We start from the raw sequence: 69,997 nt of genomic DNA, 5'->3' as shown, positions 1-69,997 counted from the left end.
CTATTTCAAAATGAAAAGGGCTGTGGGTATAGCTGGTAGGTAGAATACACCTAGGTTCCATCCATAGTACCAAAAAAAAAAGGAATAAGAAGAAGCCCATTGAGAAGATAGTAAAGGCTCCACTAAGATCCTGCAGATTACAAAGGCTCCCTGAATTATCTTGCAACTACCGGATGGACAGCATCCTCACACATGTCTTCCTATCCACTCCTCATGAAAGTCCCCCATAAAAATGAGCCATGCACCCCTAAAGGTATCTCTCACTCTGCAGATGGCCTACATTCTCCCTTAAATTTGTACTTCTTGCTTTCCTAAATAAATATCTATGCTCTAACTGGCACGTGCTGAAATTCTTTTCCACCATGTAAGCCCAGGACTCTGGGTTCTGAGTTGAGTTCCCCTCTCTCCCCCGGGGAAACTGGTCTGGACCCTGCATGGCATTGTCTTGCCTTCTGTGACAGAGGGACTTTACAAGATGGCTCGCAGGGAGCCACTGGACGTTCTGACGGAAGGGATTGAATTGTTCTGTGGGATCCATTAATCTTCCTGGGGGCAAGTTGTTATAAAAAGAGCAAGCCAGCTCTGCCCCTCACTCTGGCTTCTTTTTATCTTACATACAGTCTGGCCTCTTGCAAACATTCCTGTCATTGTGATGCCATCTGCCATAAGGCCCTCACCAGGGCTGAGCAGAGGCTGAGCCTCCAGAACTGTGAACTAAATAAACCCCTTTTTCTTCATAAAATACCCAACCTTGGGCATTTGGTTACAATAACAAGAACTCAAGAACTGGACTAATATGCATTTTTTTCCTAGTAATGGGGATGAAACCCAGGGGCATTCTCCTTCTGAGCTACACACCTAGCCTTATTTTTTATTCTTTATTTGAAACAGGGTCTCACTGAGTTTCAAAGGGCCTCACTAAGTAGCTGAGGCTGTTCACAAATCGCGATCCTCCTGCCTTGGCCTCCCAAATACTGGGATTACACGCCTGCGCCACCATACCTGGTTTCTAATATACATTCTAAAGGGGAGATATAGGCAATAAGAAAGGGGTCGTGCCGGGCGTGGTGGCGCACGCTTGTAATCCCCGCGCTTGGGAGGCGGAGACAGGAGGATCGCGCAGGTTCGAAGCCAGCCATGCTGGCTTAAGAGACCCTGTTTCCAAATAAAAATATAAAAAAGTAGGTCTGGGAGTGTAGCCCGGAGGTAGAAGGGTTTCCAGGAACCCCAGTACCACCCAAAAAAGGGGGGTCATAGGCCCCAGTGAAATTGGCAGCATTTATTTTGTGTCTAGTTCAAGATGATCTTTGAAGTGATGCCAGGAGGTGACCCGCGTGGGAGCTAATCAGCCTGTTCGGTAGATAGGTACAAATGAGCAAGAGTTAAGGGTAAGGCTCGCTCCGCCTCGGGTGGTACAGAACCCTGCCCAGAAACCGCCTCCTCACGGCCCTCTACTGCTGTGTTAAATCTAAAAGGAACCAGGTGTAACTGGCCTGAGGGGCTTTCCAACTTCAGAGCAGAAAGCCCACGGGGTTCACTTAAGTACTGGCGGGATGTTTTCCAACATGGCAGGAACAGCACAGATGCATTGAGCTCTGTGGGGAAATAGCAATAACCACCCAACTACATAATACATGAGGGGGAGTTTTTCTGATGAGACATAAGTTACTGTGTGGACTGACCATTACCATTTCCACTCCTGGAACAGACTTCTCCATGCTCTCTCTCTCTCTCTCTCTCTCCCTCTCTCCCTCTCTCTCTCACACACACACACATTTCCTCCCTCCTGACCTGATTTCCTCTCTTAAAACTGTCCTCTCACTTTGCTAAACAAATCTTTGATGCTTCTCCTATCTGTGTCTCTCAATGAAATCTTTCTATGGGAAGACCAGAATCTAGAAAACTGCCACCTAGTAACAAGCCCATACCTGGAATATATTTTGAGGGCAGCTAGAAACGCCAGGAGTGACGGTCAGAGAAGCCACACACTGACGATGAAAGAGAAGATGTAGAGCACAGACAGCAGCTTCCCACAGCTGAACCTTGGTGTGGGAGAGCGAGAACCAGCTCACCTGTGACCCAGAGGGCAGAAGGAGCCAGAACAGACTTCATCCCCAAATAAAGAAAGTCTTCCTTGGCCAGCCAAAGCCGGACCCTTCTGCTCTGTGTTGCAAGAAGTTGTTCTTAGCAAACCTGGACTTGCAGAAATCAGGGGAGTAGGCCCCTCTCTCCCCCCTGCTTGGGATTCCTCCCAGTCACCTTCAGCAGGAAGCAGTAGACATGCCTTTGCTGTAACCTTGAGGCACTGCTTGAGCTCTCAGAACTGCACCAAAACTTGGGTGCAATTTTGGTAACCGTATTGTAGGGTTGTTCCAAGCATTCCAAGACCACACCTGTGGTGTTTAAAGAACACCTGTGCAGGGGATATAGTTCAGTGGTGGAATGCTTGCTTACCACTGGGTTCAATCCCCACTATTTTAATAATAAACTAAAAAGCCAGGCATGGCGATGTGTTCCTGTAATCCCAGTACTTAGGAGGCTGAGACAGGAGAATTACAGATGTGAGGCCAACCTCAGGAACTTAGTGAGACCCTAATAAAAAATAAAATAGGACTGGAAGTATAGTTCAGAGGTAGAGTGTCCCTGGGTTCAAAAAATAAAATAAAATAGGGCTGGGCATGGAGATGTACACCTATAATTCCAGTATTTGAGAGGCTGAGACAGGAAGATCATAGATTCATGGCCAGCCTCAGCAACTTTGTGAGGCCTGCTACAACTTAGTGAGACTTTGTTTCCAAATAAAAAGTGAAATAGGGCTAGGGGTGAACTCAAGAGATAGAATGCTTCTGGGATCAATTCCCAGTAGGAAGAGAGAGAGAGAGAGAGAGAGAGAGAGAGAGAGAGAGAGAGAAGAAGAAGAAGAAGAAGAAGAAGAAGAAGAAGAAGAAGAAGAAGAAGAAGAAGAAGAAGAAGAGGAGGAGGAGGACGAGGAGGAGGAGGAGGAGGAGGAGGACGAGGAGGACGAGGAGGACGAGGAGGAGGAGGAGAGGAGAGGAGAGGAGAGGAGAGGAGAGGAGAGGAGAGGAGAGGAGAGGAGAGGGGAAATAAGCAAACAATGGAAAGAAGAAATTTTATGCAGCTTGGTCAAGGTCTCAGATCAATGATCTAAGCTTCTATCTTGGGAATTTTATGCAGTTGCATCAATTATACTTCCCTGCTGGTCCCACAGAAGCGGTTACAATTTATAGAAACAAAAGCCAGGTGATAGACATAGGTAGACTTAACTAGGCTATGCTTAGCTAGAGAGTATGTCAGTCTTAATTTCCTTAGCATCTGCCCTCCACATAATGGAGCTTTCCTTCTCGCTGTGAGGACGTTGAGGAGGGCTCTGTTTCAACCACGCATGACTGGCATCTGAAATGGAGGCATCTTTGTGGGAATGGGCCCTTAACTTGCAGGAGCTGACAGCCTCTCTAGGCAGCCAGCATCAGGGTTGAGTTGAGTTGTATGATACCCAGCTATACTCAGAGAATTGTCGATGGGAAAAAGACTTCAAGATATCTGGTATCTAAAGTAAAATACTGAGTGTTTAGTATGCGTACAGAAGAGGGAAGAGGCTGCTCTTTATGTATACAGACATAAAACTATAGCCAGCCAACATGTCTGTAATCCCAGTAGTAGGAAGGCTGAGACAGGAAGATCACAGATTCAGTAACTTAATAAGACTCCGTTTCAAAATAAAAAGTAAAATGGAATTGGGGGTGTATCTCTGAGGTAGAATGCCCCTGGGTTCGATCTCCAGTACCACAAAACCCCCCCAAACAAACAAACAAACAAAAACTACAGCCACATACAGACAAAAATCAAACTGCTAATAACTAAATGCAAACGATCTTGAAAAAAGCCAAAGGAAAACAAAGCACGTAAATAAGTGAAGTAAGGGTGGCATCCTCACCGGATACTGTAATGGTTTTGGGGTCACCATGGGTCCTTTTCCTCGGATAATATAAAAATAAAGAGCCAGGAAAACTCCAACTGCAATGCCCAGGCGGGTGTTTTTTGTTTTGTTTTGTCTTTAAAACAGGATGGGAAAAGGTAGAAAAAAAAATGCTCTCTCTCCTGACTGGTACATTCATACTTACACACACATCAGAGGCTTAACCCCCTTTTGCCTGGAGGTTTCTTGTGCTCCAACCCGACCACCAAGGAAATACTTTACCACCTCCTGTGGTGTTTGTTACCCTGGTCTGTGCACAAAGTAACCTGGTCGATGCAGTTTTTACTAGGACCCTTCCCCAACGCTGCCAAGAGACTTTCTGCTGAGTCTCAGCCAGTTAGGTATCTGATAAGTTGCTCCCAGCGCCCAGAGGCCCCTGCAGTGAGGCAGTAGGATGCCTAAGTAAGGAGCCCATGGCACTCACCCAAATGGTGAGGATCACGGACATGCCCCCAAATTGTTAGAAATGGCTTCTAGGGAAGCTGTAGATCAAGCCACAAAACAGAAAGTAACTTGGCAAGGCAATTCCTTCTGCAGAAGGGTGTGCACCGACCTGGAGCCCAGGCTGCTTGCACACCCAGCAGACCTCTGCTCAGCTTTGATCCCTAACGCAATCCTGCCCCTCACCCTGACTTAGGGAGGATTTGGGTTCACAACACTGCACAACTGACTACTTTCCAAGACAGATACTTTGAAACAAAGTTTAATATTCTGGAGGCAACTATGAGCTAAGATAGATGACCAAAACCAAGATGGTTGACTTCTGGAAAATTCAGGGTGTGGAGCATATAGATACACACATCATTACAGCAGTACTGGGGATGGAACCCAGGGCCATTCTACCTCTGAGGTACACCCCAGCCTTATTTTTTTATTCTTTTTTTTTTGTGGTACTGGGGTTCCTGGAAGCCCGTCTATCTCCGGGCTATACTCCCAGACCTATTTTATTTTTGGAAACAGGGTCTCCTAAGCCAGCGCGCGTGGCTGGCTTCAAACCTGCGCGATCCTCCTGTCTCTGCCTCCCAAGCGCGGGGATTACAAGCGTGCGCCACCACTCCCGGCCTATTTTTTTATTCTTTATTTTGAAACAGGGCCTCACTGAGTTGCAAAGGGCCTCACTAAGTAGCCGAGGCTGGCCCTGAACTGGGATCCTTCTGTCTTAGCCTCCCTAATGCTGGCATTACAAGTGTGCGCCACCACGCCCGGCTTGGTTTTTACTCCTTACTGGCACCACTGAGGCCAGGAGGAGGTGCCCCATGTTCCCAAAGTTGAAAGAAAAGAAGTGTCAATCCAGAATTCTAGAGCCAGTGAAAATATTTTTCAGGAATGAAAGTGAAATGAAGACGTTCTCAGATTACATAATGCTAAAACAGCTCACGGCCATCAGAGCTTCTCTAAAAAGCCTGGGTAAATAAAGTGCTTTGGGCAGGGAGGAGGAGTCAGAGGAGGACGTGGACTATGAGGAGTGAAGAATCAACAAGAAGGAAACTCTCTGGGTGCACAGACGGCACGGTTTCTCTCCCGAGTTCTCTAAAATCTGTTTCACAGCTGTGAGAAAAAAATGCGACATTGCTGGGTTTGGTGGCCACACCTGTAATCCTGGTACTAGGGAGTACAGGTTCGAGACCAGCCTCCACAACCTAGCAAGACCCTGTTTCAAAGCAATGCCCCCGAGTTCAATCCTCAGTACCACAAAAAAAGAAAGAAAGAAAAAAGTACACAAAGATGTATATGAAAAGAAAGTCACCAAAGAACACTTTATGAGCCAGGTGTGGTGGTACATGTGTGTAATCCCAGTACTTGGGAGGCTGAGATAGGAAAATATAAAAAAAAGAGTTAGGGGTATAACTTATTTTTTTTTTGAAGATTTAAAGAAGCTTATTAAAAAGATAGAAATACAGAAAATAGAAATACAGAAAATAGTTACAGCCCCATGCCAAAATGGCATGAGGCAGGGAGGTGGCCTGGGCCAACTCACCACTCCCCAGATACAGCACGTGGACCGGAAGTTTTATACCCATGACCTCTATCTTGTTTACGTAATTCTGACGTGGTGAACGTCCCTGTAAGGTACCACCCCTTAGGGGTATAACTTAGAGGTAGAATATTCCTGGTTCAATTCAGAGTGCCCTAAATACTACTAATACTACTACTGATAATAATTGAGTAAAATATAATTCATATAATTCAAACAATCTTGAGAAACAAAAATAAAGTTGGAGGATTAAAAACTCCCAATTTCAAATTTTATTACAGCCGGGCGTGGTGGTGCACCCTTGTAATTCCTGCGCTTGGGAGGCTGAGACAGGAGGATCGCGCAGGTTCGAAGCCAGCCTCAGCTACTGAGTGAGGCTCTCGGCAACTTAGTGAGACCCTATTTGCAAATAAAGTATAAAATAGGTCTGGGAGTATAGCCTGGAGGTAGAAAGCCTCTGGATTCCACCCCCAGTACCACAAAAAAAAACTTATTACAAAGCCATAATAACCAAGAATAAGAATAGTCATATAGATAAAGAAGGGATTTGAGAGTCCAAAATTAAACCTATGTATCTGTGACCTGAGTTTCAATTGGGATGTCAAGAGTACTTTTTTGTGTGTTGGGGATTGATTGAACCCAGGGGTGTTCTACCTCTGAGATACACCTCCAGCCCTTTTTATTTTTATTTTTATTTTGTGTATGTGTGTGTGTGTGTGTGCGTGTGTGTGGTACTGGGGGGTGGAACCCAGGGGATTTCTACCTCTAGGCTATACCCCAGCCCTATTTTTTAATAATTTATTTGGAAACAGGGTCTCACTAAGTTGCTGAGAGCCTCACTAAGTAGCTGAGGCTGGCTTTGAACCTGTGCGATTCTCCTGTCTCAGCCTCCCAAGCACTGGGATTACAAGCATACATCACCACGCCCGGCCAGACCTTTTTATTTTGAAACAGAGTCTTGCTAAGTTGCTGAGAGTTTCACTAACTAAATTGCTGAGGCTAGCCTCTAACCCACAATCCTCCTGTCTCAGTCTCCCAAGTATTGGTATTATGGAATGTGCCATCATATCTAGCCAAAAGCAGTGTTTTTAAAGAATGACAGGACTTTGCTCCAGTATCCTAGAGGTCCACAATGTGATTCACCCAGAGACTGCCAGAGTTCCCAAACAGAACTCCTGTCTGCCACTATTACTCCAAACACAGTCTGCCAGCCTGCAGCTGCTGCGGGCACACTCCTGTGCTGGGTCCCATTCCAAACTGCTTTTCAGGTCACTGGGTAAATGAGTCAGAGCAGTGCTCCCAAGGGACGAGCCTGTCGACTCCAAATCCAAAGAGGATTTTAAAAATGTGTGTGTGCGCGTGCGTGTGTGTGTGCATGTGTGTGTGTGCATGTGTGCGTGCGTGTGCGTGCGTGTGTGTGTGTGTGTGTGCGTGTGTGCGTGCGTGTGTGTGTGTTTTGTACTGGGGATTGAAGTCAATGGAATTCTACCTCTGAGGTATACCCCCAGCCCTTTTTATTTTTTGTTTATAAACAAGGTCTTCCGAGGCTGGCCTTAAGCCCTCTATCCTCCTTTTTGTCTCACAAGTACTGGGATTACAGGTGTGCGCCACCACGTCTGGCTTGAAGAAGATTTTGAGAAGAGACACAGGCCTCTCTCTCAGCAGTAGGAGAGGCCCATGCACCAACATTTCCCTCATTTAGGAAGGAATATCTCAACAGGCTCAAATTACCGGACCCCAAGAACTTTCACGGAAGTGACAAGGCCCTTAGCTTTTTGTGGGATTTGTTTCTCCCCTCTGGCATAGGAAGAACTTACCAACACGTATAAATTAGTGTTCCTTCCTGCTCATCAGATAGATTCACCATCATATCATAATAGGCTGGCACAGTGTCCCATGGCAAACAAAGGTGACCGAGGTCAACGCAGACCATATTACAACATAGGGCTGGGGCACCAATCCAACCCCAAGGTGGAGAGCGACGGTGTGTGGTGGGCTTCGTCAGCTACAGGCATATTGCTTCTAATGGCCTTTACCAACAGGTACCGGGAGGAAAGCTCTTCCAGATCAATAACTGTCTGCCAGGTTCCAGGAGACCACTGCGGACTCCACTGGAACAGCAGGTGCAGCTAGAGCTGCCTTCCGGTTAAGTTTACCACAACCCACTGTCATCCTTCAAGATTCATTGGCTTTTTTTTTTTTTTTTTTTTTTTTGGTACTGGGGTTTGAACCCAGGTATGTTCTACCTCCAAGCTACACCTAGCTGCGGGGCAGAAAACGAATCGTATCTGTTTGGAGCAGGATAACAGTGTTCTCCTAGAGGGGTCCCAGCCCCTTCTTCATTCAAGGACTCAGTGTGGGAAATGATTGAGGGGCTATGACTCTGTTTTGATCTTTGGGGTCAGACTTCAGTCCTCTAGACACAGAACTCACCCACTTAAGAGATCAAGTTAGACTTTATTTTTTTAAATTTTATTCTTATATATAATCTTATTCGGTGCATTGTAATTACACATCGTGCTGAGGCGTAGAGTAATAGGAACATCCACACACACATCTCTTGGAGTGCTTCCCTCTGGGCAAGCAAGATTTTAAGAGTCTTGTTGAGTGTGGTGGTACATATCTAAAATCCCAGGGCTTGGAAGGCTGAGACAAGAGGATCTTAGTTTCAAGGACCGGCTCAGAAATTTAGTGAGGTTCTTAACAACTTAACAAGACCCTGTTTCCAAATAAAAAGTAAAATAGGGCTGAAGATGTAGCTCAGAGGTAGAATGCCTCTGGGTTCGATCCCCAGCACCACACACACACACACACACACACACACACACACACACACACACACAGATGTTAACAGACTCACATTTGCTTTATTTCTATGGCTATATAGTAAGTATATTATGGCCCATTTCTACGGACCATAATAAACGAGTGAGTGCCAATGACCTCTCTTATTTTGCTTGATGTTTCGGTGTCACTAATCACAGTAGCAATCATTGCCCACCCTATCTTTTGACATGAAGTGCTGCTGGGTCCCCGCCACCCCGTGCTTGCATCATGCCCAATGCATTTATAAATCCCAACTCAATGGTATCTGTTTCCACTAGAATTTCTGACCTACAAAGAAGAACCACAGACAGAGCTTTCTGAAGATGCTACGACTCACCTTCATGAATTTATTTCCAAGAGCTACAATGCAGCTGAGGAAGACTGAAATGCCAGCATGGCTTCACGTGGAAGATTTGCTCATCCATAGGCACTGATAGGGTCAACTTTCATTGTAGCTCTTGGAAATAAATTCATGAAGGTGAATCGTAGCATCTTCAAAAAGCTCTGTCTGTGGTTCTTCTTTGTAGGTCAGAAATTCTAGTGGAAACAGATACCATTGAGACTATAGCCCAGGGGCCACATCTAACCCACAGGCTGATTTTGTATAGCCCCCAGGATATTTTTACATTGTTAGCCAAAATAAAAGAAAAGAGTGGTATTTGTGACACATAAAAATGGTGGGAAATTCAGACTTCAGTGTTCATTAGTAAACTTTTTTCTTTTCTTTTCTTTTTTTTTTTTGTGGTACTGGGAATTAAACCCAGGGGCATTATACCTTCAAGCTACACTCCTAGCCCTATTTTTTTTTTTTTTGAAACAGGATATTCCTAAGTTGCTGGAGACCTTAAAAAGTTACTGAAGCTGGATGCAAACCTACAATCCTCCTGTCTCAGGTTCCCAAGTACTGGGATTACAGATACGTGCCACCATGCCTGGCTCATAAGTAAACTTCTCTTGGAACACAGAGATGTTTCCAAAACAATGGGAGAGTTGAATACTTATAAATGGAGACTGGTTCCTAAAACATTTACTATCTGGCCTTAAAACAAAGTTTGCTAACTCATGTACTGCAGTTCGTATACCAAAGAACTTCTGATATTACAATTGAGTCCGGTGAGCCCTCTGTATCTGTTGATTCCACATTTGTGAATTTAACCAACTGTGGACAGGGGGAAAATGTATGTAAGTTTTTTTTCTTTGTGTGTGTGTGTGTGTGTGTGTGTGTGTGTGTGTGTGTAAATTGCATCTAAACTGACCTTTTCTTGTCATTTTCTAAATAACATAGTATAACAACTATTTACATAACAATTACTTTGTATTAGGTATTATAATTAATCTAGAGATGACTTAAAGTACATGAAGGGATATGAGTGGGTTCTATGCAAATACTATGCCACTTATTTTATTTTTTGTTTTTAATATACTTTTACTGGTGCATTGCAGTTTCACATCATTATGTGATGTGGAGGTGGTAAGTGATAAGGACATACATGCACACAGTATTTGATGAGCTTCCCCCGTCCGGCTCCCTCCTCACTGCCTCCCCTTCCCCATACAATTCCATGCCATTCTACACAAAAGCCTCAAGCATCTTTATATTTCGTTGTTTGTAGGGGACCTGGAACCAATTCCCCGTGGGTACTGGGTGATGACTATTTAGATCAATTTGAAGTTTGTGTATCAGCCAACTAACCAAGCTAACTGTTAAAACCATTCCTAGCCGGGCGTGGTGGCGCACATTTGTAATCCCAGCATTCGGGAGGTTGAGACTGGAGGATCACGGTTCGCGGACAGTCTCAGCTACTTAGTGAGGCCCTCTGCAACTCAGTGAGACCTGGTTTCAAAATAAAGAATAAAAAATAGGGCAGGGGATGTAGCTCGGAGGTCAAATGTCCCTGGGTTCCATCCCCAGACCCGCAAAAAGAAAGAAAGAAAGAAAGAAAGAAAGAAAGAAAGAAAGAAAGAAAGAAAGAAAGGAGAAAGACCATTCCTAGTTCTTCAAGATATGCAGATTCCTGAATCTCTGTTTAGTGGACCAGTATTCATAAATTTAACTTCATCCAACTTTGTTCTTCTATCTTGATTTAACCCTCTTGACATCCATTTCTACACATATTTCCCAGTTTTTCTTCTGATACAAATTGGAAAATAGGTTGGGAGGCTGAGACCGGAGGATCGCAGTTTGCGGACAGCCTCAGCTACTTAGTGAGGCCCTTCACAACTCAGTGAGACCCTGTTTCAAAAGGTGTAGCTCAGAGGTCAAATGCCTCTGGGTTCCATCCCTAGACCCACACAAAAAAATTGGACACTAGAAGTTATTTGACCGTTATTTGGGTGTGCATTGTACCTTCTCATGGGTCACTCTGCACCTCAGCTTTAAGGTTCTATGAAGTCTTGACTCTAGTTGTAGGTCTGAGAAGCAAGAGGTGGCAGGAGCAGGTCCCAGGGAGCATGAACCGTGCCTTGCAAGGCAATGGCCTTAGGGAGGACCATTACACCTTCTCAGGCAAGGGAAGGCTCACCTTTGCAGGAAGTGGTGAAGGGACTGTTTCTGTCCACAAAGATATGGCAGAATTCACAGGTTTGATGTCTCCAGGTGTATCAGAATCTGCTCACTCCAAATTTCAGGATCCTTTTCATTCAACACCCTAACTTTATCAGAGACCCAGTGAGCTGACAAGTTCGGTGTTTGTTGTAATCAAGTTACCCACAAAATTAGATTTCAGGTTTGGTTTTCAGAAATCTCAGCCCCGTGACTTGAGAAATAAAGGTTTTTTTTTTTTTATGGGAAATAAAAGTTTGCTTCAAGGCGGCCACAGAAGGTTTCAAGTCCCTTATTCAGAACTTGAGCTGGGAATTGAAAGCTCTGAGCTCATCATTTTCTTTCCCCAAGTTTTTCAGCACAATTAGAAGCAAATGAACCAACCCAATTACACATCTTATTTTCACTAAACTGCTCCGTGGAAGCAGATGCTCAGTCATTCTGAGCCTGGCCCCCTATAGGAACTGGATGCAAGAAACTTCTGGTAATGATCTGAGAGATTCTTTTGCCACTGCATGCCATGGGCTATCAGTGTCCCCTTTATCACTGGAAACAGGGTCATTAATGACTTTAAACCTAATTAGGTCAAAGAACCAATTCCAGAAAACCCAAAACACATTAGTAAGATTCTGTTCTTCTGGAACCACTCTAAGCACCAAGTTCAGTGTCAGCAAAGCTAAACTTTATGCGCATGTGTATAACACACATACACACGCACACACACACACCTCACATTGTGGGTGCTAGTGAAGCTGTCTCTTTAAGCTGTTGTTACTGGACTGGGTGCTGTCGTTTGAAGACCCCAGGATGGGAATTTAGGGAGGAAAGATGGAGGTTGGGGAGAGCAAGGAGGAAACTTGAGCCCGCAAGCACAAACTGGAGTCCATGAGGACAGGGAGCCCTGTACGGGGATAACTGTGGCCATGCAGGGACAGTTTAGTCCAGGGCTTCCAGAGCCTCCATGATGATTTAGACAAACTTCTGAGAGCAATTGGTGTGAGTAGATTCTAAGAGTAATCAAGAGAGAGGATTGTGGGGAGCAGGGACAAAACCAGAAGGGGAAGAACTGGTTGGCGCCAGATTGGGTTAGCCCACCAAACTCGGGGTGGTGGGGGAGTCACCAGGGGGAGTGAAAAAGGACAATCATAGGGGGAATCTAAAAGGACCGATTATGGTAGAGATCCACATTAGAGATTAAAATTAGACCATGAACACTGAGTTTCGGGATCCAAAACAGACCAGCTGAGGACAAGCGAGGAAGTCACAAAATGAGGTAAAGGCTGGTCTCTCGCAGCCGTCAGCCGCGCCCCTTTTTGGACCCTGCCTCTGCGCGGGAGCTCTGTTGCCTTTCCCTATCTGCCATCAAAACACTGGATTTTGTTCTCGTGAACTGAATCCTTTTGCTTTTGAAGATGAGAGCCACTTAAGCTGTGAACCTGGGGTCAGGGATCACCCAGCCCCACGTCAGCTCTAGTTGCCTCTGGCCTTGGGGGTGCAGGGTCCTACCAGAACCAGGGTCCTTTATCCCAGGGCTAAGGATCACACCCTCCTGGCCCAGGAGCTGGAGAAGCTGAAGGAGGAGCCAGGGAAGGTAGACTAGCTGGATTTCACTGCTGCCCTAACATCTCTGCCTATGAGATCAGCCAGCAGGTAAGTGCAAACTGGTGCTAGCTGTTACTTCATCTCCCCCAGAAAACGTCTCCTGTGACCTCTGTAACCAGAAACATGTAGGCGCACAGGGCAGGGAATTCTGGGAAATGTAGTTTACCCTAGCCAAGTTCACACAGTAAGTAGGCATCTCAGACTGTGTTTAATCAGTCTCCCTCCATCAAGAGCCGGAGCCAACAAGCCTCCAGCCCCCTTAGAAGTGAGCATATCTCCCCAAAGCAAGTTTCGAAGGTCCTTCCAATACCCTGAGCAAAGCATAATCGAGTTTCATATGAAAAAAACATTCCTTCCAGCAACTGTGATTCGGCCTCGGTCCTTCCATAACAAGAACCTTGACAGGATCATACTCAGCCCGCTGGCTGGACTACAAGAGCCACTCCATTAGCTCTTGGCAAGAAACTTCTCCCCTGATGTCAGAGTGGAGGAGGAGAAGGCTTCAGCGCAGCGCACAGTGCAGCAGAAAAGAGAGCCTTTGGCTAGGGAGGCTTTGGGAACAATGGAGGTGATGCTGGAGAGATTTCTGGAGCCCTTTTAAAGTTGGAGATTCAGTGTCCCTGGAAGTTTACAGCCCCCAATCTTAGGAACTGCCTTTCCCTTCCAGATCTGAGTACCAATGGCCTGAATCCCCATCTCCTATTTTGGGAAAAGCTCAGGGTCTTCCTTACTATACCAACAAATTCCTGGATCCTGTTGTTTTCCCTGGTTATACTCAGAATGTCTTGGACTCAGCAAAAAGATTGCATTCCTCAGTTATCTCTGCTGGTACAAGTGACCAATTAGAAGTAGTTAGTTGAAGTTGGGTATGGTGGTGCACGCTTGTAATGCCAGCATTTGGGAGGCTGAGATAGGAGGATCACAGTTTGCAGACAGTCTCAGCTACCACTTGTGAGGCCTTTTGCAACTCAGTGAGACCCTGTTTCAAAATAAAGAATAAAAAATAGGGCTAGGGTGTAGCTCAGAGGTAGAATGTCCCTGGGTTCTATCCCCAGTACTGCAAAAAAAAAAAAAAAAGAAGTAGGTAGCCAGGCATGGTAGCTCATGCTTATAATCCCAGTACTTGGGAGGCTGAGACAGGAGGATCATGCAGGTTTGAAGTCAGCCTCAGCTACTTACTTAGTGAGGCCCTCCACAACTTAGTGAGACCTTCCTTGTTCCCAAATAAAGAATAAAAAATAGGACTGGAGGTGTAGCTTGGAGGTAGAGTGCTCCTGGGTTCCATCCCCAGTACCACAAGAAGAAGGAGGAGAAGGAGGAGGAGGAGGAGGAGGAGGAGGAGGAGGAGGAGGAGGAGGAGGAGAAGGAGGAAGATCTGGGTGCAATCCCAATACTTGGGTACTTGGAAGGCTGAGACAGGGGGATCACAGGTTTGAACCCAGCCTCAGCAATTTAGTGAGATCCTGTTTCCAAATAAAAACTAAAATTGGTCTGGGGGTGTAGCTAAGAGTATTCTACACACCTGGGTTCAATCTCCAGTACCAAGGAGGAGGAGGAGGAGGAGGAAGAGGAGGAGGTGGAAGAGGAGGAGGAGGAAGAGGAGGAGGAAGAAGAGGAGGAGGGAGAGGAAGAGGAGGAGAAGGAGGAGGAGGAGGAAGAGGAAGAGGAGGAAGAAGAGGAGGAGGAAGAGGAGGAGGAGGGAGAGGAGAAGGGAGAGGAGGAGGAAGAGGGGGAGGAGGAGGGAGAGGAGGAGGGAGAGGAGGAGGGAGAGGAGGAGAAAGAGGAGGAGGTGGAGGAAGAGGAGGAGAAAGAGGAGGAGGAAGAGGAAGAGGAGGAGGAGGGGGAGGAGAGGTTTGGGGAAAGGATCTTGAGAAGTCTCTTTAAGAGGAGCTGAATTACCTGGTAGTACCTTTCCTTGCCCACATTTTTTTCTTTTTTCTTTTAGAGATGGAATCAGGAGGCATTCTACTTCTGAGCTAAACCTCCAGCCCTTTTTATTTTCTGTTTCAAAGCAGGGCCTCAGTAAGTTGCTGAGGCTGACCTTGAACCTGCAATCCTCCCGTCTCAGCCTCTGGAGTACTCAGATTGCAGGCGTGCGCCGCTCTGCATGGCTTCTCCACATTTTTCCTCTCTCTTTTTCCCTCGGAGTGTGGCATGATGGCTGGAGGCTCCTGTAGCTATTTTGTGGCACTAAGAGCAGAAGTGATGTCTGTTCCTTTTTGGCAAAGGCTACAAGAGCCAACGCGTGCCTCTCCTTGTTCCCTTCCTCCTCCATCCTAGCAATCAGGTTCTGGGAGCGGCTTCCCGTCAGCATGTAGCTCCCAGCTGACCCATAACAGAGATGCAGCGAGTCAGAAACAAACCCTGTTGTCAGCTACTGAGATTTTGAGATTATCTGTGACTGTCAATTTTGAGCACAAGTAGTCTGGCCTAATACAGGGGATTAGAGGCCACCAAGTTCTTTGGAAAGTCCAGTGAAGCGGCACTAGGCTGGACATAACCAAGCACCTCTCCCCTGGGCAGCCTCTCCCCTCCCCATCGGGAGGCGCCAGTGTACACGTCACCTCCAGAATCCCGCGGCTCTGCCCAGCACAGAAACATCTTTGTGTTTTCAATTTGGTTGTGGTTTGTGCAGAGTCCTAACTTGCGCATATTAAACCGTACAGATTTAAGTGTATAGTTCAATCCATTCCGATCGCTATATAAGGATGTGAAATCTGCACCATTATTAGGGTACAGAACATTTCGATCCTTCTAGAACATTCCCTGATGCCTCTTTGCAAACAAACCCTGCTCCACTGCTGTGGCCATAATAAGGCAACAGAATGGCGGCAGAAGCAACCACCACTCTGACTTTTATCACCATCAATTTCTTTGGGCTTTCTTTCCTTGCTTGCTCGCTTCCTTCCTTCGTTTAAGAAGTGGTCTTGCTACGCTGCCCAGTCTGTCCTTGAACCCCGGGCTCCATCAGTCCTCCTGCCTCGGCCTCCCCAGGGGCTGGGGCTACGGGGTGTGCTGTGGTGCCAGCTCCATCGACTGGTTCTGCTCATCCCAGCGCTTCAGAGATGGCTTTACACAGGGTGTGCTCTCTGGTGTCTGGCTTCTGTCCTTGGCCTGATGCTTCTGAGTCTGCTATGTTCATCAGCATTTCTTCCTTTCACACTTCCTAACCACTTCCTACGCCAATGGATATTTGGGTTGTTTCCAGGTGTTTTACTTTGTGTGTGGGAGGGGGCAGGGATTGAGCTGCCCAGGGGTGTTCTACCTCTGATCGATACCCCAGCCCTATATTATTGTTTTATTTGGAAACAGGGTCTCGGTTGCTGCGGGTCTCGCTAGGTAGTTGAGGCTGGCCTTGAACCTGCGATTCTCCTGCCTCAGCCTCCCAAGTACTGGGATTACAAGCATGCTTTACTATACTCAGCTTTCATTTTTTCTTTTTTTTTTTATATTGCAAAAATTGCTATAAGAATTTTTGTACAAGTCTTTGTACAGACACATAGTTTCATTTCTGTTGGATAAGTATTTAAGAGTTAAATTTTTGGGTCAAATGTTAAATGGAAATTTACCTTTTTAAGAAATTGCTAGTTTTCTAAAGTGATTATAACCAATTTACACTTCTGGCAGTAATGTATGAAAATTCCAGTTTCTTCACATCCTCTTCAGCACTTAGAATGACCAGTATCTCTAATTTTAGCCATTTTAGTGGTAGTGCGGTGATATCTCATTGTGACTGTCATTTATCTTTTACTGATGGCTAATGATGTTGAACATCTTTTCATGTTTCTATTGGCTATTTTATTTTTGTGCATAATTGCTTTTTAATGTCCACAAAGCAAGTAACTGGACACTGGAATGGTATAGCCAAAAAAACAAACAAAACAACTCAACACTTTCCCAACCAAGCAAGTCTGCAGAAAACACCCAGTTGAAGAGGAAGGTCTCTTTCAGTCTTCCAAATCTTACAGGAGGGATTCTACTTAGCAGCGCTGAATCCACATCCAGAACCCCATCTCAGAATTCATCTGGGAAGCCGGACGGTGGCGCACGCTTGTAATCCCCGCGCTTGGGAGGCAGAGACAGGAGGATCGCGCAGGTTCGAAGCCAAACACGCGCGCTGGCTTAGGAGACCCTGTTTCCAAATAAAAATGTAAAAACAGGTCTGGGAGTGTAGCCCAGAGGTAGAAGGGCTTCCAGGAACCCCAGTACCAACAACAACAACAACAACAACAAAATTCATCTGGGAAACGTATACTAGCTTTTATATCTCCACCCTAAAGAAAGATGGAGCACGGAGGGAATGGACACTGTGCCCTGCTCCCCAGCCATTAGCACAGTGAGTCAACACTGTCTTGTTCTGCACAGAGACTGCCACCAGCTATTTTCCTTCTCCTCTTTTTTTTTTTTTTTTTTTTTGTTGTTGTTGGTGGTGGTGGTGGTGGTGGTGGTGGTGGTGGTGGTACTGGGGACTAAACCCATCAACCCAGGGGCATTTTACCTCTGAGCTACGTTCCCACCCTGTTTCGGTTTTTATTTTGAAGCAGGGTCTCACTGCGTTGCTAAGGGCCTCACTAAGTTTCTGAGGCTTGCAGCCAACCTGCGATCCTCTCTCCTCAGCCTCGCAAGTGCGGGGATTACAGGTGTGCGGTGCCACGCCCCGCTGCCAGGAGTTCTGAGCCAATGTGGTAACCGGTAAGATGGTTTTAGGACCGAGACAACGTTAAATCCCACTGAACCACATCACCAGACAGCAACTCACCTGGGCCTCTCTTCTAACCTATCAAATGGTAGGCAGGGGGAAGGGTCTGCCGCCGGCAGGGGGAAGAGTTCCCATGGCCTGACTGAATGGGCTGCACCCTGGCTTTGCCCTCAGCTGCGGGACAGCCATTTGTAAGTCTTGGAAGCTTCTGCCTGGTGTGTGGCCTTGTCTTGTTCACAGCAGCTAGTTTCTTTTCTTTCTTTTTTTTTTGGGGGGGGGGTACTAGGGATTGGACCCAGGGGCATTCTACCTCCAAACTATACCCTCAGCCCTATTTTATTTTATTTTATTTTATGTTTTGAAACAGTGTCTTGATAAATTTCTGAGAATCCTACTAAGTTGCCGAGGCTGTCCTCGAACTTGTGATCTTTTTGTCTCAATCCAAGTACTGGGATTATAGGCATGTGCCACCGCACCCAGCTCACACCAGCTGGGTTTTTTTTTTTTTTTTTGTGTGTGTGTGTGTGTGGTACTGGGGGTAGAACCCAGGAGCTTTCTACCTCCGGGCTATACTCCCAGATCTATTTTATATTTTATTTGGAAACAGGGTCTCACTGAGTTGCCGAGAGCCTCACTAAGTAGCTGAGGCTGGCTTTGAACTTGTGCGATCCTCCTGTCTCAGCCTCCCAAGCGCAGGGATTACAAGTGTGCGCCACCACACCCGGCTCACCAGCTGGTTTTTAAGTGTGATTTGTGGTGGGGGTTTGGCCCACACAGTGTCAGTGATTTTCCAGAGGGGCTATACACTAAGTCACCGCCTAGTTGGTCAGTCGTGTCTATGTGACTGAGTCTCAGTAAAAGCTCTGGCCACCAAGGCTTGAGCGCGCTTCCCTGGTTGGCAGTACCACGGGTGCTGTCACACACTGCTGCTGGGCGCAGTCAGCGTGTCCACAGAGGACGCCAGTAGGAGAGGATGACCAGGAGCTCTGGCCTTGGACCTCCTGTGTTCCTTTCCTTGGCTGACTTTTTTATATTTACTTATTTATTTCTTTTGGTACTGGGAGTTGTCCTCAGGGGCATTCGACCTCTGCAGTACACCCTCAGCCTTTTTTTATTTTTTATTTTGAAATGGGTTTTAACTAGGTTGCTGAGGGACTTGCGAAGTTGCTGAGGCTGGCTTTGAACCTGGGAACGTGTGCCACCATGCCCAGCGTCCTCAGCTGAGTTGAATGAGTGAAACTCATTCCTTTAATAAACCATACCCGTGAGTGTTACAGCATTCGGTGGGCTGCGAGTCTTTCTAGCAAAATATCAAATCCAAGGACGATCTTGGAGACCCTCGCACTTGCAATGGGTTCCAGAGCTAAGTGTGGCCTCGGGCCTCCCGGTCTGTGGTCTTTCTGGGTGGTGGGTGCCAGTCACACCCGATACTTGAGGTTCTCCCCAGCCGAGCAGACTGGGCTCTGGCACGGAGCCCTTGGTCGGCGGCTTGCTCTCCAGCTAGAATGCAGTATAACCTCATCTTCATTTGTTTTGTTGGATTTATCTTTATGGCTATCTTCTATTTATATCAAACAGCATTGATTTTCTATACATGATTGTGCCTTTTAAAATAAATTTATTTAAGTTAAAAAGAGAGTCTTTTATTGTGTGTGTTTGTGTGGTACTGGGAGTGGAACCCAGGGGCTTTCTACCTCCGGGCTATACTCCCAGACCTGTTTTATATTTTATTTGGAAACAGGGTCTCAGTGAGTTGCCGAAAGCCTCACTAAGTAGCTGAGGCTGGCTTCGAACCTGTGCGATCCTCCTGTCTCAGCCTCCCAAGCGCAGGGATTACAAACATGCGCCACCACGCCCGGCTTAAAAAGAGAGTCTTTTTTAAAAAAAGTGACTAAGCCGGGTGTGGTGGCGCACACTTGTAATCCCCGGGCTTGGGAGGCGGAGACAGGAGGATTGCACAGGTTCGAAGCCAGCCGCACGTGCTGGCTTAAGAGACCCTGTTTCCAAATAAAAATGTAAAAAATAGGTCTGGGAGTGTAGCCTGGAGGTAGAAGGGCTTCCAGGAACCCCAGTACCACCAAAAAAGAAGAAGAAGAAGAAGAAGAAGAAGAAGAAGAAGAAGAAGAAGAAGAAGAAGAAGAAGAAGAAGAAGAAGAAGAAGAAGAAGAAGAAAAAAAAGAAGAAAAAATTTTAAAGTGACTAATAGGACAAGTTGGGAATGTGGTAAAAACTGGCAGGAGGGTACGGGAGGATTGAAGTCTGAAAAGCACTACCCCAGAAACATTCCATGTACTGGGGTGGCCAGCCAGCCAGGGGCCAGTGTGCTACCCAGCAATTTCTGTTCTAAAAAGTAATTTTCCTTCCCCACCATAACCTATGTGTCGCCTCTCCCCAGTGCTTTTCAGTGGTTTTAAAAAGTGACCCAAACCGGGCATGGTGATGCACACTTGTAATCCCCGTACTTGGGAGGCTGAGACAGGAGAATCACAGCTTTAAGGATGGCCTGAGCAAGTACTGAGACTCTCATCAGCCCAACGAGATCCTGTCTCAAAATAAAAATAATATAGGGTTAGGGGTGTAGCTCCAAGGTCAAATGTCCCTGGGTTCTATCCCCAGTGCCAGACGCACACAAAATTGAAAGTATACTTTATACCATCACCATTATGTATATCATTGGGTTAAGTCATGTGAAATAGCTATTTTTGCATGTCAAAAATATCTGAATAGTGACATTTTAAAATGATTCAATTGTATAGATACACATAAGAGTATATGTGTATACATAGATCACACTTCCTACTGATTGGGTAGGCAACCAGTTCTAAGTAGTAGGTACCAGTGTCAATAATGTGCTATTTTTAGTATCTCCCATGCTACATAGATAGCCTTCCCTCAGTATTCACAGTGAATTGGTGGTTCTAGAACCCTCTGAGGCTACCATAATCTGTGGATGCTCAAATCACTTATATAAACCTGTGTAGTATTTGCATATATCCTATGCACATCCTTCTATATACTTCATATCACTTCTTTGGTGCTTAAAATACCTAATGTAGCTGGGTGTGCACCTGTAATCCCAGCACTTGGGAGGCTGAGCCAGGAGGATCGCAGGTTCCAGGCCAGGCTCAGCAGCTCAGTGAGCCTCTCAGCAACTTAGCGAGAGTTTGTTTCAAAATACAAAATAAAGTAAGGCTGGAGCTATAGCTCAGAAGAAGAAAGAAAGAAAGAAAGAGAGAAAGAGAGGAAGAGAGGAAGGAAGGAAGGAAGGAAGGAAGGAAAAGAAAAAACTAGTAGTAGTGTAAATGCTATGTAAATAGTTGTTAAACTATCTTTTAAGAGAATAATGACATCTTCATTACAGACACAATGTTTTTCAGTATTTTCATTTCAAGGCTGGTTGAATCTACAAATGTGGAAAACTCAGATATGGAGGGCTGACTGCACACACACACACACACACACTCACACGCAGTATTTACATATATAGCATGTACGTAGCATACTATATATATAAAATCCTAATTTATTATTTGTGACGCACTCTCCCTCTTTTTGTTTTTACTTCTTTTCTTTTGCGTTTTATGCAGCTCGTGGCCCACTCACTGCTTTCATAACCGCTGAGTGGTCTGTGACCTGAACTTTCTGAAACATTGTTATGCAACACCGGTGAGCAGGATCACGTCTCTTGACTTTGGCATGATCCCCGGCCAGAACCCCAGGCGTGGCGCCTGCCTGTGCCTGCGCCGCAGAGACTGGCCCTGACCTGGTCAAGCTCTTCCCACCAACCAAGGGGCCCAAGGGCCTTCAGACACTGCGCCTTCTCTGCCATGCTCTGGGTGCCTAGGGCCTACAGATTCCTCCCACAGCTGGCCACCAGCCCTCTCGGGCCTCCACAGCCTCCTGGGTAGACCTGCCCTGAGCCCCGGTTCCCAGTGTTGTTGGGTGCGTGAGTGCAGAAGGAGCTCAGATGCGCAGGCCTCAAGGTGTGGCAGGAACCTTCATGTAAAGGAAAGGGAGTCACCGGGGACAGGGCCTCCTCCATATATGCTGGTCCAGTGTGAGAGCGAGCTGGCCCTGGACAGAGCTCTGTAAGTGGACCAGAGCAGGGGCCTCAGATGCCAGAAGACAGACTCCTGCCGATTCTTACTTCCACATCTGCCTCCTTACCCCTCGTGTGTGTGTGTGTGTGTGTGTGTGTGTGTGTGTGTGTGTACGCACACTTGTGGTGTGGTGTGGTGCGGTGTGGTGTGCTGGAGATTGAACCCAGGGGCATTCTACATCTGAGCTACACACTTAGCCCTTTTTACTTTTTATTTTAAAATAGGATCTCACTAAATTGTTGAGGCTGGTCTTGAACCTGCAATCCTATCTGCAATCTTCCTGTCTCAGCTTTCCAAGTACTAGGATTACAGGCGGTACTGGGGAATGAACCAGGGGCATTCTGTCTTAGATTTATTTTTTACTTTAGAACAGGGTCTTGCCTGGCTGGTGGCGCATGCTTGTAATCCCCGTGTTTGGGAGACGTAGACAGGAGGATCACAGAGTTTCGAAGCCAGCCTCTCTGGCTTAAGAGACCCTGTTTCCAAATAAAAAAATATATAAAAATAGGTCTGGGAGTGTAGCCTGGAGGTAGAAGGGTTCCATTCCCAGTACCACCAAAAAAAAAAAAAAAAAAAGGCAGAGTCTCAAGCCGGGTGTGGTGGCACAAGCTTGTAATCCCAGCTCTTGGGAGGCTGAGAAAGGAGGATCGCACAGGTTCGAAACCAGCCTCAGCTACTTAGTGAGGCTCTCAGCAACTTAGTGAGACCCTGTTTCCAAATAAAGTGTAAAATAGGTCTGGGAGTGTAGCCGGGAGATAGAAGAGTCCTTGGGTTCCACTCCCAGTACCATCAAACAAACAAACAAACAAAACAAAACAGGGTCTCACTAAATCACTAAGGGTCTCACTAAGTTGCTGAGGCTGGCCTTGAACCTGCGATCCTCCTATCTTGGTCTCCCAAGCACTGGGATTCCCGGTGTTTGCCTCCATGCCCAGCAACCCTATTCCCGCTGCTGCCTCTCACCAGGCCTCTCCCGCCACTCCATTCCTGGCCTCGGCTTCTGAGTCTGTGACCCCTTTCCTTTGGTCCCCAGTCATGAGTGATCAGAGGCCAGCCACGGACCACACGGTGCTTTACTTTTTGTCTGAAGAGAGTAAATAATTTGGGGTGCAGTGCACAGGGAGCCAGCAGCCCACAGGTCTGGGACAGAGAGGTGGGGACTCAGGCCCCCTGTCCCTGTCTGGCCCCATCCATCTGTGTCTTTCTCCTCAGGCTGGCTCCTGTACTGATGGCTGTTGTCTCTTGTAGTGAGCTGATGGGAGTCCCATGTCGGAGCGCACCTCAGTCGCCAGCCCCCAATCCTGGCAATCTCACCTTCAATGGCTCCGGCACAACTTTGACAACTGTCTACACTTGCCACCTGCAAGTAAAGCAAACAGTTCTGTCTTGAGTTGAAACAGTACTGATTACTGTGTGCTCTGGGCGCTGGGGAACAGGCCAACTGGTCCTGTCCCTCAGGAAGGACACACGTAACTCTATAAACATGTGAGTGAGAGATGCTGAGAACAGGGGAGTAGCTCCCTGAATCTGCACAGAGTCCTTTGAAAATTCAGACAATTTTGTGTATTATGGATTCACTCTGCACATATTTATTGTGCAACTACTACATGTCAGGTACTGATCAGGACACAGGAAACAGTGGAGAGAAAGAAAGAAAGAAAAACACCACTGCCCCTTGAAAACAGACTCTTAAGCCAGGCGTGATGGCGCACACGTGTAATCCCAGTATTCAGGAGGCTGAGACAAGAAGATCGCGGTCCTTGAACAGCCTAGGCTACTTAGGCCCTTTGCAACTCAGTGAGGCTCTGTTTCAAAATAAAAAATAAAAAATAGGGCTGGCAGTGTAGCTCAGAGGTAGAATGCCCCTGAGATCCATCCCCAGTACTGAAAAACAAAACAAAACTGACTCTTTAGCAGGGGGAGACCAACCACAACAAAAAAATCTTTTTTTTTTTTTTTGTGATGGTACTGGGGTTCCTGGGGTTCTTGGAAACCCTTCTACCTCCGGGCTATACTCCCAGACCTATTTTATATATTTTTTTGGAAACAGAGTCTCTTAAGCCAGCGAGGCTGGCTTCAAACCACCGCGATCCTCCTGTCTCCGCCTCCCAAGCGCAGGGATTACAAGCGTGCGCCACCACACCTGGCAAAGATGTATTATATATAATAAAGCCAAGAAGGAGTCAGGAGGCCCAGGAGCCAGGAACAACATCATGGGGGTGACTAAGGGGTCGTTATGTAGGAGGCGATGTGTGGGCAGTGACTTGACGAAGGTGAGGGGAGCCGTGTAGATGTGAGGAAGGGCGTTCCAGGTGGAGGAGATGGCCAGTAGAAGGCTCTGAGGTGGGAGGGCACAATGGACTCAAGGAGCAGTGGGCGACCAGGGCCTGGTCCCAGTGAGAGGGGCTCTCAGAAGCCACCGCCCTGCCTCCGCTGCCCCCATGCCTCTGGCCTTGTCCCCTCCTCTGCCTTACTTTCTCTGCCCCACTACACTGGCCTCTGCCTGCTGCTCCTGCAACCAGCTCAGCTCAGTCCCACCCTTACCCCTGCTGTTCCCTCTACCTGGATGATTTTTATTTTTTTTTTTTTTGGTACTGTGGATTAAACCCAGGGGCATTTTATCTCTGAGCAACACTTCAGCCCTATTATATTTTGAAATGGTCTCTTCAAGTTGCTGAGGGCCTCACTGAGTTGCTGAGGCTGACCTTGAACCTTTAATCCTTTCTCTGTCTCCCATATACTGGGATTTCAGGTATGTATCACCATAGCTGGCATAAAACCCTTTTCTTTATAAAAACTCAGACTCAGGTATTTTGTTGTAGCAATGGAAAGCAAACTCATACATCTCTCTAGTAAACCTTCTCCAATTAACCCTTGGAGAGCCCACCTGTCACCCATCATGACCCTAATTCACAGTGACCGACTTCTAAGTTCCCAGACATTTTACAGAAACTAAAAGCTCTTGAAAGAGTGGCTATTCTAGCAACTCCAGGCCCCCATTCTTGCCTGACCAAGTGGGTGGAGCTGCTCCATCTGGAAGGGTCATCTGGTCCTCATCCACCTCCCACCCAGCCTTGTTCACCTGTATCCCCTGCCAGGTCTGTGCACCAGAAGCTTGTGACCTGTAGTGTGTTGCCTGCCAAAATGGTTCCGATTTTTTAGCCCTCCCTGTTAGCATTGATGCCCCTTGCAATGCAACCTTGTCTCTCCTCTCTCATCAAAAAGTGAAGTCTAAGCCAGGTATGGTGGTGCACACCTGCAGTCCCAGTGCATGGGAGGCTGATACAGGAGGACTACAGGTTCAAGGCCAAGCTTCAGCAACTTAGTAAGACTTAGTTTCAAAATAAAATAGGACTGGGGCTGCCATTGACAGGTAGTATGCCCCTGGGTTCAATCCCCAATACGAAGAAAAAAAGAAAAAAAAAAGCACAGTCTCTCTTCTGACCTCTGAAATGAAGCAGGATCTTGTGATTTGCTTTGACCAACAGAATGTAGCAAAGCGCAGTGGGCAGCTCAGAGCCTGCAGGCTTTCTTTGTCTCTCATCACGGTGTGAACTGAAATTACCTGGCATAAAACCCTTTTCTTTATAAAAACCCAAACTTGGATATTTTGTTATAGCAATGGAAAACAGGCTAATATATCCCTCTATTAAACCTTCTCCAAGTAATCCTTGCAGGGCCCGTCTATCACTCATCATGACCCTGACTCTCACAAAGTTCCCTGGAGGATGAGACCATGCAGTGAAAGCCCAGGAGCCCTAGACACAGGCCCCCTGCTGACCTCCAAGTGAGGTCAGGTGCATACATCCAGCTGTGGCCAGACCACCCTGCTGAGCTCAGCCCACACTGCCAACCTGCGGCTAAACAAGCACAGGCATCACATCGCGCCAGTTCTCCGGGTGGTCGGCAGATGGGCCTTCGAGGGCCTCAGTGCCAGCCTCCCTGCAAGCCAGCCCCACTGGCACCCACTCACTGGTGAGGATGATGATGCCGGTGATGAACAGCACAGCTGCCACCAGGAGCCCCCGTCTCCGGAGAGTGGTATCATCTTCAGAGAGAGAAATGGGATGGGGTGAGAGGGGCCTTCACTTGTCCTTCTCCCATATCTCCCTGTGTATAACTTACCATAGAAGAAGGGGTCATCCTCCTCTGAACCTGGAGGGGCAGACAAGGTGCAAGTCAGAGTTCAGCAGAGGTTTGTGGAGTGAATAGGTGAGCGGCAGATCAGGGGGCAGGACCCTTGAGTCTCAGCCTTTCCTCCCTTACAACAAAGCCAAAGTCCTCACAGCAGCGGGCGACCTGGCTCCCATCACCTCTCTCCCTTCCCCTCCCTCACCGTACTTCATCCCCACTGGCCACCCTGCCACTGAGCGAGTCAGACGTCTGCCTTGCCACCTCAGGGCCTTTGCACTGGCTGTCTCCTGTGCCTGGGGAAATAGCCTTTTTTTAGACATCCACATGGCTCTCTCCTTTACCTCCTTCACAGTGAGGCACTCCATGGCCCTTTACATTAAATACTCCCCAGTCACTCACTAACCATAGTCCTGGTCTGTGTGCTTTTCTTTTTTTCTTTCTGACACTGGGGATGGAACCCAGAGGCATTCCACCTCTGAGCTCTCCCCTCAGCCCTTTTAAGTTTTCGTTTTGAAGCAGGGTCTTGCTCAGGTCTGGAGAGTCTTGCCTGTTGCTGAGGCTGGCCTCACACCTGCCTTGTTCTGGTCCCAGCTTCTCCTGTCCACGGGGCTCCACTGTCTAGCCACCTCTGCCAGGCCGGGAGCCATGCACTCACCCAGCGCACGCACACCGAGGATAGCTCTGTGCTGGTCACACTCCTAGCGCTGGAGACGCGGGGAACTGAAAAAATGGCCCGTTTCCAGTCTGGGAAGTGAGTTACTGACCTGGCGGCCTGGGGGTCAGTGGGCCCGGCCTGGCATCTTTGCCTGGCGTTGGTCTCTCGGAGGGCGCCGTGGAACCTTCAGTGGAAGAGCAGAAGACGAGTGTAAGACGGAGGTGCGGAGACACTCCGGAGGACCTCCCTGCGGGTCTGGGATGGGAAGATCCCTCCCTCACCTCGGCCACCTCCAGAGGCAACAGCAAGGGCCCCGCCCCGCTCTCTCCTCCAGCTTCCAGGCAGGCAGGGGACACATTGTGAACATCTGCGCTGCCCGGAGACCACAGAGACCAGGAGGTTCTCATTCTGCTCATGGTGCTGGGGATTGAACCGGGGGCATTCTACCTCCAGGTTACACCCCCAGCCCTTTTTATTTATTTTTGGAAACAGGGTCTTGCAAGGTTGCTGAGGACCTTGCTACCTTGCTGAGGCTGACCTAAACTTGCGATCCTCCTATCTCAGCCTCCCCTACTCCTCTTGGCGGCTGTTGGCATTGCCTGTCTTACCTCCCTTCTTCTGGAAACAGGTTTCTTTTCTTGGTAAGGGGAAGGGGACTGGTCCCCTAACTACCACCCAGGCTACCAGGGAGGGCATGAGTCTCCAGTCTAGCTCCTCCCTCGGACCTTTTGAATTCCAAGTAGTGATTCTGAGTGAGAGCCAGGCAGATTAAACTGAAGATAGAAAAGCATTTTATCAATAAGTAGTGCGGACACAGCCACTATCCCCTGCCTCCCACAGGGGCACTTTGTTGCAAAATAGAAAAGCTCTATTTCCCAAGACACTTTCTATTTTCATCTACTGTAAAATCATTTTCGTAAATTCTATAGGAAGGAGATGTTTTACCACCATCACTGGAAAAGCAGACTCATTTAGAGATGGGCAAAGGAAATGACGTGGCCGCAGCAGTGGTACGTCGTCCGGTGCTCGGTCCATGCAACAGTGTGAGTGGCCTACCGCAGGCCTCCCAGCGAGGGCTGCCCCGCCCGGGCTCATCACAGACGCATCAGAGGCAGCCGTGGCCTCAACTCAACTCAGCCCTCCTTCTTAAGCTTCCAGTAACACCCTCTGCCTGTCCCTGAGGGAAGAGGCTCTTCTCTAGCTGTGGGTCTATGTAACTGAGGCAGCCCAAGGGCGGGCACAGGACCAAGAGGGCCAGCCACAGCCACCCATGTCCAGGCTCCCGTTGGCTCAGTCATGGACATGCAACCCAGCTATGTGGATGAGCGGCAGTTCTAGGCTTGGGCTGGGGGTAACAGGAAAGAGATGTTCTCTAGCTCTGAACCTGGGGCCACCTTTGCCTCCGAGAAGGAAAAGAGAATGAGGACCACAGAGGCAAGCAAGGGCGCATCCCGTCACAGCAGTGTACAAGCTCCTTTCTCCAGCCTGGAACTGCCAACCCCCAGATTTTATAGAACTGTACAGCCAATTAGCTTTATCAAGGTTCTGAGAAGTCCGGTCATAAAAAAAAAAAAAAACAAAAAAACAAAAAAAAAACCTGTTTAACTTTAGGCTGGGCATGATGGCATACACCTGGAATCCCAATACTTGGGGGGCTGAGACAGGAGGATTGCAGGTTCCAGGCCAGCCTCAGCAACTGAATGAGACCCTCAACAACCTAGCAGGACCCTATTTCAAAATAAAAAGGGCTGGGAGCTGGGTGTGTTGGCACACGCTTGTAATTCCAGCATTCGGGAGGCTGAGACGGGAGAATCAAGGTCCACCAGCCAGCCTCAGCTACTTAGTGAAGTCCTTTGCAACTCAGTGAGACCCTATTTCAAAATAAGAAATAAAAAAAATAGGGCCAGGGGTGTAGTTGAGAGGTGGAACACTCCTGGATTTAATCCATAGTACAAAAAAAAAAAAAATTTAACTCAGAGTTCCCCAAATACCTCTGACCACAAATCAAAATAAACGTTTTTGAAAATGTTTCAGCAATTCCCTAAACAGGTGCTCTGAGAGACGCACCGGGGACGTGCTGACCTAGATAGAGAATTAAGAGTGGAAGTCACAGTCTCCCCTGACTGGAGGTGGGGTCGGGCACAGGAGCAGAGCTGCTGTGACATCCAGGTGGGAGGCCAGAGCCCGGGGAGCGGGCATCTCCCTGCACACCTCAGTTTGCACTATCTACAGCCCTGTGGGGCAGGTGTGGCCTTGACTCCCACATTGCAGATGTGGCCCCTGAGGCCGAGAGAGGGAGCTTCATGTGCTCTGGGTCACGCAGGGAGGAAGTCCTGGGCTTGCTAGACATCCCATAAGGGATGGCTCTTCGTCCCAAGCGCTACCTTCCTTGTTGCTCGGGCGCGTCCCGGGATCCGTCACCAGAAGCTTGGTCGTCCCTGTGTGCCGCGGGCTCGCCGTCAGGGTCTCAGTCCTACTCTGTGTGGTTTCTCCTCAGGTCAAAGAGGCAAGGAGGGAGGGTAAGACACAAGCAACTGGTGAGCGTGCCATCCACAACCGCTGCCCCCCCAGGGACAAATGCCACTGCAGGGCCCACAGCAGCGCTGGAGGGGGCAACTTTTTTTGTTGTTGTTTGGTGGTACTGGGGTTCCTGGAAGCCCTTCTACCTCCAGGCTAACCTCCCAGACCTGTTTTTACATTTTATTTGGAAACAGGGTCTCCTAAGCCAGCGTGTGTGGCTGGCTTTGAACCTGCGCGATCCTCCTGTCTCTGCCTCCCAAGCGCCGGGATTACAAGCGTGCACCACCACGCCCGGCTGGAGAGGGCAACTTTTAAAACCAGTTTAAACGTAGCTGGCCTCGGCCCCCTCACATAATGGAGGAAAGCGGGTCTGGGACCAGGGTTCTGACTCCCGCCCAGCTGCATGCCTGGCTCGCGGTGGGACTTTGGGTGTGTTGCTCTGACCCCTTTTCCTCCTCCGCACAGCGGGGATGATGGCAGCTCCCACCTCACAGGGTCTGTGAGGACTGAAGAGTTCACACTAATGAAGTATTTAGAAGCCGGGTGTGGTGGTGCACACCTGCAATCCCAGTAGCTGGGAGGCTGAGACGGGAAGATAGTAGGTTCGAGGCCAGCCTCAGCAATTTAGCGGGATCCTCAGAAACTTAACAAGGTCTGTTTCTCACCTGTTTCAAAATTTAAATTTTTTTAAATGGTGGGGGTGTAGCTCAGAGGTAAAATGCCTCTGGGTTCCTGGGTTCAGTTCCCAGCATCATCATCATCATCACGATGTGTCTGACTTCGTTTTCCAAATGCCTTCCACCATAGGCTGGCACCCACCTGTTCTGATAAGTCCCCTGGGACCTCCTTTGGGGTTCTAGCCTCCCCATCTCTCAGACCACTTTATTCAGAGTTATGATAGAGGTTGAAAATGGGACCTGGACCCACGCAACCAGTTTTCTGTGCCCGTGACCTGGACCCACGCAACCAGTTTTCTGTGCACGTGCACCAGTTTCATGGATGGGCACGTGACCTGGGTCTCACTGATGACGCTCAGGCCTGGAAGGTGGACATCCTTGCTGTTGGATTCTTAGCAGGCCTCTAGGGGCCAACTTGGTCCCATAAGAGAAGAAGCTGAGAATGAATCCAACACGGAGGAAAAAGAACCAAGACATGGAGACAGGGTCCTCAGGGTAGCATTGGAGTACCTAGATCAAGTCATGCCCGAAGCTTTATCCCTGGACTTCTTAGTTACACAAATCTATGAATTCCCATTTGGCTCAACTTTGAGGATTTTGTGGCTATTGCTATGGCAACAATGAGATCTTCAGAGCCCTGCTACCCTCTCCTCACCTGGGACTTGTGTCAGACCATGAGTGTCCACAGTAGTTGGGTCCACTGTATGAACGGATGTGGCATCCTCTAATGTCTGTCCTGGGGAATCAAGGAGGAGAGTCGGGAGAGGATCTGGCCATCCTTTTCTTGTCCTTACTCCCACCCTGCCCAGCCTTCTGAAACCTTGAAGGCTCCTCCCGAGGGCCTGTCAGCTGGTAGAGCCATTCAATACTGGGGGTATCAATCCATGGTCCTGAAAGTGTTTGAAGGCATGCCAGCACCCCAGCACTCGCTCCTTCTGCAGCCCCCTCCTGCCCCCACCTTATGGGATGTCTAGCAAGCCCAGGACTTCCTCCCTGCGTGACCCAGAACAGATGAAGCTCCCTCTCTCGGCCTCAGGGGCCACATCTGCAATGTGGGAGTTAAGGCCACACCTAACCCACAGGGCTGTAGATAGTGCAAACTGAGATGTGCAGGGAGATGCCTGCTCCCCGGGCTCTGGCCTCCCACCTGGACATCACAGCAGCCTCTGCTCCTGTGCCCGGTCCCCACCTGCAGTCAGGGGAGACTGTGAACACCTGAGTCAGATCAGAGCCCTCCCGGGTCAGAGCCCAGTCCAGGCTGCACCTCATTCCAGGTAAAAGCCAACGCTCACCTGGTCCAGAAGCCCCTCCCTCTGGCCTCTCCCCTTGCCCCTCACCCTTGCTCACCCTGGCCACCACCCCGGGCATTCCTGGACTCCTCAAACTCACCCCACCACAGTCACCCAGATCCCTCCAGGCTCCCTTCCTCCCTCCCACAGTGCCTCAGCCTCCCCACACCCAGTTCAGACAATCCTCCCCTTGGCCACGCTGTCATTGCCTGATCTGCAGGCTATTGCTGGTCCTTGCCCACAAGAACACGGTCTGCCATGTTCAGGACTGTCTCCAGGGCACCCAGGAGACATGGCACATAACAGGTGCTCAGTGAATACTCATCTTAGGGCTGGAAGAGTACATGAGATCAAAGGGGAGCAGAGGGCAAGCCCGGCCCTCGCTCACTGGCACGGGAGGGGTTTCCCCATCACTAGAAGGGACGGGGGCCACAAGTGTCAGGAGCACAGCCAATCTGGCCACATCTGCTCCCAACAGGTTCGGGAGTCCCCTCCGGGGACGCAAGGTCGCCCACTCCCTGGGCTGCCCCAGCTGCACCCGCTTTGCCCGCTGTGTATCCCCAGGGGCCCAGGGCTCTGCTTTCTTGGGAGCCTAGTTTTTCTGGCTGCTGAGTGGAAAACCGACACCTATCTCTGGGCCAAGTCAAACGCCGCGAATCTTCCTGGAGGTGAAAGAGAGGCTGCGCAGCGGGGGCAGGCTCTGGCCAGACTCTTTGGAAGCGACCACCCAGGTCTGAGGTGTCCAAAGAGGGCGGAACCCCAACTGTGCCTGGATCCCACTTCCTGGTGCCAGCTTAGGGCGAAGAGATGGGAGAGAGTACGGAAACCCACCAGCCATCCACCGGGCGGTGGAGGGGGGCCGCAGGGCCAGGGTCTTACCTCTGGAGGGAAGAATGAGTCCTAGGACGAGGAGGAGACACAGGCGGCCAGAGGGCGACATCTGTGGGGAGTGGGCGCCGGGATCAGTGAGGCAGGCGGGCCAGGGGTCCTGCAGCCCCTTCCCTCCCCGGCGCAGGCGCCTCGGGCCTCACGGACCCGGGCCACGGGAGACCCATGCCTTCCGGGACGGGGCAGGATCTCAGAGGTGGAGTCCCAAGCGCTACCCTCTTCTTCTGCCCTGGATCCCCGAAGGAAACAAGAAGTTCTGGGCTACCTGGTGTGCCGGGAGCGGAGCAGCCCCTCGCTGCTCCCCAGGCACGCCGGCCCCACTCGCTGGGACTGACCGTGAAGGCGCGGCGACGCCCCTCTCCCCAGGCCCAAAGCCAGAGCCCAGGAGCCGGCGAGGAGGGGAAAGAGGAAGGGTGAGTAATGCGCGCCGGCGAGCAGAGGAAAAAGTGAGCTGCCGCCGGGCTGGCTGCAGGCACGCCGGCGGGCGCGGGCCGCAGACCTGCAGGGCGGGGCTGCGGGGCGGGGGCGGCCGGGGAGACTGAGGCAGGCGGAGGTGGGCGTGGGCGCGAGGCGGGGAGGCCGGTCCTCCGCCCACCTGAGCCCGGCCCCGGCCGAGGTGGAGCGGAGGAGGAGGAGGGACTTACGTCGGCGCCGGGGTCCCGGAGCCCGCAGCCTCGAGGGGGAGGACGGCGGCGGGAGCACGTCGGTGCGGAGGGTGTGGCCGGGGGCGCGCGGCGGGCGGGCGGGGACGAGACGGGCCCAGTCATTTCCTCTCGGGTTTCCTGGCTTCAGAGCCGGGGTGGGGGCAGGAGGGGCCGACGCCGCGCGATGGGGGGCTGGGGAGAGGCCGCGCCGAGGCCCGCCCGCCCCGGGGGAGAGGGAGAGCGCGGGGCGTGGTGGGTGCGGTCGCTGGGGTAGCCGCGGAGGAGCGGGAGGACCCCCTCCGAGGGGAGGAGCCCGAGGGGACGTCTCTGGGCACGCAGGGGACAGCCACCCAGGTTCGGCTCCGCAGCCCCCCACCTTGTGAGCCCACAGATGAGAACACGCAGACAGAACGGGGGGTGGGGGGAACCAATGCACATTTATTAAGCTCAAGACATGGACACCGAGGGGCAGGGGCAGGGCCGGACCTTCAGATGAGGCTAGGAGCTGCGGGGAGGCGGGTCGCGGGGAGCCGGGGATGCTGGGAGGAGTCCCGGATCCCAGGAGCTGGAGGCCCAAGTCCCTGGGTCTGGGATGCAGACAGGCTCTTTGGGGGATCGTCGTTGCCAAGGCCTGGGGAGGGACAGCGGGATGCGGCGGCTCCAGCCTTGGGGTGGGTGGGGCGGCTCATTCGGGGGAGCACTCCCCGGCGCAGGGCCGGGGTCCCCACCGCCTTCGCCGGTCCTCAGGCTCCCGCGCTGGCAGGGCAGCAGTGGAGGTTCTGGAGCTGGTTTTACACACCGCCGCCGCCAGGGGCTGGGGAAAGAGGAGGGCTGTGTTAGCCAGAGGGTTGGGGGTGAGCCCTGGATCCCCAGTCACCGTGGAAGCAAGACCCCAGGGACTGCCGCCCGCGTGGCCTCCTTAACACCAGGTCCCTATGGGGACATCTGCAGTGGGGCTCCTGGGGCCAGCTTGGACTTTTCTGGGTCCCCCTGCCAGAAAGGGAGTCTCCATCCCCTTCTACACCCCGAGTCTCCTCCTGCACCCTTGTTCCTGCCCTGAACATTTGGACACAACAGAAAACCCCCACTTCCCACCCACGTCCAGACCATCATTCAGCCGGTTGGATCAGAATCCTGGAGGATTTTTTTTTTTTTTTAAGGTGGAGGAGTATGGGGAATTGAACCCAAGGCATTCTACCTCAGACTATATCACCAGCCCTTCTGCCCTTTTTGCTTTTCGTTTTGAAACAAGAGTCTTGCTGAGGCTGGCCTTCTCAGCCTCCCAAGTACTGGGATTATAGACACCAGCCACCGTGCTGGGCTGCTATACCCCAGCCGCCCATACACGCCACCTCCAGAACCCACAAAGTGCACCCTTAGTGCCTGCCTGTAAATACATTTAAGAGAATGAGAAACAAAACATGGAATTCTCCACTCGCTTCCTCCAAAAATTGAGGCTTCCAAGTTCCTCCTCTCTTTGGGTCCTAAGAATTTTCCAAGAGGCAGAGATCCCCATCTTTTAACTTGTGAGTGTGTGTATGTGGCACTGGGGATTGAACCTGGGGGCATTCTACCTCCCAGCTACACCCCTACTATTACGTTATTTTCTCTCAAAGTCGCTGAGGCTGGCCTCAAACCTGCAATCCTCCTTGTCTCCGCTCCCCAAGTACTGGGATTATAATAGGTGTGTACCACCATGCCCTGCCCATCTCTGATTTTTTAAACAATCCCTGGAAAGGATAAAATTCCACTAAAAACTGGTCAAGATGTTTTCATATCAGTAAAATCCAGGCCCCTACAGAGTCACAGCCTCCCATCTGCCTGCTCCTCCTTCCCGCCCCCCTTCCCTGCCCAGGCTGTTCTCTCCTCTCCCTCTCCCTCCCTCTCTTCCACCCCTGCAGCTTATCCTCTCCCACCCTGCCCAGCTTCTCCTCCAGCATTAGACGCCCTAGATCCCCACAGTTCTGGTTTCCAATGCGAATCTTTACATCTATTCTGTACATCTTTCTTTTTGTTGCGTTGGCAGTTACTCAGAAGCCCGCCTCTCTTCCCTTCACTTCCTTTTCCTGAGTCATTTCAAAATCTTAGGTCTTCACAGCCAAACCATAGAGTCTGGAAGTTGTTATGTCCTATTTTTTTTCCCTTTCTCTTTTCTTTTTTTGTCTTTGTATTGGGGATTGAACCCAGGCACATTCAATCTCTAGCCCTTTTTATTTTGAAAAAGGGTCTTGCTAAGTTTCTGAGGCTGTCCTCAGACCTGAGGCCCTCCTGTCTCTGCCTCCCAAGTACTGGGATCCCAGGAGTGCAGCTCAGCACGTGTCCTCTGGGATCTTTCCCAAGTGCTCTTCTTCCTTCTCTCCCACATGGGGCCCCTCTCTTCAAGGGCTGTGGCTTCCCTCCCTGGGAAGCAAGTGTGTCCTTCCTTTGGGGAGTTTCTACATTTGTTTCTGGGAGTCTTTGTTGACTTCTTAGGACGTTTCAGGCTCTACTACCCCCATGCCCCGTGGTTTAGCACCTCCCATCTGCAGGGGGATCAGCGCCCATGGGATTCTCCCAGGTGCCTCTGTTAGGGGCCACTCTCTGGTCCATCCAGCAGCTCGCCTTCAAAGGGTCCCCTTCCCCTGTCACCTGGCCTCCCGCCCAAAGCCTCACCTGAGGAGGGAAGCTCCGACTTACAGGATTTGCACGTTGGGCTGTAGAGATAAAGAGAAGAGGAGAGAGTGAGGCCCGGCTCCTGGCCTGTGTGTTAGGGCAGCCCCGGGCCCAGCCTGCCCGCCACCCGCCCCAGCGCTGCTGCCAGACCTCTCAGACCTGGAGTCCGCCTTCCTGCATTTCACCTTCTTGCCTGTAGAAGAGACAGAGACAGACCGAGGAGCATCCGCACAGGACAGGGATTCAGGACAACACCCACAGGGGACTCCTGGGTGCCCAGGGCCGCCGGGGAGGCCCAGACTTACTGAGGATGATGATGATACCCAGCAGGAACATTATGGTGGCCAGAGTCATACCCACGGTCTGCACCGTGGCGTAGTCTAGGAAGACAGTGCATGTTAGGGTGAGGCAGCCCCGCAGCCCACCCGGCCTCAGGTCAGCTTCAGGCTGCTGGGCCAGGGGCCGCGTCCAGGCTGCAGCGGCTGTGAGAGAGCAGCTTCAGGCCGCGCGGGGGGCTCAGGAGAGCGCGAGAGCAGCTGTGAGCGGCGCTGGCTCCCCTCCGCCTTTCTTAGACGGCCTCCTCTCTGCTCCTGGTGCTGTCCGCCCTGTTGCCTATCTGGGCAATCACGGCAGCCTTCTCCATGGTCTGGCAGCCCCACCTCCGCCCCCTTCTGCGGGTGCAGGGACTTGTTAACACCTGCATTAGAGAGGGGTCCTTCCCTGGCTCCAGGTAAAAGCCAAGATCCTTGCTACCAACTTGGCTTGAAAGCCCTACTTCCTGCGAGGACCTTGTCCTTCCCTGCTTTCTTCAGCAATCTTCTGCTCTAGCTCCTGGAGCTTACCAGGTATTGTCCTGCCTCAGGGCCTTTGCATGGGCTGTTCCCGCTCCCTGAGAGCTCCCCCTCTAATATCCATATGGCTTCCTCTCTCACCAACTTTTTTCAAAAGTCAGTGAAACCTTCTCTGGCTGTCCTATTTAGAATTTCTCCCCAACACCTTCTGATCACATTCCCTCTTTGATTTTCCTTCATAAGAATTATTCTTATCTAGTTGGGTGTGGTGACACATGCCAGTAATCCCAGTGCTTGGGAGGCTGAGGCAGGAGGATCTGGCAGGTTCGTGTGCAGCCTTGGCAATTTAGTGCTACTCTCAGAAACTTAGTAAAACCCTGTGCCCAAATAAACAGCAAGGACTGGGGGTGTAGATAGGAGGAAGAACACCCCTGGGCTCAGTCTTCAGTACCAAAAGAAAACACTGAATTATTCTCATTTCATATTCCAGTCTAATGCATCATTGCATTTTATTCTCTTGAGTGTCGTTCTCCCACTGAGAGTCAGCCAAGGCGGCAGGGCAGCACACTGGCCGTGTGCCTCCACCTGCACGGGACACGTGCTCGGCAGACACTGGCTAGAACGAGGGTCTGTGGAGCAGCCTCTCGGCCGGCCATGGGCCGCCTCTGCCCTCCCACAGCTGCTTCCTATCGTGATTTAGCACTCATTGATCCGCCAAAAAAGAAAAAAAAATCCAACTCATGGCTGGGTGTGGTGTGGGCCTTCTGCCAGGGACCTGGGGTGGCCTCTCCTTGGGAGCGGTCGATATTTGACCTGCAGCCAGAAGAAGGCGCAGGAGCCGTGGTCATCTGTGTGGAGAGCTAGGGAGGAGTGTTGCTGGCAGAAGGGCCAGCAGGTGCAAAGGCCCTGAGGTAGGGAAGGAACTGAATATTGGAGGAACAGCAAGGATTGGAGGACAGAGGGTGTAGAGGGAGGAAGCTGCGGCCAGGTCTTCCAGAGCCTCAGTGCCATGGGGATGACACAAGGTGTTCTCCAGGTAACTTTTCCCATCGTCCTCAGAGGTGGGAACTATTATTCTTCCTTGTTTACAGAAGGGCCTGGGGAGGCAAAGTCACGCCGTAGGGCCTGGGCCAGCCAGGATTCAGCTCCAGGCAACCTGGACTGAGTCAATGCTTTTAAGGCTTTCTCCACTTGCTTCTCTGATGGCCTCAGCACACTTGCCCAGCATCCTGCGGGGCCTGAAAGGGGCTCAGAGAGCGGGAGAGACCCACCTCTTCTCCCCACTTGGCCTGCCCTCCATGACCCACCCCAGCTGATGTGAGCTGGACCCGCAGGGCTGCACAGCCAGTGGCCCGCGTGTCACGCAGCAGAGGGCAAAGCCACTTCAGGAGTCGTCTGTGGGCATCTGCAGCCACGCCTCCCTCCAGCCCTAGGGCTTCCCCGTCAAAAACTCTGACACTCACCATAATAAAATGGGTCAGGTTCCTCAGGAACTGTGGGAAGGAAGGCAGAGAAAGAGGGAGAAAATGTTCACCGCTGGGTTTCTGAGCATACTTAAGGATTCACACAGAGCTGCTAGCCCAAAGGTTTCTGAGAAAGAGGCGCCTTGCTCTGGACCATACAGCTTCGTGGCAGGACACAGCCCAAAGAGCAGAGCAGAGGATGAACCCAGCCCCGCTCATTCCATCAGTGGCTCCCCTGGGCAATGTGGGCTCTGCCCAACTGCACATGGCAGTCCTGGCCCTGGACCCCTGTGGAAATCTGATGTAACTAAGTGATGGACTCATTCCCATTTATATGTGATGCCAGGGCTTAACAAACAGACACCAATTCCACGGGCAGACCACTGGATGTATCAGCTTCCCTCGACACTCCCTAAAACTTGCAGTCATCCAACGGCCCCAAGGGCAGGGGCTGCCACTGCCGCTGTCACCCACCAGCGCCTACCACCAACTCCAGCACAGGGCGCTGTGCCAGTTAATAGCCTATTGGACTTATCTCTAAGACGCTAGTGATTTTAAGATTTGAAATTGATTTTGTGCTGGGTGTGGTGGCACATGCCTGTGATTCCAAGGAGATCACTGGAAGGCTGAGACAGGAGGATTATAGATTGGCCAGTCTCAGCAATTTAGGGAGACCCTGTCTCAAAATAAAAATAAAATAGGGCTGGAGGTGTGGTTCAGAGGTAAAATGCCCTTTGGTTCAGTCCCTAGTAACACACACACACACACACACAATAAAATAAAATAAAATAAAATAAAAATGTGATTTTTGTGCCAGGCATGTTGTAATCTCAGCATTCAGGAGTCTGAGACCAGAGAATCACAGTTTGTGGACAGCCTCAGCTACTTAGTGAGGCCCTTTGCAACTCAGTGAGACCCTGTTTCAAAAAAACAAAAAGACTTAAAAAATAGGGCTGGGGGTGTGGCTTGGAGGTACAATGCCCCTGGGTTTCATCCCCAGTAAAAAAAAAAAAAAAAAAAGATTTTATGGTGGCTCACACTTGTAATCCCTGCGCTTGGGAGGCGGAGACAGGAGGATCTCCCAGGTTCCAAGCCAGATGCACTGGCTTAAAGAGACCCTGTTTCCAAATTTTAAAAAAGTATAAAAATAGGTCTGGGAGCGTAGCCCGGAGGTAGAAGGGTTTCCAGGAACCCCAGTACCAAAAAAAAAAAAAAAAAAAAAAAAAGATTTTGTAACAGTGTTTCTGGTACTTGCATGTGTAGATGTGGAGGCAAGGAGCAGAATATCAGCGATTCAGTGTGTGCTGTGTCTTTCCTAGACTGTCCAGTCTCTGAAGAGGGAGGCTTAGGTTGGTGCTGGTGTGTCTTTAACACCTGCTAACCCTTGTTCATCTCTCCTCCTCTTTTTTTTTTTTTTTTAAGTGATACTGGGGATGGATCCCAGGGGCATTCTACCTCTGAGCTACACCCCCAGCCCTATTTTATTATTTTTTATTTGGAAACAATGTCTCATTAAGTTGCTGAGGGCCTTACTAAGTTGCTGAGGATGTCCGCAAACCTACAATGCTCCTGTTTCAGCCTCCAGAGTACTGGGATTGCGAGGGTGCGCCACCACGCCCAGCTATGCTCCTCTCTTACCCAAGAGAAAACAGGCCTTGGTGCTCAGAGTCTGCAGCAGGCAATCCTATGTAGCAGGACTTTGAAGCATTATTGGGTTTTCTCCATTTATTTATCCAGCGCGCAATGGATGGCACTGACTGTGCCAGCTCATTTCTGAGCACTTTACAGATATTAACACTTTTTTTTTTTTTTTTTTTTGTACTGGGGATGGAACCCATGAGCATTCTACCTCAGAGCTATACCCTCAGCCCTATTTTTTATTCTTTATTTTGAAACAGTGTCTCACTGAGTTACAAAGGGACTCACTGAGTAGCCTAACCTCCTGCCTCAGCCTCCCAAATGCTGGGATTACAAGCGTGCCCCACCACGCCAGGCTGATATTAACACATTTATTCTTGGCAGCAACTCTCCCATATGGATGCTGTCTTCATCCCCATTTCACAAAAGGGGGACACTGGGCCCAGAAAACTGAAGTCACTTGCCTGCTTCATGTTGTTTTGATGCTTGCCTTCGATTTAGGGCAGAAATGTTTATTTTCCACTTGTGGTAAGGATATTTAAAATAAAACTAATATATATATATATATATATATATATATATATATATATATATATATATATATATATATATTGCAATACTGGGGATGGAACCCAGGGGCATTGTACCTCCAAGTGACACCCCCAGCCCTATTTTTTATTCTTTAATTTGAAACCGGGTCTCACTGAGTTACAAAGGGCCTCACTAAGTAGCTGAGGCTGTCCCCAAACCACGATCCTTTGGTCTCAGCCTCCTGAATGCTGGGATTACAAGCGTGCGTCACCAAGTCTGGCTAAAGCTAAGTTTTTTTTTTTTTTTAAAAGCCAATCCTTTAACAAAAAAAATTAATAAACAGCAGTACAGGGAACATCTGTGTGTGTGGGGGGGGGTACTGGGGATTGAACCCAGGGATGTTCTGCCTCTGAGCTATGCCCCCAGCCCTTTTTATTCTTTATTTTGGAACGGGGTCTGGATAAGTTGCTGAGGCTGATCTCTAGCCTGTGATCCACCTGTCTTAATCCCCCAAGAACTAGGATTACAGGTATATGCCACCATGCCCAGCTACATGGAACTTTTTATTGTGTTATTTATTTATTTATTTATCTATTTATTTATCTATTTATCTATTTATTTATTGTAGTTCTGGGGATGGAACCCAGGGGCATTCTACCTCCAAGAGACACCCCCAGCCCTATTTTTTATTCTTTATTTTGAAACAGCATCTCACTTAGTTGCAAAGGGCCTCACTAAGTAGCTGAGGCTGGCTGTGAACTGTGATCCTCCTGTCTTAGCCTCCCTCCTGAATGCTAGGATTACAAGCGTGTGCCACCATGCTCGGCACATGGAACATTTTGAATAGGGAGAAAATAGGTGGTACTCAAAAGGGTCCACATGGGGACACAGTATTTTAAATACCTGTGCTCTATTTTAGGGCTCCCACCAGGTAGTAAATCTGTTTGACACATCTCAGCTTTTAATCCGGTGTTTAACTAAAAGACTCCGGAAGATATTTTCTGAGATGTATGAGTGAATGAATGAGTGAATGTGGGGAGTCTTTCATGCAGGAGTCGGCATCAAAGGTGGAACAGTTGGATAATCTTCATTTTGCCTCCTAGTTCCGCATACCCCCTTCAAAGTTCTCAGGAACCCCTTGGGTGAGCACCTGTCCCAGAATCCTTTTGGCTTCCTCCTGAGTGCTCGGTGTGCACAGAAGATCCTTCCTTCACTGGTCCCTGCTGGGCTAGCAATCTGGATCCTCAGGGTGTGGCTGGGCTAAGGGTGGAGCCAAGAGGCAGGAGAAGGAATGTGCACTACTCCTGGCCAGTCGCCAAGGAAAGATCAGGAAAGAGGGGGTTGCTATGGCAACGGGGCATCTTGAGAGGTGATGAGTTGGGGCACTCCAAGCTAGGTGGGCTCCTGTCTGAGGCTTGGAGACTGGGGCCCATCTTGACTTCCTCTCCTCCTTGCCCCTTCTCCCTGCTCCCCTACAGGGTGGCTTTTGGCCACACTCAGGGTCCCTCACAGGGATAGGGACCACAGCCCAGCTGTGCTCATGGGTCCCTCTCTGTTTGCCTCTCCCATTCTAGGGTGCGTTAAAGAGCCTCTCTTTCCTCCCCCCTCTTTCCTCAGCAATTCAGCAATTTATTAATTTGTTTTCTTAATTGGCTTATGATGCAAAATGCGCTCTTTTCTCCCCCGGGATTTTTCAAGACCTGTGGTCCTTTCTCATACTGTTACTGCTGGGGTGGGGGTGGCCGAGGCGTCTGTCCTCCCACCTCCGCCCCGTCTGTTGCCATCGATCCTGCTAACCGCCACCTCTGCAAAAGAAGCCCTGGGCTCCCGCCAGACCTGCTGGCTCAGCCCCACCCCCTCTCCCCAGGGTGGCTTCCAGCCTCTGCAGCCCCCCCTCCCCGCCCTGCTTCAGTTCTGCAGATATGGCTCAGTGCAGCAGCCCCTGACTGAAGGGAAAGGGAGAAGGGAAGGAGAGATCCGAGTGGAATTGGGGTTCCCTCACTGCCAGGGGCTCATCAACATCCCTGGCCCTGCCCTCAGTGCCGGAAACCTCTGCCCTGCCCCTTCCCCATTAACAGATTCTACCCCTTGCTCTTCTGCAGAGGAGGCTCGGCAGAGGGGGGTCTGGGGCAGCAGTGAGAGTGAGCGTTTAGGTGGGTGCATATCTGGGTTAATGAGTGTGAAATGTAAACTCTCACTGCTGGGTGGGGGTGGGAGTACATGGATGCACACTCAAGCGCTCCTCCAGGACTGAAGCCACAGCCAGATGTGGCTGGGCTGGGCTGAGCTGGAGGAGGTACCATCCTCCTACTCCCACCACGGAGGTCCACTGCAGTGGACTGGCCCCACCCTATGCCCCCTTCTATTTCATTCCTCTCTCTGTCTGTGAGCCTGCCCCCCCTCCCTCTCTCTCTCTCCTCACATTCGTTCATTCTCTCTGAATCTCTCAGCGTCTCTCTGTCTGGTTTCTCTTGCATCTGTCTGGGTCTATATTTCTTAGGCTTCCTTAGTCAATCTCAATCTCTTGTCAACCCCCCCCCCCTTCCCTCTTCTTTTAGATGTCCCTTTTTCCCTCTGAACTGCCTGTCAGGAATTTCAAGAAACATACCTAAGGCAAGAAGACAGTGCTGGAAAGAAAAAGGAATATGGGTCCTTTTCCCCTCACCCACCCAGGGTTCTGAAATCTTCCAGAACCTCTCCAGTCAGCCGCAGACCCATCGGCTCCCACCCTCAAAGCGCATCTCTTCTTGACTGCTACCACCACCGTGCTGGACCAGCCACCCAGTTGCCATAGCAACCTGTCCTGGCAACCTGTCCGAGCATCCTCAGCATCCTCTCTCCCGGGACTGCCACTCTCTAACCGTAGGTCCGGCATGAACGATATGGCGGTGGCGCGGGTGTTCAAGAGACCCCAAAGGACACCCAGGGGTGCACTACAGGGGTCCCCACCATGGAAGAGGCTGACATCCCATTTCACTCTCTTCCCTTTTTAGGATTGGAATCTCCTCACACCCTTTCTCCTAAGCTCTCAAATCTCGGAGCCCTCCCCTTGACCCCACCCCGGTGCCCACTCCCCAAGCGACGCTCACCGTTTGTGGGGGTCTGGGTTGGGGTCGCCATGCTGAGCCAGAGCAGGGGGCTGCCGGATGCTGAGGCAGCGAAGATGCGGCTACAGCAGCTGGAAGCAGGACAGACCGATGTGGGGGGGGGAAGATGGGGGGAGCCCTGGTGTTGGGGGGGCCTGTAGCCAATGGGGGCCCGGGGAGCCCGCCCCCGTCCGGCCACCCCCGCCCCCGCCCCCGCCCACTGCTGACGTCCCGCCCCTTGCCCGAGGGTAGGGGCGCCCTCTGCCGGGGCCACGGGGGCTCCCAGGCTTCTACGCAGAGGGACTGACAGATCAACAAAGCGCTGTCAAGAGAGAGAAGCACGTTTTATTGGCAGTCTGGGCGGTGCACAGAGTCCGTTGGGCAGGGCTGGGAAAGGGGGCAGTCGAGGTGGCTGCGGGTGCGCAGATGGTGTGTGGGAGGCGTCAGGTGCCGGGAGTCCTGTGGGGTGGAAAGAGTGAGAGTTGAGGAGGGACCTCAAGCCCCGCTCCTCGCTGTCTCCCACCCTGACCCCTCATCCCCTCTGCCTCTTTCCCTCCTCCCCTCCCCCAGCCCGGTCAGAGCTGCAGGACCTGGCTGAGTTCCATCGTGCCGGGTGTTTCTACCGCCTGCGGGTGGACAGACCTGAGGGGGGCGCAGAAAGTGTAGGTGTCAGGAGGGGCAACCGGGCAGAAGAGGGGCTGCGGTGGGGGCAACTCTCCACCCTCTGGTTTCAGACCAAGCCTCTCTTTCTTCATTCAGGGAGGGCTGAGAAAGGGATTCCTAAAACCAGCCCTCACCCCCCAAACATCCAAAGTTTCCCCAAACTCACGGCGGATGGAGCTACGGAAAGTTCCCTCCTCTTCGTCGGGTTCCCCAGTTCTGAGAAGGGAGAAACAGAGAGAGCAGGGGATGGAAAAGGCGAGGTGCCAGGAACCCCCTCAGGCAGGCCTCACTTCCCGCCCAGAAACGTGGAGGAGCATGCTGGGCCTCCCTCGGGAATGAGGAGCACCCAGGAGCAGTTTAAGTGTGTGGCAGAAGGTGGTCCCATCAGGTAACAGTGAGGGCCCTGGGGTGCTGGAAGGGGACTTGAAGTTGGTGGGGAGGAGAGGGTAACAGGGGCTCAGTAGAGTGCCATGAGATGACCTGGAGTGGAAACCCAGAATCCTCATCTTCCAGGGAACCATCTTGAAGAAGTGACTTTACCTCCCTGTGCCTCAGTTTACTGGTCTATAAAATGGGGTTGAAAATAGCACTATCTTTATAGAGGTGGCGTGAGAGATAAATAATATGCAAAGAAATGGTGTCTGGCACTTGGCACACACCCAGTACATATTAGCTATTACTTATCATAACACCTATAATGGTTTTAACTCAGAGAAGGTATCAGACGTCGCCTGTGCTTTGGATTTTTTATTTAAAGATGAATCAAAGCGCCAGGCACAGGACTCGGAGCTAAACTGGGCCGCCGTGTGCGGTGATCTCATTTCAGCGCGGCTTGCTCTCGGCTCTCGGCTCTTCTGTTGTCATGCTTTGCGGTGTTCATACAAGTGGCTGTTGGCCACAGCCTTCACTGGGTTGGGGGCTCAACCGGTAAGGCAGGTTTACTCATCGCTGGGTCCGGGGGTCTGGCCTGGGGCTTGGCACGAAGTAGGTGCTTAATACATGTTCTCCGAGAAGGGTTTCTGGCTGCAGGACCCTGTGGGTTGGGTGGACTTCCTGCCTCCTCCGAGCGCCCGTCTAGAGCTGGAGAACGCGACTGTGACGGAGAGGGGCCTCTTACCTCTGCTGCTGGTTGAACTTGCACCGGCATCTCTTGCCTGTGTGGTTGGGGAGAAGGGAGCGGAGGCTGAGTCCCTCCTACAGCCACAGCGCGCTCCCGCCCCGCACTCCCCCTCGAGGGGCGGGGCCGGGACGTGGACTGGGCGAGGTTGGCAGGGGCGGGGCGGGGGCGGGGCCAGGAGATGGGCGGGGCTAGCGGCGGGGCGGGCGGGGCGGGCGGGGCGGGGCGAGGTGCTGGCACTCACTCAGAATGATGAGGATTCCCAGGACGAAGAGGATCCCCGCGATGATGAGGCCTCCGATCCGCAGGGATTGGTAGTCTGAAAGCAGTAGGGGCCGAGTGAGGGGTGAGGGGGGAAAGAAAAGAGATCAGTTGTGGGGGGATCGGATGTAAGAGGGGGTGCAGGGAGGAAGGAGGGAGAGAGAAGGCCTGGAGAGGAGGAGCGAGGCAGGGCAGGGAGGAGGGGCGGGAGGCATCGGAGGATGGGCCTTGAGAGATTGAATCTAAAGGAGAGAGACAGAGATGGCTCAAAGAGACAAGTCAAGAGACAGACCAGGGAGATCAAGACAGCCAGAGAAAGAATGAGAACGACAGATATAGAAACCATGAGACGGCAACAGAGAAGGGCATGGGGGGTGGTAAACCAAGACCTCCCTCGGATTCCGAAATCAGACGCCCCCTCCTCACCATAGGTGAATGGGTCGTGTTCCTGTGAAGCTTCTGGAAAGAGAGAAATCAGGGGTTGAATCTTTCCTGAACGGGGAGGGGCACAAAGGACTCCCTGGGGGCTCTGCCTTCCTGGGCTGAGGGTTTGGGGGCTGTAGGACCCTGGTGGCTTGTCTACCCCTCTGCACTGTCCCCCTAGGGTGGGGTCATCTAGCTGCCCCAGCGCCCTGAGGTGTCACAGTTAGTCTGTAATCCCATATTTTATTTTATTTTCCTCGTTCTTTCCTTCTATACTGGAGTCTGAACCCAGGACTTTCTATTTCTGAGTAACACCCCCAGCCTTTTTTATTTTGAAGCAGGCTCTTGCTAAGTTGTTGAGGCTCTTAATAAGTGCAAGGCTGGCTGCGAAACCTGCAATCCTCTTGCCTCCACCTCCCAAATACTGGGATTATAGGCTTGTGCCGCTCTGCCTATGCCTGGCAATCCCATCCTTAAGTCAGGGGGCCAGACTCAACCCACATCCACCTTTGCCTGCCCTGAGGCCTGAGACTGGATGCCATGTGGAGACCCTCAATTTCCTGGCACTCCAGCTAGTTTACTTAGGTTGGGGTCTCCCACTTGGTCCTCCCACAGGGCTTCCCTAATCCTGCCATCCTCAGGCTGAGCAGGCAATGGGCTGCCTCCCCTTCACTCACCTGCATTGGCTCTGGCAAGGAGACCCACGCAGAGAACCAAGATGTGGCTGAGAGACGCCATTGCCCTGAGAGACAAGGGTCAGGAAGTGTGTTCCTTGAGCCCCCTCCCACATAGTGGGGCCTGGGCCCAAGGGGTTAAGCCAGAGACAGTCAGGAACTTAATCACACAAGTGTCAGTCGTCTGGCTTAGTTGCCCGAGAAACAGGGCACCCCCTGCTTCACCAAAACATGCCATCAATGCGACAAGTATAATGGGGTCACACAACAACACAGCCAGCACAGGAAGGAGCAAGACAGCCCATGGGGGCTCCCCGGCCCCCCAGAGCAGGTCCCAGATTCCCTACACAGGTGAGGGAACACCAGGCCAGACGGGGACACGCCTTGGTCCCACTTATCCTCACACCCCGGTCTGCTGTGTCCGCGCAGTCCCGGCTCTCCCGCCCTCAGCCACCCACCCGCTCCCTGCCTGCTCTCTGCCTGACCCTGGGTATAAATATCTCCCACTTCACTCAGGAGGAATTTGCCTCACACGGGCCACCATGGTAACAGCCCCCCCCCTACACACACACACTCATGGGTCATACACAACCCTGTCTGGGTGAGGCCCAGCCGTCGCATCACAGTGGGCTGCCTCTAAGGCCAGGCCACCCCTTCTCCTCTCCTGAAATCCTTGAGAAGAGGGGAAAACAGCCGCTCTGCTCACCTCTTGGTGACAGCTTTCATAACGGACAACACCAGGCCAGTGACGTGAGGCCCAAGCTAGTGGGCCTAAGAGAGGTTAGACGGGCCGGGACACAGACACACACACTCATACACACTCACACACACTCACACATACACACACACTCACATATGGTGGGTGGGGCTGGAATGGAGACAGACAACACCCTCTCTACAAACTGCTGGTTAGAGGAACGCGGGGTGTAGACACAGCCCGACACATACCCCTTCAGGCCTCCGTGCCCCCTAAGTGTCGCAAGCAGACCTACACACAGGAGTGTCCAAGCCCCACACCGGCCAGGGGGCTCGCTTACCCTCACTCCCACACTTGCAGAACCCCAGTGTCCTGCTCTCTCCTCCCTACTGGGTCAAGCCTGCCTGGGAAGCCACCAGCTGGCCCCTCCCGCCCCTAAAATAGGCCTCCCAGCTTGGGGAGGAGAAAGGTCTGCAGGGGAGGGGTGGGGAACGCTCACCCCAATCAGGCTGTCCCCTGCTGAAAGAAGGCCCCCAAATGTCCAGTGGTGCCCTGGGGGCTGAGCACTTTGAACCCCCTGGCCCAGAGCTGCTTGCTCCGCCCCACAGCCTCCCCCTGGCCCCACCCACCCTGGCCCTCCCCAACCAGCAGCTGTAACTGGAGCCCAGGCTGGAGGGGGGCCAGGGGGCGGCCCCCAGCCCAGACGCTCTGGCCCGCTAGGTTAACTCTCTCAAGGCAGACCCAGGAACATCGGTGGGTGGCTTGAGTGAGGGCGCGCGCACGCGCACACACACACACACACACACACACACACACACACACACACACACAGCCAAGTGTTGGCAAAGAACCTCTGCGCTGGGGCCAGAGAGAGAGCGCAGTTCTGTATTTTGTGTTCTCCCTGCCAGTTGGCCAGCAGGGGCCTAGGGCCATTCAGCTTTTAGAGGACAGTGACCCCTGACCCCAGTGTTCTGTGTTGTACCTGACAGTATCACAGAGATTTTCCCGGAGGCAGGAGATTTTAGTGTGTGTGTGTGTGTGTGTGTGTGTGTGTGTGTGTGTGTGTATAAGATGCAAAACACCATGTGCAAATTCACACTGCTGTCTCTACAGGCACACAAAGATGTAGCCAAACATCTATCCACTTGTACAAATAAAAAATAGAGACACACTTCTGTAAAGACACTCTGGAAGACGGCTGCACACAGCACATGTGAATTCATGCAGAAAAACAGGACCCGCCTCTGGCACGACCACATCACCCCACGGACTTAAAGGCCAGTGAACCTGCGTCCGTGCCACGTTTCCATGGGTGCACAGAGGAGCAGGTAGAGTGCAGAGACACTTCATACACCCAGTCACTCTTCCACACTTGTGTCCATGCCCCAGGCACTGGTGGGCAGGCACACAGCTGGCCGCAGGGTCGCAGACAGGCCCGCCCACTGTGCGCACACACAGTGTCTAACCCTGGCCTGTCCTTTCCTTGCGTTCATGTGGCTCCTTGGACACCCAGGGGAGTGTTCCCAAGTGTCCTCACAGGCGCTGGTGAGAGGGGAGCCTGGGGTCAGGTCTGGGCTCTGTGTTCCTTCCTGGCTGTGTGGTCTTGGACAGCCCTCTCAGTGCCTCAGTTCCCCATGCTATCAAATGGAGCCAGCACTAAGCTCGTACATGTAATCCCTGGCCAGGCTCAGAGGTCTCTGACCCTGACATTGTATTTATTTAGTTATTTTGTTACTGGGGATTGAACCCAGGGGATTCTACCTCTGAGGTATAACCCCAGCCCGTCTTCTTATTACTTACTTACTTAATAATTAATTAATTTTTGTGGGTTTGGGGATGAAACCCAGGGGCATTTGACCTCCGAGATATACCCCCAGCCCCATTTTTTATTTTTTTACTTTGAAACAGGGTCTCACTGAGTTGCAGAGGGCCTCACTAAGTAGCTGAGGCTGTCCGCGAACCATGATCCTCCGGTCTCAGCCTCCCAAATGCCGGGATTACAAGTGTGTGCCACTATGCCCGGCTTAATTAATTTATTTATTTATGGTGGTACTAAGGATTGAACTCAGGGGCATACTATGTCTGAGCTATATCCCCAGCCCGATTTCTTTTTGTTTTGTTTTTGTTTTTGTTTTTGAAACAGGGCCTCACGAGGTTGCTAAGGCTGGCCTCAAACCTGTGACCTTCCTGTCTCAGCCTCCTATATACTGGGATTAAAAGCATGTGCTACCACATTTGGCTTTTATTTTTTATTTTGAAACAAGGTCTCATTAATTTGCTGAGAGTCTCGCAAAGGTTCCCAGCCCTTAAATCTGCAAATCCTCCTGTCTCAGCCTCCTAAGTACTGGGATTGGAGCCCTGTGCCACCACACCTGGCTCTGACATTGTCTTATCATCAACCCCATTTTAGAGAGGACACCAAGTGGAGCTAATTCTCCCAAGGTCACCCTGGTGGCTAAGGACAGAAATGCCCCTTCAAGCAGCCCAACACCTGCTCAGACCCCGAGTTGTGCAGGCATCAGGAGCATTTGGGCGTGCTCATACCCAGGCACAGGGGTAGCACCAAAATGCACGCACGCACCTAGCCTCAAAGGTCCAGGGGGCCTTCAGCAAGCTTCCTAGTTCCTGTTGGCCCGAGCCCTCTCAGCCTTTGCCCCTGGTGGCCCTGCATCCCAGGGTCACCAGCTGTCCCTGGTTAATGACAACCTGGTATTTATGTAGCACTGGGCAGGGGGACAGGGGAAGCAAGGTGGCAAACAGGAAGTGGCACCTGGCCAGCTGTGGCGCAGCCCCTTCCTTCCCGTGGGGCTCTTTGAGGGAGCATCGGAGGGAAGTTAGGGTGATTCTAGAGCAGTCTCTATATAAACACAGTAAGACAAAGCCTGGCACACAGGAAGTGATTTTTTAAAAAGAGTTAGCAGTTATCATTTTTTTCAACATCAGCCTTCTCATCTGGAGTGAGAGCCCTGCTGGGCTGGTGTGTTGCAAGTGTGGGTTCGGGCCTGTGGGACACCTCTGTGTCCCTGGCACTAAGCTCTTTGCCTGCACTTTCAGAGACCCAGTAGAGAGGCTTATCCGACCTGCTTTTGCTGAGGACGCCGAGAGCTGAAGGGCTGGGTCAAACAGCTCACAGGACTATGGCCTGGAGTCAGGGTTCGCCCCCAAGCCTGCCTACCACTTTGGGTGCCCAACCTGTACAGAACCCCAGGAAGTGAGTTGCCTCTCCTTCTCACTGAATCCTCTCCCCAAACTGGGAAGTGGGCACCACAAATGCCCCTGTTTGGTAGATGGGGAAACTGAGGATCAGGAGGTTGAATGTCTTACCTGGGGCCACATGGGACTGGGAGGGACCCCAGACCTGTGTGGTTTCTGGGCGGGTGCTTTTGAAGCCCTGGACCTCCAGCAAGTCTTCTCATTGTCCCAGTGGTGTGTCTCCAGTTGCAAGAGACACTGTGTGTTCCTTAGTCTCAGGGCCAGGCCATGAGGGGGTAGGGACTAGTAGTCAGGTTTAGAGATGACTGACATGAAACTAACCACTTAACCTCCTGTGCCTCAGTGTGTCCATCTGTGTAGTGGGGGTGGTAATACCACCTGACTCACAGGGTTTCAGTGAGGACCACGTCAATTCGTGTGAGTTTGGCAGACAGTGAGTGCTGTCCATCGTTGGGCGTGGTGGTACTCACCTGTACTTGGGAGTTCAACCCCCAGTACCATAAAAATAAATTTAAAAAATACTGCTACTCTGTCGGGTTGGGTTACAAGTGTCATTCATATATATGTATGTGGATGTGGATATGTATATGTCTGACATTATATATATATATATATTCTGCGAGAACCCAGGGGTGTTCTATGTCTGAGCTACACCACCACCCTATATTTATTTGTTTGTTTGTGGTACTGGGGATTGAACCCAGAAGTATTCTACCTCTTAGCTATGTCCCAGCCCTATTTTATTTTTTGTTTTGAAGCACAATCTTGCTAGGCTGCTGAGAGTCTTGCTAAATTGCCGAGGCTGGTCTCAGATGTGCGATCCTCTTGTTTCTGCCTCCTAAGTATTAGGATTACAGCCATGAGGCACCATGCCTGACTATTTTTTATTTTAAAACAGGATCTCGCTTGGTTGAGAGTCTCAACAAGCTGCTGAGGCTGCTCTTGAACCCGCAACCTTCCTGTGTCAGCCCCCCCCAAGTACTGGCATTACAGGTGTGTGCCACCATACCCAGCTATATTTTTGTTTAATGGACAAAAGCTATCCAAATTGCTAGAAGCTTAGTCCAAATGAAAACAACCCATTATCCATATATCCAAGAATTCTGATCTCCAAAGAAAGAAGACAAAAGAACATGGAGAGGCCCTAGAGCCAGCTAACGGCCTGGGTTTGAGTCATTGCTCCCAGTCCAGCTCTGCCACCCTTTGCCGGGGTGGAAGAGCTACTGATGAAAATGGGGCCAATTGCAGAGGGCTGCGGTGCCATATGGCTGTGTCAATAGATGAGCTTTAGGACAAAGCTTGCCATAGAGTAAATCTGAAGAAGGAGGTGGGGTCATCACCTTGTTTCCTTGGGTTGAGTCTCCAGCCGGAATGGGTGGGAGGCATTCAAAGGGTTAACTTCAGGGGAGGGGAGGGAGGTCTCGGGTTTGTGGGGGAGGGCAGTGGGCTTGCCAAGGGTGGCCACCAGAGGGAGCAGCTGGACCTGGGCTGGCCTGGCCAAGCCTGTGTTGACAGCGCCCACCAAACCCTCCCCGAACCCAAAGAAGGGGCGGGCTGGGAGTGGCCAGGACGTCCCCCAGCCCCTGGGTGCCGGCTTCCCCCTCCCCAGCTCTCTGCTGAGCCATTGGGTCCCCGCCCTGGTGACCCTCGCTGGACGGTGCTGAGCCGGGAATCTGGGAAGGGGCTGGCTGGGAGAAGGCTGGGCGGCCCCGCCCCCTCCCCAAGGGCCTTTCAGTCCCTTCCCCAGAGCTCTTCCTATGACCTCCGACCCGCTCCTCCTTCCTGCCCCGCTTGCGGGCACACCCGGGCCAGGCACGTCCCTTTTCCAAACCTTCAGGGAGAAGCAGCGTGGGAGGAGGGCTCTGGAAAGGAGGGGCAAGGAGAAAAGAAATAAGACAGTAGGCAGAGGGACACACGCGCACACACCAACAGAAAGACCCAAAGGGACTGACAGACAGAGAAACAGACAAAAGAGTGAGAAATGGATTGACACAGAGAAACAGACAGAAAGACAGAGACAAAGGAAGGGAGAGATACGTGGAACACCAGACAGCACAGGGAGAAGGGCAGGCTGAAGAGGCCAAGAAGGAGGGCCGCCTGGCTGAGGACATGTAGTGGCGGGATCACGCTGGCTAGGAGAGCAGCGGGTGCCTTGGCTGGGCAGGGGCATGGGAGGGGCAGGGCTGCTGCTGCTGCCACTGTTGCTGGCTGGGGTGGGGGTGGGGGTGGCCTGGAGACCCTCAAAGGGCAAGTGCCCTCCACGCTGCTCCTGCTCCAAAGACAGCGCCCTGTGCGAGGGCGCCTCGGACCTGCCCGAGAGCCTCTCCCCCACGCTGCTGTCACTGTGAGTGTGGGTGAAGGTGGGCATGGGAAAACATGGGGATGTGGTGGGGTGCGGGGTCCCTAAAGAAATGGGCCCATCTGGAGCTTGGGCAGCAAAGGATGTCGGGGTACCTGCCGGGGGGCTGCCAGGACTTGGACTCTTGAGGGGCAGGGGAACTCCTGGGGTAGTCGGAGGGCTGGGTGCTTGCTGGGACCCTGGCCAGCCCTCCTGGGATGCAGGGGAAACATGCCCAGGGCCAGGGTGGCAGGCAGGAGCTCAGAGACAGCAGAGGGCTCTGGTTCGGGAGCTGTGTGTCCGTGGGGTTGTCTCCTCACCCACCACTGCCCACGTCTCCAGCTCGCTTGTCAGGACTGGAGTCACCCAGCTGAAGGCCGGCAGTTTCCTGCGGATGCCCTCTCTGCACCTGCTGTGAGTGGGGCCTGGCTGGGGAGTGGGTGTGCACACATATGCTCACCTGGGCACGGGTGGTTGTCATACACATCAGAGGGCACATGCATACATGTGTGTGGACGTGCGCATCCTTATACCAACATGCATGCGTGTGAGTCCAGGCCTGAGCAGGCCAAGGGCGGGGCCCAAGGTTAAACTGTCAGAGAGGGGTCTGCAACTAGGGAAAATCTTTTTGTTCCTCTCATCAGCCTCTTCACATCCAGCTCCTTCTCTGTGATTGAAGATGATGCGTTCGCAGGCCTGTCCTACCTGCAGTACCTGTGAGTGAGGCCAGGGCTGGGGCAGGTGGGGCTGGGGCTGGAGGAGGGGCTTCCCTGTGGCTGCAAGAGTAAGAGCGGTAGGGGCTTTTGCCCTGGAAAGGAGGTGCCTGGACAAGGCCCCCTCTGGAAGGTACAAGAGACCCTCTCCTTGGATGGCCTTTGGGGCCATAGATCTGCTCCCCCACTTCTCTGTGTTTCTGGAGAACCAGACTCTTTTTGGCCCTACCTGACTTCTGGACCCAGGGAGGCGCATGCAAAGAGGCCAGGGACAGGGATGCTTTAGATGGACAGGAAAGGACTCTGAGTCAGGGGGTGGTGCTCGCATGGTGACATGATGGTAACACTGACAGTGGTGGTATTGGTGCTGATAACAGTGACAGCGATGACCATATGACGGTGTTGGTGTTGGTAATTTTGATGCTGATGACAGAGGTGGTGGTGGGAATCTGTTGCTGCTGTTGATGGAGCTGGTGACCTTAGTTCTGGCGATGCAGTTTGAGTGGTGTGGATAAGATGGTGGGCCCAGTGATGATGGAGCTATTGTTGGCATTGAGGGTAAAGTTTTCAGGGCTGGCGTTAGTGATGCTAATCAGTGCTATGGAGGTTGGCAATCATGGTATGGGTACTGGTGTTGGTATTGGCTATGGGTAGGATGTTGGTGTTAACGACAGTGGTGTTTTTCTTTGTTGTGTTTGTACTGGGGATTGAACACAGGAGTAGTCTACCTCTGGGCTACACTCCTAGCCCCTTTTTTGTTTATTTAATTATTTTGGTGTTGGGGATTAAACCCAAGGGCATACTTTTATTTTCCATTTTGAAAAAAAATCTTGCTAAGTTGCTGAGGGACCTGCTAAGTTGCTGAGGTTGGCCTTGAGCCTGTGAGTCTTCTGCCTCAGCCTTCCAAGGCCTGGGATTCCAGGCGTGTGCCTGGCTGACAGTGTTGTCGGTCTTGGGTTCTTCAGTGAACAGTGGAGGTGTTGGCAGTGCTGGTGCTGGTGTCTGTGATGATGGCGAGGAAGGTCTTTTTGGTGTTGGTCATGAAGGTGGAGTTGGTGATGCTTCTCAGTGTTGTCAAGGTGGGGCTTGATGATGGAAGTGTATGGGGGTGTTGGTGATGGCGATGGCGGTGGCGGTGGCGTGGTGTGGTGCTGGGAATAAGGCAGTTATTGGTACTGGCGTTGGACAGGGTGATATAGAGCACGGGTCATGGGTTGGAGGCACTGGTGTCAGTCCCAAGAGATGATGGTGGTGGTACTGGTGACACTGGAGCCAGTGCTGGGGGCAGTGAGAGTGTTCATGGAGAGGCTGGCAGTAACTATGGGGCCAGGCCTTTGGTGGGGAGAGGTTTCCCTGGGACTGCTCCAGGCGTTGGGGGAGAATGCAGCACCTAACAGTGGCCACAGCTTCCACCAAGTGGGGGTCCCCCAAGCGCTGTGAACCTGCCCCTCACCCTGCCTTCCCCCCACAGCTTCATTGAGGACAACAAGATTGGCTCCATCTCTAAGAATGCTCTCAGAGGACTTCGCTCACTCACACACCTGTGCGTGTCTCCCCCACCCCTCCATGACAGGCACCCGCCCACCCCCACCCCTCCATGACAGGCACCCGCCCCCCCACCCCTCCAGGACAGGCACACCCCCACCCCTCCATGACAGGCACCCGCCCACCCCCACCCCTCCATGACAGGCACCCGCCCCCCCACCCCTCCATGACAGGCACCCGCCTACCCCCACCCCTCCATGACAGGCACCCGCCCACCCCCAGGGACAGGTCTCCTGGCAGCTGTTGATGGCTCCTTCTTCTCTCCCTCCACCAGAAGCCTGGCCAATAACCAGCTCGAGGCTCTCCCCAGATTCCTGTTCCGGGGCCTGGAGACCCTGACTCACGTGTGAGGCTCAAGGGGGTGCTAGGAGGGTGGAGCTTGGGAATATCCATGGGGGGGGACACCCGTGCCCACGTCGGGTTGGCCACACAGGAGGTGGCTGCAGCAATTCTTACTATTTTTCACACTGCCTGTGGGGTCTTACCCTGGAGTCTTGCTTGGGGAGGGGATGAGTTTCATGGCCTCTGAGGGCAGAAACTGGGTAGCAGTCCCTTCCTGGCCTCTTCCACTAGGGACCTTCGGGGGAACCCGTTCCAGTGTGACTGCCGCGTCCTTTGGTTGCTTCAGTGGATGCCAACTGTGAATGCCAGCGTGGGGACCGGGGCCTGTGCGGGCCCTGCTGCCCTGGCCAACGTGCAGCTCAGCCACCTGGACCCAAAGACATTCAAGTGCAGAGCCATAGGTGGGGGCTTTCCCAGTGGGAAGGGAGGGATGTAGGGGCTCCCAGGAGAAGGCAGGAGATCAAGGGGGATCAGCTGACCCACTCAGGCCCTGCCACTTCCTGGCTGTTAGACCCTGGATGAGCACACAGCATCCCCACCCTGAACCTCAGTTTTCTCATCTCATCTATAATCTAGAAGCACTAAACAGCAACACAGGACGGCTGGGAAGATTCAGTGATATGTCTACGTCTGCACAGTATCTGACACAGAGCCCGGGGCCAGCGGTTATTATAAATGTTCACTTTCATGATTGTTAAAATACAGGACTTTGAAAGCCATAGAGAGTAGAGAAGGTTTTTAAACACTTTAAAAAATACTTCCTAGCTGCGTGTGGTGGTGCACACTTGTAATCCCTGTACTTGGGAGGCTGAGACAGGAAAATCATGTAAGGTTCAAAGCCAGCTTCAGCTACTTATTGAGGCTCTCAGCAACTTAGTGAGAACCTGTTTCTAAATAAAATATTAAAAAATAGGTCTGGGAGTATAGCCCAGAGGTAGAAAGCCCCTGGGTTCCATCCCCAGCACCACAAAAACAAAACAAAACAAAACTTCCTAAGCCAGGCATGGATGGCAGCACACACTTATAATTCCAGTACTTGGAAGGAGGATCACAGGTTTGAGAGACCAATCTCAGCAACTTAGTAAGACACTCAGAAACTTAGCAAGACCCAGTTTCAAAATAAAAAAAAATAAAAAGAGCTGAGAGTGTATCTCAGTAGTTGAATACCCTGGGTCAATCCCCAGTAGCCCCCACCAAGGAAAAATTTTCTCCTATGTGCCAAGCACTGTGCTATGAACTGCTTGTACCCCATTACCTCGGGTATGCTTCTCCATAAATTTATTTCAGTGCCATTCTGAGTACAGGGCAGTGATGAAGACTGTCCTGGGTCTTCCCCTCACAGTTACCCATGGTCCAAAGAGAAACAAGCCTGCCCCAGAAACAGTGAATGGTGAGGGCCCGGATGGAGAGGTACAGGCAGAGGGCTGGGTGGGGTGGGGAAGGACAGGCAGAGGAAGGAGCCCTGGGAGCAGAGGGAGCCCAGAGCCAGGACTGAGGCCATGCAGGCTGAGCTGGGGCCAGGCAGGCTTCCTCAAGGAGCAGGCGTTTGAGTTCAAACCTGAAGGTGTTTATGCAGATGCCGTTAATACAGTAACAATAGTAATATCATGTATGTGTAAGACATGTTTTTGGTTTGTGTGGGACTCATAGAACAAGGGAATTCAATAACTCGGTCCTGTGTGTGTGTGTGTGTGTGTGTGTGTGTGTGTGTGTGTGTGTTTTACTGGGGATGGAATTCAGAGTGTCACACATGTTGGACAAGTGCTTTACCACTAAGCTACCTCCCCAGCCCAAGGGTCACGCTGAATCCACTTATTCAGTAGGGTCCACTCAGTGCCTGGCGATGGGATGGGCACACTCAGGTGACCAAAAGCCCCGAGTCTTGGCCTTGTGGGACTCGCAGTCCTAAGCGTATGGGAAGACAGACACTAAGTACAACTTGACACAAATCTGTGCTGTAGTTTAATTCAGGAGGTGATGAGAAAGGTAAACTGGGAGCTCCTATCTTACAGGCTGAGGTCAGATGGCTTCTCTGAGGAGAGAACCTTAGATCTGGTAGATAAGTGAAAAAAGAGAGGCCATGACATACCATAGAGAGGAAACTGTATGGGCCACGGTCCGAGGCAGCCGAGAGCCGTCCTGAGTGAGGATTGGAAGACAGGCGTGAGCCGGGAATGGTGGCATATGCCTATCATCCAACTACTTGGGAGGCTGAGGCGGGAGAATGGCAGGTTCAAGGCCAGCCTTAGCAGCTTAGTGAGCCCCCTCAGCAACTGGGAGAATCCCAGTTTCAAAAACAAAATTGTAACTTGCAGGTAGAATGCCCTTGGGTTCAATCCTTTGTCACACACACACACACACACACACACACACACACACACACACACACACGACAGGTGTGTCTGGGGGTGGTGGGTAAAGGGAGGGACACAGGAGGTCAGAGATGGCCAGGGCTTACCACCAGGCAGGACTCTGAAAGCTGCAGGAAGTCGACTTTATTCTGGGGGCCAAGGGGAGCTGTGGAGGGTTCTGAGCAGGGGTGACATGATTCGAAGGGCATTTTTAGAAGGCCCCCCGTTGGGTGGCATCATTGCTTCAACTCTGGCACTTAGGAGCAGGGCCTGGCGTAGGGTGAGGTTTTATAAGTTGGAGTCACAGCCTGTCTCCCCCAGTGACAACCTGGGCAGTTCTGCTACGTTAGTTGCCATAGAAGATAAACCATTGTACTGAAGAGGCTCAGAATGCCATGAATTAAAGAAGACAGGGCTGAGCGAGTGCAGGTGGGTGGGCAGCTCCTGGGCGCTGTCCTGTTTTCCAGAAGCCCGGTTGTGAGGCAGCTTGTGAGAAGAGGGAGGGAGAGGTCAAGGCCAAGACAAGCTGTTTCCAGCTTGATTGTTAGGAATCTGGTCTTGACACGACCACACCTAACTTCCAGGGAGGGAGGTGCCTGTGGGGTGCCAGGACAATGTGGCTGCCAGCTGGGCAGCCTGGAGGCCAGCGCCAGTCCTTTTTCACAGAAGATGAAAAGGATAGACTTAGCCGAGCACAGTGGTGCACACCTGTAATCCCAGTACTTGGGAGGCTGAGACAGGATTGCAGGTTGCAGGTCAGCCTTAGCAACTTAAAGACCCTCAGCAAAATAAATGTATATAAAGGGCTGTGGGTATCACTCCGATGTAGCGTGCCCCTGGGTTCAATCCTCAGAACAGGGAGGAAAAAGAGAGAGAGAAAGATGGATGTGTTGGACAGCTGTCTGTCTGGGCCACTCAGCCTCCGTTTCCTCATCTGTAAAGTAGAAATGATAACAACATGCACCTCGCGGGAAGGTTGTGAAGTTAAGTGAAGGACTAAAGGGGGGCCGGCCTGACTCTCTCCTGCCCGCCCAGAGCTGTCCTGGTTCCAGATGGTGGGGGAGTCGGCGCTGGCCGTGGAGCCCTTCTCTTACCAGGGGGAGCCCCATGTCGTCCTGGCTCAGCCCTTTGCTGGCCGCTGCCTGATCCTCGCGTGGGACTATGGCCTGCAGCGCTTCCGCACGGAGGAGGAGCTGTCAGGTGAGCTCTCTCCTGTGCCCCCCCCCCACCTGCCCAGCCACCTGCCCAGGCTGACTGCCTCCCCCCCCCAACAGCGCCCTCCGTGGTGTCCTGCAAGCCGCTGGTGCTGGGCCCGCGCCTCTTCGTGCTGGCTGCCCGCCTGTGGGGAGGCTCGCAGCTGTGGGCAAGGCCCAGCCCCGACCTGCGCCTGGCCCCAATGCAGGCCCTGGCCCCCGGGCGGCTTCTGCGGCCCAATGATGCTGAGCTCCTGTGGCTGGACAGTCAGCCTTGCTTCGTGGTGGCTGATGCCTCCAAGGCTGGCAGCACCACCCTGCTGTGCCGTGACGGGCCTGGCTTCTACCCACGCCAGAGCCTGCATGCCTGGCACCGGGACACAGATGTCGAGGCCCTGGAGCTGGACGGCCGACCCCATCTGCTGCTGGCCTCGGCCTCGCAGCGGCCCGTGCTCTTCCACTGGGTCGGTGGTCGCTTCGAGAGGCGCACAGACATCCCCGAGGCTGAGGACGTCTATGCCACACGCCACTTCCAGGCGGGCGGGGATGTGTTCCTGTGCCTGACACGATACATCGGGGACTCCATGGTGAGGCGGGACCCAATCGGGTGGGGTGGGCAGTGGGCCTCCACAGAAGGCTGGCTTTCTACCCAGTGTGTCAGATGGCTTGACACTGACCCTGCAGGACACACCAGCCCCTAAACTCAGATCTGGCCCCTAAACTTTGATCTGGCCCCACTCTAACACTCACCTCCAAGACCCCCTCGAGGTTGGATGACTCTAAACCACTCCCCAAGATTCTAGTTCTACCCTCCAAAACCCTCTGGCTCTACCCTCTTACATAGTCTGGAACCCTTTTGCTGCAGCCATGCTCTCCCACCCTAGACTGCACGCCAAGGTTGATGCTGTTGGTAGCCCTGCTGACCCTTCCAGCGTAGAGGAGCAGCCAGGGGAGATCTTGAATCAAGCCCTATTCCAACTTAGGAATTCACAGGGCCCCAGTAAGAAACAGACTAGAGACAGGGAGGAACCCGGGAGCAAGTTGGAGGCCGGAGAAGGATGGAGGCTAGACTGGGGTGCAGCCAGAGGATAGAATTAACTATCGTAGGTTAAACTGATGGAGTCCATTGCTGACCCATCGCTGGAAGGTGTGAGGGAAGAGAAGGGTCAGGAACAACTGAGTGGCTGGGGCTACTGGGGGTAACGTTTATGAAGTTAAGAAAGCTGTGGGAATTTAAGGGCCTCCGGCCCGTTGGCCCGTTTCCAACCTGTTCCAAGTCCTCCAGAGCCTGGAGGAAGCAAGGCAGGCCTGGCCCCAAGAGGACAGGCCCTAACCAGCCTCCACGCCTGCAGGTCATGCGCTGGGACGGTTCCATGTTTCGCCTGCTCCAGCAGCTTCCGTCGCGTGGCGCCCAAGTCTTCCAGCCGCTGCTTGTCGCCAGGGACCAGCTAGCCATCCTGGGCAGCGACTTTGCCTTCAGTCAGGTTTTTCGCCTGGAGCGTGACAAGGGGCTCCTGGAGCCAGTGCAGGAGCTGGGGCCTCCAGCCTTGGTGGCCCCTCGTGCCTTCGCCCACATCACTTTAGCCGGCAGACGCTTCCTATTTGCAGCCTGCTTCAAGGGCCCTACACAGATCTACCAGCATCGTGAGTTAGACCTCAGTGCCTGAGCCCGACGGGGCTCTGGACATAGCGGGAGGCCTGGTGTGCAGACCTTCAGGGGCTGGATGCCCTCTTGGCCGGCTTCCTGGTCCCACCCGAGTTACTGGCCCGTCCTGTGCAATACTGACCACAGGCCAAGAGCCTCAGCCACAGGTCCTGGCCTTAGCCCAGCTCTTGGAGGGTCTGTGCCGGCTGGACCTTCTGAGCTGCCTTCCAGTCTGAAGCTTCCTGGCTGGGGGCAGATACTTCCCCTGAAGGCAACCTGGGAGCTCTGACTGGGGCACTGCGTGGAGCCAGAATATTGAAATCTATGCAAAGCTCCACAAGGTCTGGAAGCTCTACCCTCACTGGACTTCCACCCATCAGCTCCTGGCGAAAGCACCGAAGAAAGAGCATTCCCTTCCCCTCCAAGCGCAATCCGACCAATCGCTTCGCGGAGGCGTGCGCGCTCCGTGACGTCACAGTTGCTGGGCAGTTTTCCCTGCCTGGTCTCCGGGTCCCCTCTGCTGCCTGTGCACGTGGTATGTGCCGCCAGAGGCAGACGCTCAGAGTTTCATCCCTCTTCTACCTGAGCAGAGTAGGGGTTGGGGGACGGGGCTGCCGGGGAGGGAGGAAAGAGTGGGAACTGAGAGGTGACCTGGGAAGCCCCAGGTACTCCTTCCTGAAGGGAAACAGGCAAAAGGCTAGAAAGTGTGAGTTCAATAAATGCGCTGTGCACCGCCTGCCCGTTGTGGGATCACTGGGAGAGGGGTCTTGTGAATGGCGTGAGGTTTTTGGGGTGTCGCTGGAACTCTGTCAGGGACAGGAGGAGGTACCAGAAAGGCATTTTGGCAGCTCCTGGTGAGCCACGGCAGGATGCCTAAGGCGTGTGGGCTGATAATTATGGGCAAGGAGTTTATACGATGTTCACGGAATAGAAAGGCGTGATTAGGGAACATGTACCAGTTTATAGTGGGTCTTTTTTTTTTTTTTGGTGGTATTGGGGTTCCTGGAAGCCCTTCCACCTCCGGGCTACACTCCCAGACCTATTTTTACATTTTTATTTGGAAACAGGGTCTCCTAAGCCAAGCGCGCGCGGCTGGCTTTGAACCTGCACGATCCTCCTGTCTCTGCCTCCCAAGCGCGGGGATTACAAGCGTGCGCCACCACACCCGGTGTGGGTTTTCTTTTTGAGGTTATGTCTCAGGGCATTTTAGGAGATATTTTGGGGTGTTTTAACGAGTCTTAGGCTTTTTTTTTTTTTTTTTGTAGCACTGAGGATTAAACCTAGGGGCAGTCTACCTCCAACCTCCACCCTCAGTTCTATTTTTTATTCTTTATTTTGAAAAGGGGTCTCATTAAGTTGCAGAGGGCCTTGCTAAGTAGCTGAGGCTGGCCATTAACCTGCAATCCTCCTGTTTTAGCCTCCCAAGTACTGGGATTACAGATGTGCACCACCATGCCCGGCATCCTAGGGATTTTTATGGGGTGGCTAACGGGAACATTTGGGATGCCTAATTGAGTATTGGGTATTTTGAGGGAATTTAAGGCTCAGTGGAGATTCTAAGGCCATCTGGTCATTATATATTATTAGGGGAGTCATAGGGACTTGCTTAAAGTTCTCATGGGGACATCTCGATGTCTGGAAAGGTGTTATAATAAGATGGGGCCTCGGGGTAATTGAGGGGCCTTGCAGTCTTACTATTTGAATAGTTAACTGAGTTTGCCCACTGTGGTGGGATGGTCCTATACCCTTGCTTTCCTGGCAGGGCCCCGGTGTTTATCTGAGCTCCCCAGCATTCCACCTGCTTAGGGTTCCCTTTCCCTCGCAGAGGGTCCCCCATTTGCCATGTGGACATCTTAAACTACACATGAGACCCCTGTGGCTGCAGAGGCAGAGAGCAGGCCTGATCCCTTCCAGCAGGGCGGGAGAGAGCAGGCCTGCTGGCTTTTCCTGGCTTCATGCCAGTCCCAGCGCATGCCCACCTCCTCTTGGACCTGCCCCCCCAACACACGCACATGTGCACACACATACACACACACACACACACACACACACACACACACACACAAAATGCAGGCTGTCAGGCCAGGAAAAGATTATTTTGGAATAAACATTAAACAAAAAGGCTCCTCCCAGGAGCTTCAGGATGAGGCCCTGGCAAGGCCAGGTGAGGGGGGGGGGTGTCAGGACTCAGGTGCAGACAAGGGGCCTCCTGCGCTTGCCAGCTGGTCCATCCTCAGCAGTTGTAGGCGGAGCCTGGGAGGTGACAGGTCATCTTGTGAGGATGGAGCGAGATCCCTCACCTGTACTTCTTTCAGTCCCTGCTGACCCTGTCTTACCTGGAGTGATGAGCGGTGGGGCATCCCCTGGCCGGTGACTAGGGAAAGAGAATTGTTGAGGTCCACACCCACCCCCGCTGGTCCTCCCTCAGGGAGAGGATTCTCCTGCCTGACATGGCTTCCTGGCTAGTTTTCCACTGTGGGTTTGTACAGGGCTGAGGAAAGCATTCAGGATTTGGAACCTTTGGGGGATATTAGCTGCAAAAAGTAGACCTGGAAAATCCAGGTGGCAGAAACTGGAGGCCCATCCTCTTTCTGCAGGATTCGGCCCTTTCAGCCTGAAAAATGTTCTGCATGAAGCAGGCATGCCAAGGCCCCTCTCACCTGGGCTTCTTGCCGAATTTGCATTTGCATTTTCCACCTGTTGGAGAGAGATGAGTCATCAGGGGAGGGGACCCATGGGCTTGACCCCTACCTCCTGCCACCTCCCAGAGACTCACTCATCAGGACAATGATTCCCACAGCACATAGAACTCCAGCACAGATGAGCCCGCCAACCCTGAGGCTGTACCAATCTGGGAGAAAAGCAGAAGGATCTTCAAGACCAGCCCAGGTCCCCTCCACCCATCTTCCCCATCCACTTGACAAATATGTATTGGGCACCTATGATGTGCAGGGCTCTGGGGATAGAGAACAGATCAAACCCCAAGCCGGGCTGATGCTTAGTGTACAAGCAAACAAGACATTTCATGTTGGCTCGGGTGGAGATAGTGATCTGAAGGGAAACAGGGCAGGGAATAGAAAGTCAGGGCAGCTCTTTCAGAGTGTTCAGGAAATTGAGCAGCCATCTGCAGAACGTGGAGGAGGGAGCCAGATGAATATATAGAAGACCGTGATCCAGGCAGAAGGATGAGCAGGAGCAAGAGTCCTGAGGCCTGCGTTTTCTGCTACATGTGAAGGCCTGCTGGAGCTGGGTGGCTGCAGCGGGGTGAGGGGAGGCGGAGGGAGCCGACAGAGGGCAGGACGGGAGCAGATCAGGACACCTGGACCAGGATGTTGGTAGAGTTGCTCACCTCCTCCAGGAAGTCTTTCACAATGCCTTCAGCAAGTAGATTTGAACCTAATGGCTTCTGGTGGTCTCTCCCTCCTTCCTGAGCATGTCCACCTACCTTGCTGGACTAGACTCTTCCCCAAAGCAAGGTTGCCAGGGGGAAGAGTAGCCCACCTTGCTTATGGTCCAGTGCCCACTCCTCACCCCTTCCTATCCTGACCCTGGGGCCAGCCACATCAGACCCTCTGCCAGCCCTGTGGAGGACCCTTTGGCACAAAAGAGTACATGGGGTTGGGGGCAGGCACAAGTTCTCACCATAGTAGAAAGGGCTGTTTTTATCTGCAAGGAAAGAAAAAAGACCATGAACTAAGACAAGGCGGGATGGGGACCCCAGGGACTGGGAGGGTTTGCAGGTGCAGCAGGCGGGGGTGGGCGGGGCAGTGGGTCCTGACTCACCTTCTGGGTCGTTGGCAGTCAGAGCAGGCAGACCTGGCAGGGACAAGCAGGAAGGAGGGGAGATGGCAGTGCTGGCCTCAGACCTTAGTCCTCAGCAGAGGGTCTCTGGAGCACAGGGGTTTTGCCCAATATAGCTGTCTCAGTCCAGCCCGTTATAGATGTGGACTCGCCCACTCCAACGAGCAACTGAGTCACCTGAAATAGGTTCTACTCTGGGTGGTTTTTGGCCACCGTCTGGTCCCATGTTGCCAGACACGTGGCTAATCCATGCCTCCTGCAGAGCCTGGGACTTTTCTCCTCGAGAAGACAGATGGCTTCAGCTCCCAGGGTTGGTTTTCCCCAGGCCAGCCATGCTCAGAACCACATCCACGCCCTACCTGTCCTGGTGTTTGCTCACTGCCCCCTGCGAAGTGACTCACTATTATCCATTCGGATGCACTATTATATAAAAATGTAACTTTATATCTGCACCCTGAAGGGAATGCCAACTTTGCTCAATGCAACAGAGGAAAAGAAGCTAGGATTAAATTCTGGTTAAAAGCAGTCTGTTGCCTTAACTCCGGGCCTAAACTCTGTGGAAGGGAGATTAATGATTTTTAATTGTATTTAAAGGGTACACATTGTGCCCTCATTATAAGGCTTCTTTTTTCTGTCTTTCTTATCTCTCTCTCCCTCCCTCTCTCTATTTTTTTTTTCTTTTCTCTTCTTTTCTTTTCTTTGTTTTTTTGTACTGGGTATCAAACCCAGGAACATTCCATCTTTGAGATACACCCAAGCCCTATTTTATTTTTATTTTGAAATAGGGTTTCACTAGGTTGCTGGGGTCCTTGCTAAGTTGCCGAGGCTGTCCTTGAACCTGTGATCTTCCTGTCTCAGCCTCCCAAGTATAGGGATTACAGATGTGTGTCAGCACACCCGGCTTTGAGTGCTTTTCAAATATTAAGTTATAGCCGGGCGTGGTGGCGCACGCTTGTAATCCCTACGCTTGGGAGGCTGAGATAGGAGGATTGTGCAGGTTCGAAGCCAGCCTCAGCTACTTAGTGAGGCTCTCAGCAACTTATTGAGACCCTGTTTCCAAATAAAATATAAAATGGGTCTGGGAGTATAGCCCAGAGGTAGAAAGCCTCTGGGTTCCACCTCTAGTACCACCAAAACAAACAAACAAAAAAAAGTTATTTAATCCTCACAGTGACTGTGAGGGGGTGCTATTATTTCCCCTTGTTTTTGAGGTAGGGAAACCAAGGCACAATGTGTCCTAGTCATTTGCTACATCTCTCCTGGGCCCGAGTTGCTTCTTAGAGTAAAATGTCAGGGAGGCGCTAAAGACTCAGCAGCTCCGGGAAGCTTTCTTCTTGATCCGCAGAAGATTTACAAGACAGTGACCTTTGGGCTGCTGTAAGAAGCCTCGTCCTTGTGTGTCCCTTGAAGTCATGAGTGTGACACTTTTGCCTTCAAGGAGATGCCGTCCTTAATAATCACCACCTCCCCAGGGGAGACAGAAACCCATGAGGCTTGGGGGGCCAGAGGAAGAGGCAGCTCAGGGCCCGACACTCACCGGCCAGGAAGACGAGCGTGCTCAGGGCCACCTCCTCCATGTCAGCGCTGGCCTAGAGGGGTCCCGGGCAGATACAGCATGAGCAGGACCACCAGGATGTGGGGTCCTAAAACGCTGGCCCCACACCCTGTTCTCCACCCAGGAGCCATGCAGGAATGCTGGCACTGAGCCTAGCCAGGGAATGATGGGAGGGAGTCCAGAGCCAAGGAGGGGCAACTGTCAGGGCTTCCCACAGGGACTTTAGGCTTTCAGCCAGTGACTGGGGGAGGCATTGCCTGCTGTGGTCCCCATCTTATAAAAGGGGAAACTGAGGCTCTGAGAAGTGAAGGTTAGGGCCCAAGGTGACTAGGCTGGGAGGCTGGATTTAAACCAAGCCAGTCTCCCCCGTGGCTGTTCTGAGGACGGCGGGGGCCTCGGGGTGTTTTGGGAAACAGGGTGTTGGCAGCCAGGTGGCAGGAGGCCCGGGTTCCAGGGAGTGTCTCCCACAGACAGCCTGGAGCCTGCCCGGCTCTGCCCAGACTTCACAGACCGAAGGCTGGGGGCTGAGCTGGCCCGTGGGCAGCGGGGCAGGATGTAGGGAGAAACGATGCCAGGCTACAGGGTTGGGGGTCATGGGAGGACAAGGTGGACCTGGTAGCAGCTCCAGCTTCACCTTCTGTCTCACCCTACCCTGGCCCTCAGCCCCACTCACGATCCTCCCCGACCCCAGTCCTCTGTCTCACCCCATCCTCGGCCCAGCTCAGCTCTGCCTCTGAACCCCAGCCTCTGCAGCTTCCCACCCAGCCCCCGCGCTGCCCAGGCCTTGACAAGCTCCTGGCAGCCCACACTCTCTCTTTCTCCAGGTAGACCTGCCCAGCATGGAGATGACACCTTCCCTCCTTTGCTGTCCTGGTGTCTATCCTCCTGCCCCAGGGGCTGCTGAGGACCCCTGCCCAACTGCTGCCTACACTCACAGATTTTTTGGGAATTTTTCTTGTTTGCTTTTGTTTTTTATTTTGGGGGTTGAACTCAGGGGTATTCTACCTCTGAACTACATCCCCTAGCCAGCCAGCCAGCCAGCCAGCCAGCCATACATACATATATACTACATACTACATATATATATATTACTGTGTATATATAACACACTATATATACAGTATATATATCCTGTATATATATATTGGTGCATTATAGTCTCACATCATAATGTGAATCATGTTACAACTGCACACGTGCACACAGGACTTAGTGCCCCCCACTCCCTCCCCATCTCCTTCGTCCCATACAGGGTACTGAAATCGACATTGGTATTTTCACATATGTACACAAAGCCAATGCTAGTAATTCCTTCATTGATCCTCACTCTTCCCCTAGACCACCTCCCTGGCCCCACTGAGGTTTCTCCTTCATTATCTGGAGCCCCTCTGGTGCTGCCACATATTAAAGAAAACATGGGACCCTTCACGTTCTGGGACTGGCTAACCTCACTGAACATAATGTTCCCTATGCAAATGACATAATTTTGTTCTTCTTTATTGCTGAGTAGAATTCCATTGTGTGTATTTCCCATAATCCATCATTCATCTGCTGATAGATATTTAAGTTGGTTCCATAGTTTGGCTATTGTGAATTGTGCTGCCAGGAGCATGGGTATGCATATGTTTCTGTAGTTCTTTCATTTCAGTCCCTTTGGAAAGATACCCAGGAGTGGTATAACTGGATCATGGAGTGAATCGGTTCCCAGTTTTCTGAGGAATCTCTACACTGATCTCCATAGCTCCCCTAGTCCTTTTTATTTTAGATTGTTTTTTTCTGTACCTGGATGGAACCCAGGGACATTCTACCTCTGAGCTATACCCTGAGACCTATTTTTTTATTCTTTATTTTGAGACAAGGTATTAGTGAGTTGCAAAGGGCCTCAGTAAGTAGCCGAGGCTGGGTGTGAACTGCAATCCTCCTGTCTCAGCCTCCCAAATGGGATTACAAGCGTGCGCCACCATGCCAGGCTTACTTTAGATTTGGAAACAGGGTCTCTGTAGGTTGCTGAGAGACTTGCTACATTGCTGAAGCTCTTCTTGAACCTGTGATCCTCTTGTCTCAGCCTCCCAAGTGCTGGGATTACTGTGTCACCACACGGAGCCCTATTTTATTTTTTACTTTGAAACATGGTCTTACTAAGTTGCCGAGGTTCTCACTAAGTGGCTGAAGCTGGCCTCAAACCTGCCATCCTCCTGTCTCGGCTTCTTGAGTGTTGGGATCACAGAGGATCCCTGTCACGTAGTCATAGTCTTGATTGCTAACACTCACCCATCCCCCTGTGCTGCTCACGGCCTAGTGAGCTCACTGTTTCATTCCTTCCATCCCCAGAAGCCCTGAGGCCAGCCATGCGCAGGGAGGAGACTCTGCCGAGTTCAGCCACTGACGACGCAGCGACGCAGTGTCCCACTTCAACTTCATGCCCTCAGACTCCTCCATCTCCCCGAACCACCCCTGGCCAGGGAATCCTCTCAGCTTTCTGCTAATCCCAGGTTGAGACCCATAATTTTAGCTAGAACATCCATTTCTTGCAGAAAGAGCAGCTGTAAACTAAGTGTGGTGGCACCCACTTGCAATCCCAGTACTTGGGAGTCTGAGATAGTGAGTTCAAAGCCAGCCTCGGCAACTCAATGAGGCTCTCAGCAACCTAGTGAGATTCTGTTTCCAAATAAGAAATAAAATTGGGCTGAGAGTGTAGCTTGCATGCCTGGGTTTAATCCCTAGTACGAGAGAGAGAGAGAGAGAGAGAGAGAGAGAGAGAGAGAGAGAGAGAGAGAGAGAGAGAGAGAGAGACGAGACTGTAACTTTAGAGAATCACTCAGGCATCTAGACCCCACAAAGCTCTGGAGAGAGCTGGAGCTGGTGGTGGGCAGGACATCATGGCGATCAGGAGTGCTGCCCTGAGAGTACACTCATTGCCTGTCATCTAAAGCCCCTTCTTGAGGCTCTTTCACCTCACAATGACACAAATACTAGCAATAACAGCTGAAGATTGCTGGGTGCCCAGCTCACGCGGGTGTTCCTCTCAGCACCAGACACTTGTTCAGTCAGATCACTGGTGACTGCAGCGTCTCACTGCTTAGGCCTCTTTCCATGGGCTGCTCCGACCCCCAGCCCATGAGGCCAGCTACCCCATTCCCAGGGAGCCACCCAGCAGCTGAGAACCAGCAGACCAGCGGAGGCCACTGGGGGCAACAGAGTCAGCACCTCCAGGGCTCTGCCCAGGATTCCCAGCCCAGGCACTTGCGAAGGCGGAAGCCAGTCGTCTGCTCTCACCACCCAGTTCAGGCCCTTGCTTGCTTCCCACTTGGCCACAGGTGGGGACAGGTGTGGGGAGGAAGTGGCCCCAGCTGGATGCTCTCCGTCCACGCCACTCTGCCCCTTCCCCACCACAGAGGCCCCAGTGCCTGCCTGAAGGCTGTGTCTGTCCTCCGTCCTCTGCTATTCCTCTGCTCCTCCAAGATGGTGGCGAAGGACCCCTCCTCCTCCATGTCCCAACATCTCCTAATCCGCTTCCATTTTACAGCTTCTCCCAGCAACAACACCCCCCTTTCCTGAGGAGTTTCAGAGCCTACATGCCTCCCATGTAGAGGCCCTATGTCTACGCAGTCACCTATTGTCCGCCAGACACACGCCATGCACCAAGATACCCCCATCTACTTAGAGGTCCCTATCCACCCAGGCACCCCTTACCCAGATACCTCTGGTCCCCTTAGACACCCCCAATCTACGCAGACACTACCAGCTTTTCCACATACCCTGCCCCACTAGTAGGCCTTGCCCTGGCCCCTTCCCAGAGAGGAGAATGCTGAGGGAGGGTCGGTAGCACCAAGGGACGGGAGGCGGAGGGAGGGGACTTCCTCCTATCTGTGGCCCTCAGAAAAGGACCTGGAAGTGAAAGATTCTAGGGTCTTTAAAGGCATGGCTTTGTGGCAGCGGCAGTGGAGAGAGACAGAGAGAGTTTGGGGGCAGAGCCTGGGGGCTTAGCGGGAGGGACCCTGGCTGCTCACCTGTGCCGCTCTTCAGCTCAGAGGAGGCTCCGGGAGAAAGCGGGCTACCAAGCCGGAGCAATCCGAGCCTTGCCTTTATCCGCAGCTGCCACACCCTAAGCAAACCTGGGCAGGTAGAGAGCTAGCCGGTCTCCCTAGGGCTCAGCGCCTCCCCACCCCATTCCTGCTCTTAAAGAGACAGCTCCACCCCCTCCCAGCCACAGCGGCCAGGCCTGCCGGGAGCTTTCTGGGGTCACAACAGCCTCAGGTAAGGGGAAGAAAGCCGGATGGGTAAAGGCTTTTTTCATTCTCCCAAACCCTGAAAGAAACTTCAAAGGGGGAAGGTTCAGGGGTTTTTGTGGGAGGGCATACTGGAGTGTTCTACCTCTGAGCTATACCCCCAGTCCTATTTTATTTTATTTTTTTCGGGTTTGGGGATGGAACCCAGGGGCATTTGCACACCCGCTACCCTATTTTTTATTCTTTATTTTGAAACTGGATCTCACTGAGTTGCAGAGGGCCTCACTAAGAAGCTGAGGCTGTCTGTGAACCACGACCCTCCGGTCTCAGTCTCCCGAATGCTGGGATTACAAGTGTGCGTCACCACGCCCGGCTTTATTTTACTTTTTATTTTTGAAACAGAGTCTTGCTAAATTGCGGAGGGATTTGCTAAGCTGCGGAGGCTGGCTGCAAACCTGCGGTCCTCTTGTGTCAACCTCCCAAGTCACTGGGATTGCAGGTGTGCACCACCACGAGAGGAAGGTCACG

General features: G+C 51.9%; 4 protein-coding genes across 4 annotated transcripts; 1 reads left to right on the top strand and 3 right to left on the bottom strand.

Moving 5' to 3' along the window:
- Positions 1-23,057: 23,057 nt before the first annotated feature.
- On the bottom strand, positions 23,058-31,956 carry FXYD5 (FXYD domain containing ion transport regulator 5; the record flags this gene model as incomplete). The annotated part of the gene is made up of 8 exons (XM_080703555.1): positions 23,058-23,101; positions 25,715-25,789; positions 25,867-25,896; positions 26,640-26,714; positions 28,915-29,019; positions 29,978-30,088; positions 30,383-30,463; positions 31,896-31,956. 8 exons carry the CDS (start codon positions 31,954-31,956, stop codon positions 23,058-23,060), a joined length of 582 nt encoding a protein of 193 aa, XP_080559681.1.
- Positions 31,957-43,328: 11,372 nt separating this feature from the next.
- Positions 43,329-45,911, bottom strand: FXYD1 (FXYD domain containing ion transport regulator 1; the record flags this gene model as incomplete). The annotated part of the gene is made up of 6 exons (XM_080702455.1): positions 43,329-43,351; positions 43,539-43,588; positions 44,490-44,526; positions 44,734-44,808; positions 45,177-45,209; positions 45,851-45,911. 6 exons carry the CDS (start codon positions 45,909-45,911, stop codon positions 43,329-43,331), a joined length of 279 nt encoding a protein of 92 aa, XP_080558581.1.
- Positions 45,912-51,925: 6,014 nt separating this feature from the next.
- LGI4 (leucine rich repeat LGI family member 4) lies at positions 51,926-59,906 on the top strand (the record flags this gene model as incomplete). The annotated part of the gene is made up of 9 exons (XM_080703297.1): positions 51,926-52,101; positions 52,438-52,509; positions 52,740-52,811; positions 54,280-54,351; positions 54,628-54,699; positions 54,927-55,096; positions 58,082-58,246; positions 58,321-58,826; positions 59,592-59,906. 9 exons carry the CDS (start codon positions 51,926-51,928, stop codon positions 59,904-59,906), a joined length of 1,620 nt encoding a protein of 539 aa, XP_080559423.1.
- Positions 59,907-61,975: 2,069 nt separating this feature from the next.
- Positions 61,976-67,679, bottom strand: FXYD3 (FXYD domain containing ion transport regulator 3; the record flags this gene model as incomplete). The annotated part of the gene is made up of 9 exons (XM_080703554.1): positions 61,976-62,137; positions 62,221-62,258; positions 62,545-62,581; positions 62,661-62,735; positions 63,527-63,550; positions 63,668-63,700; positions 65,223-65,274; positions 65,752-65,816; positions 67,628-67,679. 9 exons carry the CDS (start codon positions 67,677-67,679, stop codon positions 62,118-62,120), a joined length of 396 nt encoding a protein of 131 aa, XP_080559680.1. The 3' UTR covers positions 61,976-62,117.
- Between the last annotated feature and the right edge of the window lie 2,318 nt (positions 67,680-69,997).

Source organism: Muscardinus avellanarius (assembly GCF_963383645.1).
Source record: "Muscardinus avellanarius genome assembly, chromosome: 10".
NCBI classification, from domain to species: Eukaryota; Metazoa; Chordata; class Mammalia; order Rodentia; family Gliridae; genus Muscardinus; species Muscardinus avellanarius.
The sequence above is the reverse complement of the archived record's forward strand: the minus strand, read 5'-3'. Positions and strand labels throughout refer to the sequence as shown.